Source organism: Anabrus simplex, chromosome 1, assembly GCF_040414725.1.
Source record: "Anabrus simplex isolate iqAnaSimp1 chromosome 1, ASM4041472v1, whole genome shotgun sequence".
Taxonomy (NCBI): Eukaryota; Metazoa; Arthropoda; class Insecta; order Orthoptera; family Tettigoniidae; genus Anabrus; species Anabrus simplex.
In genome coordinates, this window is record NC_090265.1 from 978571157 (window position 1) to 978643245 (window position 72089).

At 39.8% G+C, this 72089-nt stretch overlaps 1 protein-coding gene across 1 annotated transcript; it reads right to left on the bottom strand.

Annotated features, from left to right (window-relative positions):
- Positions 1-30050: 30050 nt before the first annotated feature.
- LOC136875326 (opsin-2) lies at positions 30051-59394 on the bottom strand. The gene is made up of 8 exons (XM_067148877.2): positions 59274-59394; positions 57573-57752; positions 57278-57496; positions 43549-43679; positions 35332-35504; positions 34803-34960; positions 34446-34547; positions 30051-30278 (listed from the first exon to the last, which is right to left on the bottom strand). The coding sequence occupies exons 1-8, from the start codon at positions 59312-59314 to the stop codon at positions 30182-30184; spliced, it is 1101 nt and encodes a 366-aa protein (XP_067004978.2). The 5' UTR covers positions 59315-59394; the 3' UTR covers positions 30051-30181.
- Between the last annotated feature and the right edge of the window lie 12695 nt (positions 59395-72089).

The window sequence follows — 72089 nt, forward strand, 5'->3', positions numbered from 1 at the left end:
ACAGATAGGTCTTATGGCGACGAAAGTGACCACACTTAAGCGACTGCAGCTATCGAGCTCGGTACATAAATATTTTGACTCAAACATGTTTCAATTTTAATTTCATTATACATATATAGGCTAGTTTCAGATTACATTTCATTCATACCTTGCACTAGAATTTTAAATACTGGGCTAGTTGGCCATGCGGTTAGGGGCGCGCAGCTGTGAGCTTGCATCCGGGAGATAGTGGGTTCGAACCCTACTACCGCCAGTCCTGAAGATGGTTTTCTGTGGTTTCCCATTTTCACACCATGCTGTACCGCAATTAAGGCTACGGCCGAATCCTTCCCACTCCTAGTCCTTTCCTATCCCATTGTCATCATAAGACCTATCTGTATCGCTGCGACGTAAAACAATTAGTAAAAAAAGATTTTTTAATAAAAAATCAGTGGGAGAAAAGTATTTGGAGTAAATACATTGCAAACTGTTCATTGCACAGGTAACACATCATACGTCGGTCTTACCGTCATAACAGTAATTGTTCCTACTTGTCAGTGTTTACATCTTAAAGTTCAGATTATCTTAGATAAAAATGTGTTGTCTTGCTGTCATGTGGCAAATATGACTCCGCCTAAAGGATTATTCAACGAATTAAAATTTAGAGGTAAAAAATACCCGATTAGCGTGATTAGCTACCACCCCAGAAGCCCCGGGTTTGATTCCCGGCTCTGCCACGAAATTTGAAAAGGGGTACGAGGGCTGGAACGGGGTTCACTCAGCCTCGGGAGACCAACTGAGTAGAGGGGGTATCGATTCCCACCTCATCCATCCTCGAAATGGTTTTCTATAGTTTCGCACTTCTCCTCCAGGCAAATGCGGGGATGGTAATTTAACTTAAGGCCACGGCCGCTTCCTTCCATCTTTTTTGTCTGTCCTTTCCAATCTTCCAATCCCCAATACAAGGCCCCTGTTCAGCATGGCAGTTACGACCGCCTGGGAGAGGTACTGGTCATCCTTCCCAGTTGTATCACCCGATCCGAAGTCTCACCCTCCAGGACACTACCCTTGGGGAGGTAGAGGTGGGATCCCTCACGGAGTCCGAGGGAAAAGCCAACCCCAAAGGGGTAAATCGATTAAGAAAGAAAGAAAGAAAGAAAGAAAGAAAGAAAGAAAGAAAGAATACAAGTACCCGAAATAGAAACGGAAAACTAAGATGAAAGTGCATATGCTTTAAGCCACTCCGTAGTTTTGTCCTGGTCTACGGAGAATTCGTGAAATGATAGTGCCCCTTCGCTATTTTTTTTCCTGTTCGAAACACAAAAAGGCGCACAGCAATACATATTCGAATATTTCCAAACACAGTTAAAGAAAAGCAAATCACTACACCATTAAAAAAATGAATTAGCGCATATATTTAAATTCTTGTTTAGGACGAAGTTACAGCGGGAAATCACTTGAGCCACTCATTACATTTGTTCTTGTTTGCAGAAACTTTCTGCTCGAAGTACAAAACGGCGCACAATAATGTCACAAATTCCAAGAATGGTAAACACAATTTAAAAAATATAATCACCACACTACAAAATAAACTCACTAGCGCATAACTATCAGCTCTCAATATCAAGCCAACAAGCATCTCATTGCGAACATATTGCCAACATATACGACAGCAAACCAATACAAATAAAACTGGAATGCGGCAATTTGCGGTATACAGCTTCCTGTAAGTGACTAGGAGGCCAGCGCTTCAGCGGCATTATGGTGAAACTGTCCAATTACAGCTTCATGCTGGGCTTCACAAGCGAGTGTCAAGGTCGGTCTAAGGAGCGCAAGGAGGGTTGCAGTCGGCTGTGTGTGACCCCACTTCTCATTACTCATTTCCCAGCCTTGTAGGCCTATAATAACGTAAGCAACGTTTCGCACAGAGCAGACAGTATAAGGGGATCGAGAGGGTAGTGGCTCTCTCTTCTGCTACCACTCATCTCCGCTAGATAATGTTGGTGTTACAATTACAAAAACGAAATCGTCAGCGACGGGTACATAATAGCTAGCAGAGGACTCGGTGTTAAACAAGAAAGTTTAGGTAAGGCTTACTGTGGATGAGTTGAAAAGCAATATATTTAAGCAGTTTTCTCAGGCGGTTTCCAAAACCTTGGGATGAATATATCGATTGCAGAAGGTCAGTTTCGGAGGGAATAATAATCATTAGTCAGTAAGTTGAATATTTTATTTCGTATATTACTAGACTTGATCTTTTACTGCCATGGAAGAACCCAGACAGTTGAAGTGAATTTTATGATATACATGTAAAATATGGCACTATAATTGACAGAAACTGAAGCGATAGAATACCATCAGATCACAATATGAATGACAGAGTTAAAGAATATCAGACAAAATTGAGGGAACATACGAATGAAATTAAAGAAGAGAGACTAAACGAATCAGATAACCATCCACCAAGGGGAGTTAGGGATTGGAATAACTTACCAAGGGAGATGGTCAATAAATTTCCAATTTCTAAAAAAATCATTTAAGTAAAGGCTAGGAAAACAACAGATAGGTAACCTGCCACCTGGGCGACTGCCCTAAATGCAGATCAGGATTGATTGATTGATTGATTGATTGATTGATTGATTGATTGATTGATTGATTGATTGATTGATTGATTGATTGATTGATTGATTGATTGATTGATTGATTGATTGATTGATTGATTGATTGATTGATTGATTGATTGATTGATTGATTGATTGATTGATTGATTGATTGATTGATTGATTGATTGATTGATTGATTGATTGATTGATTGATTGATTGATTGATTGATTGATTGATTGATTGATTGATTGATTGATTGATTGATTGATTGATTGATTGATTGAAGAGGAAATGGTAAAGGCCCGACTCTTCGGAGAATATCGTACCGAAAATGTCGAAGTGAAAATTGAAGGTCCCTAGGTTTCGCAAACCTATTGCCACTGGGATCAGAAGAAAGTAAGAGTTGAACAAGGGTGGTCGAAGGAAAGAGAAAAGATGAAAGTGCGGAGCCTGCCACAAGTAGGTGGAAAACAACGGCAGACTCAGCTTCTTTTTTTTCAATTTGCTTTACGTCGCACCAACACAGATAGGTCTTATGGCGACGATGGGACAGGAAAGGGCTAGGAGTGGGAAGGAAGCGACCGTGCCATTAATGAAGGTATAGCCCCAGCATTTGCCTGGTGTGAAAATGGGAAACCACGGAAAACCATCTTCAGGGCTGCCGACAGTGGGGTTCGAACCCACTATCTCCCGAATACTGGATACTGGCCGCACTTAGCGACTGCAGCTATCGAACTCGGTCAGACTCAGCTAGAAGCCTCTGAACGTCAACCCACGCTCCCGAAATTGAGAAAGATACAACAGAGATTGAAACAGATGACAGCATCTTATCCTTGAAGGAAGATGAAGAAAATATCGAAGTCAAGTCGAATACATAGCACTTGCACGGAATCTGACGAAGGAAGCCCTGTATAAACAAAAACTCCCGCTCACCACGCTTTTATTATCAACGGTGGACGAAGAAGAGAAAACGCATATGGGAGCAGTGGTCTTAACAAACTTGTTGCTTGCTCAGATCTTTCTGACAAGAAAAACATGCCAGCAGAGAGAGATGAGAGGGAATAAGTCACTGCTGCAATGAAATGGCGTATGGCTTTTAGTACCGGCAGTGTCCGAGGACAAGTTCGGCTCGCCAGGTACAGGTCTTTTGATTTGACGCTCGTAGGCGACCTGCGCGTCGTGATGAGGACAAAATGATGATGAAGACGACACAAACATCCAGCCTCATACCAGCGTAAACAATGATGGTTAAAATTCCCGACCCTATCGGGAATCGAACCCGGGAACTCTGTGACCAAAGTCCACCACGCTAATCATTTAGCCATGGAGCTGGACTGTGTCACTGCTGTTGTGTCTTCTAGAGGCTACAGCAAAACCTCAATACAGTGGCAAATATAATGTGGAATTATTTCGTTTAAAAATAACCACATCAAAACCTTGCAATAATCATCTTCGAGGACCAGTAATCCCACTTATTTTACAACGTGAAGATTAGTAGTCCCAAAATATCACTAATTAATGATGTATTGTGAACATTATCCACTCGACAGAACTAGATGTGAGGTTCGATCGTCGTACCAAAAACAGTAGTTTTTTTTTATTATTATTATTGGCTTTACGTCGCACCGACACAGATATGCCTTGTGGCGACGATGGAACAGGAAAGTGCTAGGACTGGGAAGGAAGCGGCCGTGGCCTTAATTAAGGTACAGCCCCAGCATTTGCCTGGTGTGAAAATGGGAAACCACGGAAAACCATCTTCAGGTCTGCCGACAGTAAATACAGTAGAGACAATACGCGACACTTCCGGATTTAGCCTTGTTAAAATGGGAGACAAATCGCAAGTGGCGCTCCTAGTGGCTTGACCTGAAAATTCGCGCTAAATTCAAATATCAATGGAAATGTGTATACGGAAATGGATAAATAAATTACGTCTAGAAAGAAAGTGTTACTAAGGTATTAACTTCAAAGTTGCTAAAGCAATTCTGGATAAGCGAATGAAGAATTGTTTAACAGTTTATTATTTAAAGACTGAAATTAGACATATAAACAAGATGTGAAATGGACTGTTGTGAATAGGCTTGATCTTTCATTTATGCATTACTTTTTTTTACCTTAAGAATCCCTGTCTGAACGTTCACGGCTAGATTTTCCTTTTTTCTCATTTAAAGCATTGTATCACCATATTAAAAAATGTGCACATGATTCAATGAATTTACATTTAAGAGCTGGACGATTTTCCTTTTAACTTGAAGCCTACTAACAGAAAGAAAATCTACAAATTTAGCCTCAAAAACATTCAAACTTTCCCTATAAGCAATACTTGCCATAATGCCATTACGTTAGGGTAAAACAAATTTACATCATCATATTGTTTCAACAAAATATGCAATTCTTAAATCACCCATATTTTCTTCAGTGCTTGACAATGCATTACTGCATTCCAAATGGGGTAACTTGGAACACAACCAGCCACACTCATATCCATATGCATTTTCCTGAATTCATTCAAACCCACAGATCACACCTACAACAACACATCGGTATTGAAGGTTAACTGCTGCACTATAAAATAAAATATGCGTATTATATTTTAAGCCAGTTAAAATATGGGTCGAGCAGGTCAGAAGATTATGAAGTTCTATAAAAATCTCTTTGTCACTGGAAGAATATATATGCAAACACAATATTACTTACATTTTCTTGTCACGAGGGAAACGGAAGAAAGACCGCGCATTCTTCTCTACTTCATAATTACTGCAGCCAAACACAGCACATACCTTTCCCTCATGTTGAGAGGGGATATCAACGAATGACACACGCTACTATTTAATTATGTCAACTCACTGAAAATGCATAAATAACACCAAAAACTTCACACACAAATACACGTGCTCTTATGACAGAATCAGCAGTTCTCAGGCCTATCCGCTAGAGAGAGCTCTAATAGCTAACCCTCGATATCTCGCTGAGTGTCGCGTATTGTCTCTACTGTATTTGGTCGTACTTAGCGAGAACGTAGAGGTGGACTGTGAGCAGCTTCCCTACCATCAGTGTTCACAACAAAAAAAATAGCAGAGAAAGAAGGAATTAAAAATGAAACATTAGCTTCATCTATATTCACTTATTTTGTTGGGTTTTCCTTTAATTATTCGTCTTCTTTAGTTGTTAGCACACACTAATATGCGTCTTACTATTCTTTCAAAATTACAGGGCGAGATGGCCGTGCGGTTAGGGGCTCGCAGCTGTGAGCTTGCATCCGGAAGATAGTGGGTTCGAATCCCATTGTAGGCAGCCCTGAAGATGGTTTCTCGTGGTTTCCCGTTTTCACACCAGGCAAATACTGGGGCTGTAACTTAATTAAGGCCACAGTCGCTTCCTTCCAACTCCTAGGCTTTTCCTGTCCCATCGTCGCCATAAGATCTATCTGTGTCGGTGCGGCGTAAAGACACTAGCAAAAAAAAAAAAGAATTCTTTCAAAATCAGGGGTTAGTTCTTTAGTATCCACTGTTAAAAGCGCATAAAGTCTGGCATCTCTCAAGCGGGTTTTCCTTCGTGATTTTAAGTCCATTTTTTTAGGGGAAAACTGTTCACAATCGTAGAAATACCAGAACATAGCTGCGATTTTGGCAGCAAATAACCTGAGAAATGGGTATTTAGAGGGGTAAATAGTTTTTTAATATCTAAACCAATAAATTCTTAATATTTGCCTTTTTACAAAGTAATTTTGCAGGTGAACAACTTCTGATGTATGTCCAGTCTTACTTTTACTGCGTCTATGTTTCGAGGACGCTTGTGTAGTTTTGAAAGTGATATTTCAGAATATATTGTAATCTCTACACAGGTCCAGCTCCTTGGCTGAACTGTCAGCGTACTGGCCTTTGGCTCAGGGGACCCCGGATTCTATTCCCGGCCGGTGCGGGGGTTTTAACTCAGGAACTGGGCGCTTATTTACATAGAGTACATCACACTATCAACCATCACAGAGGCACCCAATTGTGAATTCATCCCTCCACCTCGGGTACGCGTCAGGAAGGGCATACGGTCATAAAACTAGGCTTAATCCACATTAGTCCCTACCCCAGATGATTGGGAAAAGGGGCCTGGACAGAGGAAGAAGACATGTTGTACTCTCTATACAGTATACACGTTCTTCGAACAGCACTAAACAACGGAACGCATCCGTTGCTGAGATCTCGTCTAAGCTAAGCGAAATGCTTGATCGAGGAGGGGTATGTCGTATGCTGTAAAGTTTTTGGCTATTTTCAGAGGCATGTCTCGCAAGACTTCCTTTTTCGACCACTGATGTACATAATTGACTCCGAAATGAAGATTCCTAATCATTTTTTCTCTTATTTCGTACTTAATAATCTCTATTATTTATGTGGTAGGGATTCCAAAATTGACCACTAGAAGAAACGAATGGCTGACATAAATAGTCAGTATTTAGGTCGCTAAGACTTCAGTATTTTTAAAAGTCTAATACCTATCGAGTAACTGTAGGTATATTTTTGGAAAGAGTACTGGCAGCATTTCTCTCTTCTTTTTTCTGTATTCATTTGAAGACTTTTTCAGCTGTTTTCACCTGTCGCCACTAACGACCTGAATTTGTTAGATATCATTGTCGAGGTGCGCTGTACCTGTGGGATGTGGTCATTTAGGAGCATCCTCCTCGCTTCTTATCGAGTATAACACTCTCCTCCCTTATCTAAATAGCATGGAGCCTCTCTATGGATTTCAGCCAGGCTGGAGAATCACACGCGCGCTATACATACCAATAGGCATCGTATAAACCCACCCTGAATGTAAACAAGAATAGCGAGCTTCCTGTTTTAAAAAGAAGATGGTATGTTAGCACACGCCAGACATCGGGAACATTCTTCTTCTTCAAATTTCCCAGAATACTTCCTCCTTCTTTTGCTCCCTTCCTCACTGATGATGATGATGATGATGATGATGATGATGATGATGATGATGATGATGATGATGATGATGATGATGATGATGATGATGATGATGATGATGATGATTACGACGGTGATGGTGATTATTTTATTTTTAATTTGCTTTACGTCGCACCGACACAGATAGGTCTTATAGTGACAATGGGATAGGAAAGGCCTAGGAGTGGGAAGGAAGCGGCCGTGGCCTTAATTAAGGTACAACCCCAGCATTTGCCTGGTGTGAAAATGGGGAAACCACGGAAAACCATTTTCAGGGCTGCTGACAGTGGGGTTCGAACCCACTATCTACCGTATGCAAACTCACAGCTGCGCGCTCCTAACTTCACGAACATTATTATTATTATTAGTATTATTAGTATTAATAGTACATATCCCTGTCATTGACAGTCGAAATTAATAACTAGCTGGAAATTTTAAATTGAATTTTAATATAACTGATGAATAAAAGTTACACTTTCCAGGTTTTATACACCACTTTGAAAGGAAACAGCACAGAAATTTCCTTATAAATCATATTGAGTGTAGTTGTACATTGGTGTTGTACTTTGACGTCTATGGTTTTGGGTAATCTTGAGAAAGCTACATACAGCTGTCCAAAACTCCAGAGTGGAGAGATTTATTCCAACTTGAAGGTTTGTCCTGGTGACTTATTCATTGTGTCAGAGAAGGCTAAATTTAGAGTAAATTGCCACCATTTAATAATTAATGGTGTATCGGGATTAATAAGTACTAAATCTATTCTTGGAACAAAATATTTTCTTCTTGAAACTCAGCCCGTCATAATTTCTGCATGAACGATATGTTTCGTCTATCTTCAGTGCATCTATTCTCATTTCGTTGCACAAACCAGCGTTATTAAGTTCATTAACATCATCGCACTCTACGGAGTTAGTGCTAATATACGTTATTAGGTCACCTATCAAAGTATTCAGAATCGGTTGGTTGATGACATCAACTGTTTTTTTTTTTTTTTTTTTTTTTTTGAACAGCACAAAATTGCCTTTTTGAACAATGTGAAGTCTCATTTAAATTAAAAGAAGAACAAACTAGATTATATATTCAACTTTTATTTTAAAATGTGATTTTGTTGAATCTCGATAACACCACCTTGACCTAGTTCTCCGTTGCCGAGTTTTAGAAGCCATTCACTAAATTTACGATCTGAAGCTCATATATTAGCCTACTCTTTTTCCTTTTACTTTGAAATCTAAATTTTAAGACCAGAGTAGAATATGTTTAACTTGCCTGTAAAACGTCTGTTTAGGCCGTGCGGTTAGGGGCGGCCCAGCTGTGAGCTTGCATCCGGGAGAGAGTGGGTTCGAATCCCATTGTCGGCAGCCCTGAAGATGGTTTTTCGTGGTTTCCCGTTTTCACACTGGCAAATGCTGGGACTGTACCTTAACTAAGGCCACGGCCGCTTCCTGTGTCGATGCGACGTAAAGCCACTAGCAAAAATAGCAGCTACTTTGTGACCATGAGTAATTACTGGCAGGCAGTTTCGGAAGTCTCCGCCAAGCACATCACTGTTCTACAGAAAGGTGACTTACTGCTAGTTATAATTTGCAGAGGCTGATCTACTGCCGAAAGAGTGTGATTAGGAACCATGGCTTCCTCGTCTTATGCGAATAAGACATTCCCTTTAATTCGTCTTATTTCCTCTGAATCTTTTAATGCCTTTCCCATGTGAGACGAAGAGATCTGCGAACTTAACAGTAAATCATTTCTCTCTCTTTCCCGTGACTTAACTTTACTCAGTTCATCTTTCTCCAAATGTATCTTTCAGCTTCTGCAGATTCTCTCTCTAACTGCATACTTTTCTAAGATCGTCACTCCTACCTATGTTTACTCTCTTTGACCTCCCTAGTGGATTATTAGCACATTGTATGTTCGGTTCATTTGTAATTTGTTGATTTAACAAAGTAAATTCAAACAACCTGTGTTAATCGATTATTCTTTTCAAGCCAGACCTCATACCTTTAAGGATATGATGTTCTTTGACAAATTTCTGCCGAAGATGACAGATGTGACAAAGGCAGGGGCGTAAATTGCGCAGTCGATCATAATAGGCTGACGATTCATACAGTGATAAACAATTTTAGGACAGGAGTTGGGAACAGCCTAGATGTAAAATTCAGCTGTTCTGGAAACGAAGTATTAGTGTTTAAGCTATAATGATAAACACATCTAGTGCGAGACAATATCAACATTTTTATATTTCCTCTAATTCATCAATCAGTCATTACAGATCTGCATTTAGGTCTGACGCCCAGGTGGCAAATCCCTATCAGCTGCTTACCCAGTCTTATTCTAAATTATTTCAAACAACTTAGATGTTTATTGAACATTTCACTTGATAAATTATTCCAATTCATAATTCATCTTCCTATAAATGAATATTTGCCCCAATTTCTCCTCTTAAATTCCACCTTTATCTTTCAAATGTACCCGTGCTTCGCTACGGTATTCTACATTGTATGCGGATTTCTCCGTAAATTACTGTAAAGGCAGTGAGTAAGATTATATTAAATTGCATGTCTCTTAGCGCTATCCGAGAAACAAAACAGGGGGGACACCATACGTTGTTTCCGATGTTAAGCAGGCATTGGAGAAGTTTTGTTGATTATAGCAGGCCAGTTCGGTAGTTTTTACTAAAACGGCCGGCTCACTTGGCAACTGCCATTCACAGTAGAGATGGAGAGTTTTCATTATAAAGACAGGCCCCTTTCCCTAATGCCAGTCACAATCTACCTGGAAAGAAATACAGCGCTATCCAACGTATCAACAATAGGGACACGACAATACGTCCTAGGACCAAAGTTGTAACTCTTTCCAAATTTAACGGCGATTGTGCTATTTGTTTTGTAATACGACTCATCATTTAGCCACCAACTACCGCGAAACGAAGGTCTGCACCGTCATGAAAATGCATCCATATTTCGATATTTTCAGGGGCCAAATATTATAGGGCCTACATTTGAACAGATTGAAATTTTTCCTCGAAGAAAAGAGTGTCCAGGTTTCGGGATTAGCATTCGCATACATACTGAGTAGTTAAGGAAGAAAGTAATACAGTTAACGAAGATGAAATTAATAGAAAATAGTATTACAACTTAGAACAGCCGGATAGGACAAATATGTAAATAGAAAGTGAATGTATTTGAAATTAAAATGCCCCTCAAGAAATTGTGATGGTATGAGTTACGGATATAAGAAGGCGGTAACAGAGGAGAAATTTATTTGCAGGGATTCTTACGAAAACAGATAAAGAGATGACTTATTGTGTTATTACTTAAGCCTAAAGAGGCAAGGCAAAAGCATGAAATGAAAGCGGAAAACAAAAGTAGAATATAAATACAGGAAAAATTATAGCAAATGACAATAAACACATTACGGTGTGAAATAATGGGCTACACACCGCGACACTGTTCAAATCGTCGCTGCCGGGACAAAATCTCCTAAGTGAAATATTTTAACTTAGAAATTTGGCCGGTAAGGTTTTCTCATCTAAGGTACAATATTGTGTGAATGTTGCCAAGGCATTCTCGCTCATGATATAAGTGCTGCAGGTCAGTATATCTCCAAAAATATTATCGCATAGGAGGTTTTGTCCCGGCAACGACGAAATATTAACAACGCCCCTTAGTGCTATTCGAGGACGATTCTAACCTCCAAGGGTATTCCGCCAATATCTTCCAGAATGGCCGATTGACGTCTCTCTTGCATTCTACCCAAGGAACAACCACGAGTTTACAGGAATGATGACGAAAATGGCAATACGCTGCTTCCCTGCTGGCAAGCAGTTACAGACGTTGCCATGGTACCCTGTAGGTTCGTTGCCGGTCCGTCGCTCAGTAATAGTAATTTTCTCCGTCATTTGAAGAGTAAGCAAAATTATGTACATAACAAAAGTTGCTTCTAATGAAGGGACGTTTCACATATAGTCACGGATTTTACAGAAAAAATAGAGAAAATGGAAGAAAACTATTCAGGTTTTCCTATAAACCCTCTGTCTATTCAAAGATTTTAAAATCATATGCTTATCAAAACCGTCCCCGGGATGAGTATACTCTAAATATGAAGTTTGGTCGAGATTCACCTAGCCGATTTGAAGAGATGCAGGGACAAACAGAGACGAAAAATATAAACCACTGTCGCGTTCTTTAGTTGACCTAAAACGGATATCCGAAAAATTGGCAAAACAAGAAATTACAGACAGCGGACCCCCTACAAATTTATTTATATAGATTACTAACTGATGTACCCGTGCTTCGCTACGGAATTCTACATTGTATACAGAATTGTACGGTAGGTAGAGACACGTTGTGAGCAAGACTGTATTAAATTACATAGCTCTTACTGTTACCCCAGAAACGCGACGGACAAATCACCAAACGTCTTTTCTCACATGAAGACTGCGTTGGGGAATTTCCATTGTAATGGTAGGCCTGCTTGCCTAGCATCATTAACAACCAGGTTGGGGAGTTTTCATTATAATGGTAGACACTCACTCTCCATCTGCCTTTTTACATCCTCAGAAAGACTGTCTTAGTGGTTTCCCAACTGAAATGAACATAGGTCATTACAATGACGTCAGTACGAATGGCGCGAGTAAAAGCAATGATTTCGCATGAAATATTCGATCAAACGAAAATGAAAAACCACATTTTTCACACTTTCAACGAACAATACTGCGCTGCCGATCTAAAAGTTCAAAGTTCCAGAGCTGGAATGACCAGGACGCAGACAGCCTGATACGTGAACACTCTTAGTCTTTTTTCGGGGGGTCGAATAAAGAAGATTCCCAGGGCGAAAACTATGCCCTTTTACTAATCTGTTTCCTAGGAGTACCCGAGGAGACGGAAAATATCAATTCACTACACTAGCAGCGGAAAAATCTATCTGACTTGGAGCCAAATTTTTCCTCCAAGCCAGAGGAGACACCCCCTCTTCGCTGCTAATTTGGAATAAAATTAATGTAGAATTTGATAAAAGTGAAGAGGAAGAAGCTCTTTTAAGAAACGGCTCTTGTCAGGGTTGAATTTTGAGTTACTTAGTGAATTGTGGTGCTATAATTTAGAATATGCCTAAATTGTAATTCTAGACCAGGTCATACTACTACTACTAAGTGAACCTTTGCCTTAAGAGTGCACACTGCTCATTCAAACCAGCACGTCAGAGTAGGGATCGAATAGCTGGAATACTATGATGAACCAGTAAATTACAAACCAGCAGAACGGTTTCAGAAAATGTATGAACCAGAGGAATGACATGCTAAAGAAGAAAGTTTTCTAACTCCCCAGCTATTTCCCGCCAGTATTCAGTCAGGCTGCTATACTCGGTACGCAGCAGTAATCCCATATATCCGAATTTAGCGGCAGCATAAGAGACAAAGAACATCACCACAAACAACGGTCAATGTAATGTTATTGTTGGTAGTGTTATGAGAACGCGCTGAGTTTTTTCTGTGAAATCCGGTAAAACATATTCTTTTTCAGTGCTGGATAACAGTTCTTTCAGCGGGCCACGGTATGCTGTACCATACAAATATGCCAAGGCAGTTGGCGATCAGATACAAGCGATGTTAGTCAATGGAGTGATTGAAGTGTCAAATAGCCCTTATTTAAATCCTTTAATTGTTGTGCCTAGGAGTGATGGAAGTGTCGGACTCTGTATCGATGCTAGTGAGATGAATAAACATACCTGTGCTGACCAGTTAAAATCGCAGACTATTGAAGAGTTAATCCAGGGATTTCAGGGTAAAAATGGTTTTCATCGGTTGATTTAAGAAGTAGCTTTTGGCAGATCCCTTTGAGAGTATTATACAGGCCTCTTAGAGCATTTAATCAGAAGTACAGCTTGTATCATTTTCAGGACGTTCCCTACGGGACTAAGACGAGTTCAGTAGTTTTAATTAGAACATTAAATACAGCATTCAGCTTGGGTCGTACAACATTAGAAGCCTGCGTAAGTATATTACGAGTCAGATAGTTTTTCCGTGGATATGTGATGTGGGCCAGTAGGATAGGCTACTCTTATCTCTTACATAACATACCTGTCATGGAGAGAAGTACCGCTCTCTGGAAGATGGATTTTCCGAGATTTGTTTTGCTGTCAAGACGATGTGTGTGAGGTATACAATAGACACGAGTTCATTAACCAATGTTACGTCTGTTTCCTTATGTTCTGAGTATGGTTTCCTGTGGTTTCCTATTTTCACCCCAGGTAAATGCCCGGACAACTCCTATTCATGGGCAACAGCGCTTTTCTTCCACCTCCTTATCCAATGTCATTTGCCATCATCTATATCATCTTTATTAACTCCTCAACTGATATTTGTGGCGGGAAGGGCACCCGGTCGTAAAACATGACATATAAATTCATCTAGCACATCCCCAACCTCTTATCAAGAAAGACCAATACGTAAGAGTAATACGTAATCTGTAAATACAGCCCTCTGCATGCGAATATTTCAAAGCAGGCTGTAGGACTAGATTCATTCTTAATCCCAAAGATGACGTTAATGTTACCACAAGCTCCAAAATGGCAAATTTCCTGCACTGAATCAGGAGCATTAATGTTTGTCTTCTGTCAATCATGGCTTTCTATACGCAAAAAAATTCAAAGCTGGCAAGATGATTGGCTCAATCTCATGCCGAAAGTGATGCTAATATTGCTACGTTCAACAAAATGACAGTTTCACCTCGCTGAATGTTTGGTACTGTATCGAGAAAAAAATCAGGCATGTGAAATTCCACCTCTCCTGAATCATATCTCTACCACCGAAACACCAACGAAGCATCCACGATGAACATTATTTTTAGATTGCACTCCACAGCAGTCCTTGTTAAAGTGTTCATTTTAATATTATTTAATTATTCACTGAAATATGTTTAGTTGCTTTTATTCTTTGATATCTGTTATTCTATACTGACGTCATGGCTGACTGATATGTGTATAGTCCGCGCACCTTTTAGGGATATTACTTCGTACGGGGATGAGGAGTAAGGAGGGAGCTCTCCCGGTTCCGGTTAAACTGCCAACTGAATGGAGATGAAATCTGAATTGAATCGATACTATGATCGATCAATATGAATTTTCTAAACATTTATTATCTCACGCCAACAACTGTGTCACACATACATTATTTAATATTACATAACATTTCTCGATGCGAATTTTGTATCTAGCATGATTCTATACTTTGGCTTTGCTGTTTATACAACTACAGTACTAGTAAGTAAAGCGTACGCCAGATGTCACACAGCGATGCCTAAGCGATTCATAGTTTGTGTTTTAAAGGTTGCCAGTACGAATGTCGAAGATAACCGAGGTCGACCGATTCAGCACTAGGGTGTGCATGTATCACTAAAAAGTGCGCGTACTGTAGGTTGCACCCAAGCTTCAAATAAAGAGTTAAATTACGTTTAATAATTCAATAGGTTATATGTCAAATAACGCTAGACTGCCAATTGATGTTCGTATACAACAATTTAATCTCTAAACACGGTTAACTTCCATTCTTTGTTATCGGAGATTTTCTAAGAAATTGGAAATTTAGAAGGCAAGACAAACTGGGCTTCGTGGAGGTTAAACGTTCTTATACTTTTGAGGAGTATTCCTAGCGCTGGAACTGTTGTCAAAGGTGAGTTAACAAAACCTGACGATCTACCCGAAACGAAAACTGAAGAGCAAGTAAGTGAATACCATAAATAGAACTATTCACACACAGCGATTCTAAAGTGTTAGATGACGGAGGAAACCTTGATGAAAGTAATGAGGTTCACGTCAGCTCGAGATGTTTGGCTTGAACTAAGTTACACAAAATATACGAAGGCATAACAGAAAATAAGACCTTTAATTTATGCATGATACTCTTTCTCGATGTTAATAATGATACGACAATTAATTTGTCCAAACTAAAGAACGTTTGGATCAACCTGAATTTAGAGATAACAGAAGATTACCATTACCGGATATCCTTCTTATTTGCAAAGTATTAGATACTTTACCCATAGCCGACTAAATGGCTCTGACTTTACCACAAGAATACTTTTCATTTAAGTCAAGTTGGCTGTTAATGTCAAGAAGTGAGTGAACTATATTGATAACTTGACAAGTCAGCTGTGTGCTCATGAGATGACTTTGAAAGGTAAATCTTCTTTTGTCAGCAAGTCATTAGATTTGCAAGAGGTGCTAATATCCAAAGGTAAACTAGGCCTACCGATTTTCACCTATCATTACTGTCAAAAGCAACGCCCTGCAATTAGAAATTGTTGGAAGTGGAAGAAGGATGGTCGGCCACCTAAGGCAAAATCTGAAACCTAATAGTAATAGTAAGTCTTTTCTAGACTGATGCTTTCAGAGCTCGTAATAATCGTAGACATGATAATAAGCTTTTGGGCCTTTATCGCGTCAGAAAACAAGGTGAAATTCTTGACGTTTCGCAGAGGACTTTGCTCCGCGTCTGCAGAAGAATATCTCGACTGTTCACGAGGAAGTCCTAATAATGAAGGTTTGAATTTAAGAATATTTTAACGTTGGTTTATAGCAGAACTTACCATGGTGCATGCGCAGGTGCATGCACTGTGCACGGTGCAAAAGACGACTTCCCTTGGTTGACCAGAGTGCAGACCCCCACTCCTCGATTTGGAGCAATATCGCTGTCTCTCTCTTTCCCCACACCTGTCTCGCTCGCTCCCTCCTGTCTCCCTCTTCCTCACTTGCTCCGTAGCACTCCAAATCCGAGCCGAGTTGAGCCGAGCTTAGCCGAATAGCCCAGAGACGAAGCGTTGGTTCGAGCTGAGCCGAGCGGGACCGATGCACTGTGCACAGGAACTCTGCACCGCTGTCTGCACACGTGAGATTTTGGCGTTTGAGAGGCCATGGTCTATGGTAAGTGGCACTCTCGTTCGTCACTAGATGGCTCACTTCCGAGTGAGGATTGTGATGTTCCGGGCATATTTAGCGAGTGAAAACGATATCAAGTGCGAGACAAGCAAGAAAAGTGTTGAGATTAATTATTGCAAGGAATAATTGATGATGCTTGTTGTTTAAAGGGGCCTAACATCGAAGGTCATCGGCCCCAGAAATAATTGAAGTGTGATGACATTGTGAATATCTTCAAGGCAAGTGTTGTTGTAATTTGTAAATATTTTATTCAGGTTTGTGCACACAATAGCTATTATTAAGGTTTGCTAATAAATTGAGTGTAATCAAGCGGTAACCCCATCTACTTGGGTTTCATTTGGTGAAAGATGGAAGTGAATGTTAAAATGGGAAGAAAAGTGGTCACGATGCTGTGTTAAATCAAGACCAACTACAATTACATCAGACCGTAAACCAGAAAAAACATGGTGGACATCTGTGGGCGATATGAGAGGTTGAGGGGAAGGTTATACATGTTTATTCCGAGTCACCTAAAGAAAAGATCACAAGTCGAACGTCATGAAATGCAACTCACTAACTCAAAATATGAATAATTAAACAACAAAATTAGCGTTATAGCGTATTGTAAGTCTAAATGTAATTTCAGAAGGGAAAATAACGAAGGGAAAATTACTGTATCAAAGTTAGGTTGAAACAGACACAGAGTATAAAAATATTTCACACGTGAAACTCCGGTCAGCAAATAAGATATAGGTTATAGATGTCAAAAAAGAACATTATTAACCCTACACGAAATACTATGCAACAGCACCATTAACCACAGCCCATTACGTAAAACACGCAAACAAACTTCTTCGACAAAATTTTAACTCTCCAAAATCCACCTGTATTGTTCAGTAGGTACAAGCGATATTTGTATGATACACTTCACCATCTAAAGCACTCGTCACCATTAAACTCGCCGGAATTTATGACACAGTTGTATTTTATATAAAAAAGAACATAATCCTCATCTTCACTCACGGGAATTGGGGTTAGCTTTAGTTTACGCACGTTCATTGTAAAACGTTGAAAATTATTACATCATTCTTACACCAACCTTTAAGATTAATTTAGTCTCTAAATCATAAGTCTTGGTCATGATATTCCGGATCTTTCCTGGACTGATTTCATTTTCTTTGTAGTAAGGTACGTTGGCTGATAGGGTAAGTGCTGGAATAGGCATCATTAGTTTTAACTCCGGAAGTTTGCGCAGCACTCGAATTAGATCACCACCTTCTATGGGTATATAACATCTTCCCTAAAAATACATTTGATTTCAAAAATCATAACATGATTAATGCACACATCATTAGGCTTATCATTCGGTTCGAAGTTTTCCTTTCGAATGCTCTTAACCCAATGTTGCCTTAATACTAGGTCTTTTGGAAACGGGAATACTGAAGCTTGTGCCCTACCTCTTACTTACATCCAAGCACACAGCACATTAAACTATAAACATATTGCATAGTTAACTAAAAATAAAGAAAATGCTTTTAGGGAAGAACACGTGAATCAACATTAACCTAATCACCACCGATATTGTTGGAATAAATAAGCTCTTTGAGAACAAACGGCTTCTTACGGCACTGAAAGAGGATCTATAACCTTCTTAAGACTATAAATAATGAATATAATGTACGATTAATAATATTCGAATTTTCGTAAATATTTGGTAGCAACAAGACTTAAAAAATCAAAACAAACGCATGCTAGCACTCCAGCTGCCGTCATTATGGACAGTTTCGATAGGTCGGTTAAAGTCTGAGGTATTGTAGTTGTTCTTGGTTAAATCCAAAGTCGCAGCAAAAGTGGATGTGGTTTGATTTGGAGGAGACATCATAATCGATGTAGCAGATAGTTTAGATTCAGGAAGTCAAATTGACTATATCGCTACTGACCTATCCAAAGCTTAAAGGTAGAGTTAGAAAGTGAATGTGACGCGTAATGCAAAAGTGCAGTCAAATCTCGAAATCTCGAACCTCTATTACTCGAAATAACTTCAACCTCCCTGCCGTCTGTCCTATTCTTTCTATTAGTCGAAATTCGGTTACAATTTCTCGATTTCTCGAAGCAAACGTCTCGTCCCTTGAAGGAAAAGAAACTCGAATTTGTACATTAGCTGTGCAATACAGCATTTGTGGTTTGTGAGGAAGAGTTAACAAGTAAACGAAGGGTTACAGTGATGCTGGGAGCTAAAACTTCTAGTGAACGGAAACTCAGCGAAACCTAGCCGTGTCTCGGGTGTGAATTTATTGCCGGTAACGTACGAAAGCAACCCTGGAAGTCATGGATGACAAGCTCCATTTGCGAATCTTGGCTGCGTGGTATTGACGAGACGTTTCGATGTACCTTTCGTAGACAATTGCCCTTCTCATCCCAAGATGCTCGTTTAGAAGGTAAAGGCAGTACGCTTGGTTTTCTTGCCACTGAACTTAACATCCAAACTACAGCTTGGACCAAAACTTGAATCATTTCCATAGGAACAGCGCTATTCAGAGAATTCTAAGAAGAATTGAATCCGAGGAGTCATCAACAGATATTAATCTACAACAGTCGATAAGAATGTTGAGTAAATCGAAGGCTGATGTAAAGCAGGAAACAATTAAACTGCTTCCGCAAAACAGGATTTTTGAAAGGTGACTTAGGAGCTTCAGAACACGAAGAGGAGGAAGTCACTTCTATTCCTGAAGAACAGGTACAGCAACCTGTTAACTGCGAAGGTGATTTTGAGGCTTACATAAATAGTGGCCGAACCTCCTACGGATACCGTCATCGCTGCAGCCGAATAAGAAGAAGAAGAACAAGATTCCGAACAAGAAGAGTTGGAGCTGCCTTCTCCTGTACCGTCAGCAATCCACGTGTTAACTGCAGTGGCTATTCTTCGATTGTACTGTATATACCATCGCCGTCTCTATATACAGAGTCAGTCGAATGTAAATGACCAAGTGTTTCCACAGCAATAAATGTAGTTGAAAAGTATGTGGAAGAAGGTTAACAGTTTAAAAAACAGAAGAGACTATCGGATTTTTCCAACGGTGTTACCGCAAGTATGTTTCTTGTTTTACTACTGCATGTACTGTACTCTGCCTTCTAATAAGTTGCTATAATAAGGATTATAATTAGAGTGATAACGTAAAACACGAGTTTGTTTGTATATTTTTAAATTGTGTTAAAATACTGTATTCGGTATAAGTCCGTAGGTACATGTGACTCAATTATATGCTACACATGCTCAAAAACGGTATACTCTATATCTCGAAAATTCGATAATTCGAAGTAAAATTTAGCTCCCGAGGTGATTCGAGATATCGAGATTCCACTGTAGGTTGAACAAGGGTCATCCAATGATGCGTAACTTTTTACACTAGTTAGCATGTGTTCGGTTAAGAATTTGTTCGTGGGTTAGGTATGCATATTTGAAATAGCAATGATGTACAGATCTCCATAAAGTAGTCAATAATCCACAGAGAGTTTACTGAGCCGTAAGTATGTTATGAATCTCATATTGAAGAGGAATTAAGGGACAGTCATCCTCATTCTCAACATAAATATTTCATGTGTGTTAGTGTAACGACTTTAATTGCAGAGGATAGCCAAGAATTATCCAGAGTTATATAAAATCACAGTAGAAGTTACAGTTTTCATGACAATATCGTACAGTAAGAATATAGAGAATTATTAATCGGAGTATTGTACGGATTTTGAAGTAATTTGGGACACACTCTTCTTTGGTTATGTAGACCAAAGGTATCGGCGAAATGTCACTGTAATATTTGTCCCAAATGAAACATAATAATTGCTTTTACACCAATGAATTGAAAAATCCGCAATAAATTAAGAAATACCGACGTTTCTAGAGAAATATATACGTACTTACGGGCCGTAGACAGGACTCCTTTATGTTGTATTCCGCTGCTCGTGCCGTCTTCTGTATCTTTCGTGAGGTCCAGAGTTTGCACTGACAAATGTGAGTGCTATGTCTGTGAATTGTCATTATCTTTGTCCACATGACTAGCGCGGGCAGTTCAAACAGCAAAATAGCATGATATCTGGACCAATAAATGTATCATTTAATGAATGAGTTAGGACACAAAACGAATGAGCAACTAATATGGTACATATTTTACTACCTTATAACTATTTTTTCTGCTACGTCGCAGCGCTTCCGTATGTGTTTTGTTTGTCTAACACTTTCGTGTGTGATGTCTTTGCTCACTGAAGTTGTTTGAATTAATTAGGTGTCGTTTTCATGTTGCTCGCCTTTGGTCACAGGGGTCACTGATTCGATTCCCGGCAGGGTCGGGAATTTTAACTATCATTGACTAATTTCGCCGGCACGAGGGCTGGGTGTATCTGTCGTCTTCATCATCATGTCATCCTCATCACGACGCGCAAGTCACCTACGGGTATCAAATCAAAAGACCTGCACCTGGCGAGCCGAACATGTCCTCGGACACTCCCGGCACTAAAAGCCATACGCCATTTCATTTCAGGGTTTGATTCCGGAGAGGGAGCCCGAGAAACGGCTACCACACCCTAGGAAGGCAGTAGGCACACAAATTACCCACTCCCAGCACGGGGAGGTAGTAAACAAAATAACTATACGGGACTCATCTGAGGCCCCGTGATCGGAATGAGTGCACTTTAAATCCTTTAATGAGTATCCATTGGAGGGCAAGTCTGGTGCCAGCAGCCACGGTAATTCCAGCTCCAATAGCGTATATCAAAGATGATGCGGTTAAAAAGCTCGCTTGCCGTTCCCAATCAGCTAGATCACCATCCGCGGAGTGCTCGGTCGCCGTGTCTTCCTCTGCTGAGGAGACAATGGAGACTGAACCACTCACTGTCGTGGATGATGATAATGACAGGAAGGACGACGACAAAAAAGGCGGAAATTGGCAGGTAGTTGATCGAATGAAGGGCAAACAATTGTCCTGATTTCGTAACGCTACCAATCCACACAATGGCACTAGTTATCACTGTCCCCTAGCTGAGTTACGTCAAATGATATCAGTATCTGTGGCCTCCATAATCTGTCTACAGAAATCTCGTTTGAGACCTGAACACGACACGACAAGACTATGAGAGGCTATACCACAGTCCGTCCAATCTCTTAATACTATCCCTGGATTCTGTGACCATCAGGCAATCCTCGCAACACTGACCCATATAAAACCATCCCCCAAACTCCATACCAGAACAGTTTATAATTTTTCCCGAACAAACTGGAACGATCTATCCACTCTACTATCCAACCGCCTCCCCGTTTTCACCTCAGATTTCACCGGCAGTACTGACATAAACAAGATATGGAACGACTGGAAGAAAATTTTCTTTCAATGCGTAGAAGAAACCACACCAACAGTAAATATAACCAGCAGACGAAAATCTCCATGGATTACCAAGGAGATAGTGCGAGAAATTCGAAGAAGGGACCTCCTGTACCAGAAATGGAAAAGAAATCCAACCGATTATGAGTGGGAGAAATACAGGCTGGCTAGGAACAAGGCTAAACAATCTATCAGAGATTCCTACGATTCTTACATCCACAGTCTCAACACCAACTCCAAGGAACTCTGGGCTCTTCTCAGAAGTAAAGGTTGCAACAGAGCTCCATCTGTATTTAAACATAACGGTACGGCAGTCTCAACACCACAAGAAATTGCAGACACCTTCAATAGGAAATTTAAAAGTAACTTCTCCGTCCCTACTGAGGAAGAGAACATGCTATATTCAAGGACAACATCTACCCCTCTCTTCCCTCTAACCAACCTGTATTTCTCAACGAATGAAGTAAAGGAGAGCCTTCTGAAAACAAGACCTCATGCCGCGACCGGGCCGGACCGAGTGCCAGCAAGAATTCTCAAGAATTGTGCAGTCGCCTTGGCGCCCTCGCTTTGCTCTCTCTTCAACTATTCCATTAATACCGGGTCTGTACCTTTGGAGTGGAAAGAAGCCAACGTAGTGCCAGTTTTCAAAGATGGAGATAAGGAAAACGTCGATGATTACCGGCCAGTTTCTATAACATCAGGGGTCTGTAACTGTATGGAACGTCTAGTTGCTAAATGTATGTTGGATTTTCTCAAGGAGAGAAACCTGCTGAACTCAAACCAGCACGGCTTCATTCCGGGAAAATCCTGCACAACACTTCTAACAAAAGTCATTGATGACTGGCAGTTCTCTTTGGAGCAGACTGATGTCTCACAAATAGACTGTGTGACTCTGGACTGGAGCAAAGCTTTTGACCAGGTGTCACATCAAAGACTTCTGTTAAAACTTAGCAACTACGGCATTCGGGGTAAACTGCTGTCATGGTTGAGGTCATTTTTGGTGGGTCGAACGCAATGTGTTGTGTATGGAGGAGCCAAATCAGACCAAACCACAATTACTTCTGGAGTAATTCAGGGCAGTGTGATAGGGCCCCTCCTGTACACGATTTATGCTCTCGACTTACCGGATTGTGTAAATTCGACCATGGCGCAGTATGCCGATGACACAGTCATTTACAGAGCCATGAAAAACAGTGATGATATTGTACAATTCCAATCGGATCTGGATAGTATAGCTCTGTGGTGTGAGGTAAATAGATTGTATATAAATATTAAGAAGTGTAAATATATAAGACTAAGCAGAGCTAAACAACCACTCCAGAACCAACCTACTCTATGTGGAATCCAACTGCCGACTTCTAACACCATCAGACTGCTCGGTATTCACATTACGGACAATCTGAAATGGAATAAACACGTGGAGGAAGTGAGGTGTAAGGCATACCGAGCGCTAGGTTTCGTCCGTAGATGTCTCTCGGGAGGAAGAAGTAAAGCCCTACGAACGGCTTATATTTCCCTTGTGCGGCCCATATTATTATATGGCCTTCCTTCCTGGCATCCAACTACAACGGAAAATATGAGGAAACTAGAAGGTATCCAGCGACGAGCAGAACGTTTAATTAACAAACACATCCCCTTAAACACAGCCAGGTCATTGCCACCAGTGAACTCGCTATGTACACAAATAGATGTAGCCTTCCTTAGGAAATCCCTGACAGATCACACACACCTCTCCCCCTTCCACCGCCTGCAGCTCAATTACCGCTCTGTTAAAAGAGGCCAAGGAGTTACTCTTGTCCCTCCCTTCGCTAGAACAACCTCATATTTAAATGGGTTTTACTCAAGGGCTGCTCGTACGTGGAACCTTATACCATCTGAGGTAAAGCTACTTCCTCTTCCTCACTTCCTCCGCGAAGTAAAGAAAATGTATATGTAAATATAAACCTATATGTGATGTATGTAACTTGTATAAATTAGAATTGCAAGAAGGATGGGTGCAAGTACAGGTGTATGTGGGCGAATGTGTATGCGTGTGTGTGTGGGAGTGGGAGTGGTAGTGAATGAGTGTGTATACAGGGGTCTGAGTGAGAGTATAAATGGCTGGGTGTTCTTACTCTTAATATTTTCAGGATAAATAAAGATAATTATTATTCTAAGGGTACAGTGTTTGTAGTGTAAATATGTATATTTAAAATTGTCTACATAAGTTTGTATATAAATATTCAGTAGAGTTTATGTACACATGTGGAGATGGAGGCACTTCCGTGTATGTGGGGCTTGCCCTTTCTCCATCTACCACCCCTAAATTGTACATGTACAATTTAAGGAAAATAAATAATAATAATAATAATAATCGTCTTTATTATTAAGACAGAGTAGCAGTAGAAGGCGCTGCGACTGGGGGCGTTTGTACCCTAGTCCGCTCCGACATCTTCAGCAACGAAGTACCGCTGCGTACTTAGCTAGATGCAGTTGCAGTTCGCGCTCCGTTTCCAGTAATGACAACGGTGTGCAACGTGTACATAACACCGGACTACAATCTTCAAATGCATGCACTACAAGATCTGATCGCTCAGTTACCTCCTCCTTCTCTCATGCTGGGAGACGTGAACGCCCGTAACACACTCTGGGGTTCTCCACCTTCTTGTGCTAGGGGGAGGATGCTCGAGCGATTGATCAAACAGTTCGATCTTTGTGTGCTTTTTAGGCTGGGTTCACACGGTGCCTTACAATTTTGGCAAACTGGGTTCATAGATCCAGTAGCAACGCATTGATAGGCACAGTAGTCAATTGAAACATCGTAACTGAAGGCAACTCGATTCAAACTTGGAAGATTATTAGCTGAACGACGCGCTGCACGGGTTTGTGATATCCGATTCCTTTCAGTTTCATTTCGCACTTCACGTTGTTGTACAGTCCGATTAGACTGAAAATTAGCTTGGCTTGTAGCATTCCGAGTTCTTCGATCGAAGTTTCTCCGCCCGCGTCATATAAGCGACATGAGTGTTGAAATGAGTATACTGTATATGGAAGCACACACAAAATAAACCAATCAACCAAAGAAATCGATGAACTTGTTTGTTGAGGAGCGAAGATTTAAAAACAATCAGGGTAGACGAAGGTCTCCAACTATAACAATACACGACAATGCATGCGATTGTCTGGAGAGCGTATGTTTGGAAAATCCGTACCGGCAGTCGAGGCAGCCAGACAGCAAGCTAGGCAGCCGAGTCACGCGCGAAACCAAAACCCAAGGAGACATTCTTCCTGTCACAAGCTGAGAATTAAGCGAGATAAGAACTTGGGATTTGTTTTAAAAATAACCTCCATATATGAAGACCATTTGCCTCGCTTTGACCCCCATAAAAATCTCTGAACATGACTGAAAAGAAACACAAATAGTGCACGTTCTTATCATTTAAATTTAAAAACAAACGTATCTACGTCGAGTTGAAATATTCCTTTACCAGCAGTGAAAAAATTACAAATATAGTGAATATGAAATAGGAGTTATGACATGATAAGTTGTATGCAATGAAGATTTTGCATTTGAGGTAACATTCCATTATATTAACATTTTCACACTCAATTATTTTGTAAACCATTTATTGTTAACGGCATCAAATGCAGCTTGAAAGTTTGTACATAATCCGATATTCACCCATTTTAACCGATAACATTGAGATTTACGGACATTTGACAAACGCGCTGGATTAGAGGAGGACAGGGCTAAGCGCAAACGTGGGGTAAGGAAAGAGAGACGAACATTTTGAATGGAAAAAGAGAAATGGGGCTTTTACTTTTTTCCTGGCATTTTTTCCAATTTTTCTCTTCGTAAAAACCTTGCTCGGACTTCGACGAATATTTGAAAAAATAATTAGCCGAGTTGGTCCAGCCGTTCCCGAGTTTTGCGCTCAGCAACAAATTTAGCGATTCATTTTTATTTGTATAGATTTCTTTTCCAATAATTTGTTCAGAGAGGATGATTACCTAGTTTTACTTCCTCTTAAAACACAAATCACCACCACCACCACCACTTTCTCATTTGGATTTGCTGTGATATATGATGAGACTCAGAACATCGGTAGGATACGTAGGGGAGAGTAACGCAACATGTCTTCAAATCAATTGAATGTTGTGGAGTAGTTTGTTTGCATCCTATTGTTATTTATTTCGGGTGGATATTGTTATTACTTGTTGCATGTGATTCAAATTATTAAGCATATGTAGTGACTGTTCGTTTTCAGCTCAAACTACGAGAGATGGGACGAGTGATCTAATTGAATCTAGTAGCATAATGTTATATGTCATGCTATTTCAGGACTTCAACCTTGTTAATTCTTTTCATGATTGATATTTTGCTTGTTTATCTATTCAGGCTACTAGCTAGTATTGACGCTACATTTTTCTTTCAACGGAAGGGCAATAATAATTGCATATAAGGGACATAAGAGTGACCACTTACAGAAATGTTATGGAACGTAACGAAACAGACGAGACAGTTAGGCCATATGATGTAACAAAAATTCATTGTACGTTTTAGTAAATTGTAAAGTTATATGAAGGACAATGTTAAATTTAAGATTTCAAGGTACTTGAAGGTCATGTAGAATAAATTCCATGTTTACAAATGATGGAATGTGGTATTTGGCAGTCTCAATTGTTGATTTCAGATCTCTTTGTTGACGATGTTCAGGTAGAATTCGCTATTGTCAACAATGATTAAATCTTCCTATTGTAACCCCCCTTTTTTAAGACTATACACATTTTTAAATCATCAACCCCTGCTATACTATTCTAATCTTATCTTAATATGATTAAATGTGGAGAATCATTCCAAGTATTTCATAAGCCTGTTCTTTTGTCATTTAGTCCATTCGTTTACACATCCTACCTCACCATTTCTGCGATAGCTTACGATGTTTTGGAATATTATGACGACGGTTTAATTCAGGTAGTGGTAAATATTTCCTGCGGTTCACGCAAGCTTTAAAACATTAAAAGGAAGTAGACTTCATGCAAATGTTACGTGTAATTCTTTTTAGAGAAAAGATATGTTCATTGCGAAGTCCAGGGACCGGCCAACCTGTTCCCAGAAGAACATTTACTTTTATAATCTGATAAAAAAAAAGTAGCACACGCCATTCTCCATTGCTAGAATAGCTACTAGCATTGCTATTGGCCAACATGTAATCGGATATGGCATCATTCCCATCAATGATGAGAATTACATTCCGTTACCAACCCGCGATGAATAAAAGCATAAATGCACGGCAAGAAAAAAGTCGTTTAGTATCTCCAGGTCAATTTCTGGCATGAGAACAGTGAGGTGGTGGTGGTGGTGGTAATTATTGTTTTAAGAGGAAGTACAACTAGGCAACCATCCTCTATATAACACTAATCAGAGGGAAAAATGGAAGGGATCCAACACTTCGAAAAATGAAGATATCGGCCAAAGGAAGACAAGGGCCACGAAGGGCGTGAAAATGAAAGACTCCCTAGCCCTCGCAAACCTAATAGCGTCGGGGTCGGAAAAGAACAAGAGTTGACCAAGGGAGGTCGGATAGGATAGATGAAAGTGAGGAGCCTGGCACAAGTAAGTGGAAGCAATGCCAGGACTCAGCTGAGGGCCCCGTGGTCGCCAACCCACGCTCCAAAGTTCAGAGCCCCTGGGGCCCCTTTTAGTCGCCTCTTACGACAGGCAGGGGATACCGTGGGTGTTATTCTACCGCCCCCACCCACAGGGGGATGAGAACAGTGACCCCGTCGGGACTACACTCCCTTCCGGAGGCCTTTTCCTGTGGCTGCGGTGCATGCTGTCAGCACAGCAAAAACAGGAAAAGAGATCAGCCGCACTGCATCACACCAATCGTTTTGTCCCTAGTTCCTAAGTAGACAGGTTGGCAGCCGTGTGCAGCACGCTATCACGTCGTCCGCGAGAAATTAAAAAACCTAGTCATACCACACCTAGATGTTTGCGATGCAAGTGGTGACCTACGGTACTAATGTTGGGTGAACCAAGGGTAACTATTCCCTATCATCTGATGGCCAAGCAGGCATCAGTTTTTGGTAATGAGACGGGGTCTCTCATAGTGCATTGGCACTGCCGGTGGCTCCAAGTAGCCTACGCAGTGGCCTACACGGTATGCACAAGCCATGCGTCTTGGTAGGTGTGCTAGATACCAACTGACGAGGCCAGCCTAGCACACGGTGGGCGAAACGCTGGCACCCAGGAATGAGTTAGCTGGAAAATTTATAATGTCCAATAACGGACCATTTATATTGGTATTAGAGAAAATGAACCCAGGAAGCAAATTGATCTCAACTGCGCACGAAAATATCCGGTATTCTTATATCATTCTTGATGGTGCAGGTGATGATAATTATATTTAGGGGAAGTGCAGATAGATAATTTTCCTCTCTTAACTGTAATCAGAACATAAATTGTAAGACGTCCAACACTTCGAAAATGAAGGTATCAGCGAAAGAAAGGAAAAAGTCACGAAGGGTATGAAAACAAAATTCACAAGGCCTCGCTAACCTAGAGAATTGTTACCTACGTGTACTTCCTCTTAAAATAAAATTGACCACCACCATTTCGCAAACCTAATACCACCAGAGTCGGAAGAGAAGAATAGTAGCCTAAGGGAGGTAAGAAAGCAAAGATGAAAGTAAGGATTCTATCACAAGTAAGTGGCAGCAATGTCAGCCTCAGCTAGGGACCCGATGATCGCTATCCCCCGCTCACATTGTGAAAGACCCTGGAAAGTCACCCCTCTATGTCTACAGAAATGGTATACCGTGGATTCATTCTATGCCCAAGGGCACAAGGGTTCACCATCCTGAACGCACCTTTGACATTAAGCTTACTCTGCTAGATTTGGACAATTTCGTCGCAGTATATCCTTCTTGTTTCTGTTTTTGCTAGATTCTCGACGTCACCAAAGAGTATGTTATGTTAATTACTGCTTAAGTAACCCATGTTCTTATACATTCCTACCACAAATTTATTCCAGAAAATAGTTATCTCATGCTGTGTTAGAAATTCATGTTCAGATCCGAATTCAGAAGAAATCCTCATGAAAGGATACGTAATTCATAGAAAGCCCACAAGTGATTCCACAGCCTTCTACCATCCAGCATTAAGGAATGTAACTTAACTGTACGAACCAAAACCACTCAGATTTAAGTGGCTGCACTGTGATTTCTTTTTCAGATATTCTCTCCGTTACCGTACTCAAGTTGAATATTGAAATGGTACCCGTTTCAAATTTCATGACATTTATCCTGTCACACTCACTAGACACAAATAATAACAGTAAGACTGTAGTAATACATGTTATCAGTTTACCATAGTTAAACAAGCATATTCCTACAGAATTAATAACCTAAACCTGTAACGAAATGTTTTAAAAATATAAAAAAGAACTGTGGTCGATTTGACTGTAGACCACTGCCTTAAATAGGGATAAATTTGACATTCCACTTTTGAGATAGATTTGAAAAACATATAACTAGCCGGGCTGAGTGGCTCAGACGGTTGGTGCGCTGGTTTTCTGATCCCAACTTGGCAGGTTTTGAAGGTGCTTAAATACGTCAGCCTCGTATCGGTAGATTTACTGGCACGTAAAAGAACTCCTGCGGGACTAAATTCCGGCATCACGGCGTTTCCGAAAACCGTCAAAGTACTTAGTGGGACGTAAATGCAATAACATTAATATACAACTAATAGTATGTGTTTGACGCCATTAACTTTTATTTGTCTTTAGCGAACAATAACTGACGGAAATTTTGTTTCCAAGGATTCCCGTCTACATTCCAATTAAACTTTTAAATGTCACTGTTCTAGATCAAGGTTGAACACCCAAACTTGCACTTCAAAGTCCGGAACTTAAACAAATGAACCACACGTTTAACATTTCAAAAAATGCAGGGAAATGCACCTTGAAGTCACAATGTTATTCCTCGTGTGTATCATCCTTCCGTTTGCAAAAGCGCATTGACAGATGCCATGCCACGCAGTTGGATATGCTTCGAGGGCATTCTGTAATGAAATGACCAAAATGTTTTGCAAACAAAAGGAATGGGAAATTTCAACCTTACATATTTGACAGCTTGATTGATTGGAAGTCAGATAGTTTGTTGTTTATTTGTAACATTTTGAAGTGCCAGTGAAAGGTGTGAGTCATAATAAATAGAGGAGATAATAAACTATAGTGAAGGGTCAAAGAGAATTAATGACAGCTTTTGTTTGGACTTGCAAAGAACGCTTTATTTTCTAATCAGTCATCAAGGAAAATGTATACATAGTTAAAAGAGGGAAATACAAAACCGTAGACTCGCGTCGGTCGTCATCTAGAGGTGAGTGCTGGTTTACTAGGACTCAACGGTGTTTTCCGTCGCCACAGACGCCGTCTCGGATAAGTTCAGTTGTGTGACCGCGCACCAGGGTGCTCTCTTCAGCAGCTCCGCACTGCGCACAAAGGAAGACGAGATCAACGAGGACAGATGCCTCAGCAAGATAAGTTGTTGATACAAACAGGAACAGTACAACTCTATAAACAGGAATTTATAAATCTAGAAATGCGTTAAACATACTTCTAGCTATTAGATCAAAATCCTAGTTAAAGCCACCGAGCGAGCAAATAAATAAGCAATTTTGCAGTTCTACGTAACTGTTGATAACATTATCCTAGCATCGAGAACTTCAGTTTCACGCGGAACAGAAACCACAGGGACGTGACTTCAAATATAATGTTAAATATCCCACGTACAATGACCGGGGTTCAACCTCGGCTGTTCGGTGCCATTCGTTCATAGTTAATTTATGTCTCCTTTCATGGTCCAGAAAATCGAAGGAAATAACTTCACTTTTGATGCAATTACGGTTCTGGACCAGATAGCGAACAACAAGAACAAAAAGTAAACTAAATCAAAGGTATATGCAAGTACATAATGCACATATATTTCAGAATCACTACGAACATAATAAATGTGAAAACGCCTTTGGATCTCTGACGAGTTGATGCATCTGGATTTTCACGTACTGGAGTAACTTACAGGCTGCTTATCATTAAGCTGTCTCTTAAAGTAGTCATTCAGCGAAAAAATATGTGAAGCAAATCAGTTAAAGTGAATGCATGGGATCATTAAAAGACAATACGCTGTTTAAATGATGATTATTCCTATTAAATATGGATCCAACCAAGAACAGTTCGAACAGTTGTCCATGAAAATATGCCTTTATGTGTTTCGACGCATGTTTTACAATATAAAAATCAAAATAATGCGCAAATTGTCCGTCTTATCAAGAAAGGAGAAAAGTACAGGTTTTGTTCATATGTATGCAAGTATATTCCTTAGAAGCAATGTGAAAATGTGGTTTGTTGTTTGTGGAACTATCATCTCTTATGACTCAATCCATCTGGATTCAAGTTCTCACATAATTAATGTGTGACCTAAAATAACATATAGGCACGTTGTCTCTTACGGGGGACACTCAGAGAAATAATATGTGATCAAGTCAGAGGAAAATGTAGGCTAAGTATAATACCCTTAAATGCGAATACGCTATCTAATGAAATGAAATGGCGAATGGCTTTTAGTGTCGGGAGTGTCCGAGGACATGTTCGGCTCGCCAGGTGCAGGTCCTTTGATTTGACTCCCGTAGGCGACCTGCGCGTCGTGATGAGGATGAAATGATGATGAAGACAATACATACACCCAGCCCCCGTGTCAGCGAAATTAACCAATGATGTGACCAAAGGCCAGTATGCTAACCATTTAGCCATGGAGCCGGACACACTGTCTAATAATTTAGTCCTATTAAAAGGGAGAGCCTACCGAATGTGCTTAGAATTAAATTTCCTTCCAAGCAGTTCATATAGAACATCCTAAAATTTTGCCAGGAACTGCGCTGACTCTCATGTACAATTGTGTTAACGAAGTACGAAGCCTGGTACGGTATGTAACACCTCTTTTCAGGTCTCTCCAGGTGTTCTATGTGCCAACAATTTCTAAGAAATGAACTTATTATTCAAAGAATTTAATCTTTAAAAGAACAAGCATATTCCTTGTGCTGCGAATTTATTTTAAAGGAAATATAATTCTGCTAAAATAAGTTACGACATCTATATATTATACAGGTGGTGTAGTGCCTACTCTGTGTTGTGTGCCATTGCTGTGCTGAACAGATGAGTTACTTTCCTTTTATTTCACATCGTTTTTATGCTACTTTGTGTGTGATTATTATATAAGTGAATTTCGAAGGATTCCACTCTTTTACTAAATAATATTATAATTAAATGTTTAATGTACAAATACTAAAAAAATATAGCAGACGTATGGAGGGTACTCAGTAAGCGGAAAAGTAAAGAAAAAAAATACAGTATGTGTCCGCCCTTGTATGACATCAATGTGAGCTTGTTTGTTGTTTCAACGTGTGGCTCCTAAGATGCATCATAATTACTGTACGTTCTTCCAATGCTCTCACAGTTCGGAGTCTGTTTTAAGTAGTTTTCACCACCCATATTGGCATATAATGCCCGTAATACTGCCATTGTATTTAAAGCGATTTATCGTCATTCGCAACAAATCTGTCCCCGCATTTTCAACACGCTGGATGTCATACATTTGAATCCTATCCAACATGCTTGAAATATTTTCTTTTTATGTTGGAAACTTTGACTGAGCGGGCGAAGCTACGGGTAAAGATAGTAATTAATTTATTTTATTTTTTTTGCTAGGGGCTTTACGTCGCACCGACACAGATAGATCTTATGGCGACGATGGGATAGAAAAGGCCTAGGAGTTGGAAGGAAGCGGCCGTGGCCTTAATTAAGGTACAGCCCCAGCATTTGCCTGGTGTGAAAATGGGAAACCACGGAAAACCATTTTCAGGGCTGACGATAGTGGGATTCGAACCTACTATCTCCCGGATGCAAGCTCACAGCCGCGCGCCTCTACGCGCACGGCCAACTCGCCCGGTGATAGTAATTAATACAGGAGCATTAATAACATACGTCATACTGTATGGACTGGGGAACTGTAGTTATAGCCCAATGTACTAATCTCTAATCTAATTTGTTTGATAAACCTTGTATTTCAGGAGCATATACAGGTATTTGTAATTAGCCATATTATTAGAATGATGAAGGATGACCATCAATATGATATAAAACTACAAACAAAAAAAGCATGTTACAGATGCTCGATGGAAAATCCGAACTCATCTGTCTTCCAAACGTGTAAACTGAATTAGTTGGTTATAATACAATGTGATTTACGTCGCGCCGACACGAACAAACCTTATGGCGACGATGGAATAGGCAAGGGCTAGGAGTGGGAACGAAGCGGCCGTGGTCTTAATTAAGGTACACCCACAGCATTTGCCTGGTGTTAAAATGGGAAACCACGGAAAACCATCTTTAGGGTTTCCGACAGTGGGGTTTCAACCCACTGTCTCTCGATGCAAGCTCACAGCTGTGTGACCCTAACCGCACGGCTAAGTCGCTCGGTAATAAGCATATAAACTGAATTAAAGTAAAAATACATAAACAAATTAGTAACGCCCAATTATTATCCTCTCTCAGATTCACTCCATTTTCTCATCATCTTCTCTTGCAGCGGCCGGACCCTTTCCATGAATTTTGAACATTTGCTAGCAAAGAGCTGGAATTTCCTTCTCAAAACCAATCCGTTCTAACCCCGATTACTTATTTCTTATACACATGATAGGCATCCATAAATTCACACATAAAATGCAGCCCTTTATTCCTATTAATAATTGAATGAAACTATCTTACTCAATGGAGTAATGAATAATAAGCTCTCCTCAGACTGTATGGTTAAAATGAATTGTTTCGTTTTTACGAAATTCAGCAAACTGTTTTTTTTTTTCAATGTCGTCAAAATTCAGTATTACAGATTGGAAATCTAGTAGTTACTTCTCGCCCACATCTTAAAAAAGAGATACTACTCCAAATTTCAGAATATTTAATGTCTTGTGAATCTTACAGTCACGTTATTATTTCATACTTCCGGAAAATATCCTGGAAATACTGAAAAATTTAAACAAGAAGGTCAAAGTGCAAATTTTGAACTAGCGTAACAGTAGGTTACAGGAAAAAATGTTATAATTGTACGTCGTATACCTATTGCATAATCAATCACCGAATACATCAATCGTGATATTATAACTGAGAGTGCTTATAAAGCAATAAAATAACTCATCGCCATTTACACTGTGCTCGTGTATGTTCTCAACGAGTTCGAACCCCATTGTCGGCAGCTCTGAAGATTGTTTTCCGTCGTTTCCCATTTTCCCACCAGAGAAATGCTGGGACTGTACCTTCAGTAAGATCACGGCTGTGTTTCTTCCCACTTCCCATCCCATTGTCGCCATAAAACCTACAGTATCTGTGTCGGTGCAACGTAAACAAAATTGTAAAAAAAAAAACACAATTGTCCTCAACATGAGAAAGAAATCTAATCTGAATGAATTACCAGCCTTCTCAGAGATTAATAGATTGTTTCAATCTCATGAAAGTATACTTATTAATAATCTTTAATCCATTTTCTACAGTATTTCTATTATTAAAGGAAAATAGTTTTAAAATATATCTTAATTGTACAAGTTTACCGATATCTGGGATGGTTGATGGCGTATATCCAGGGGTTGATACACGATACAATCTTTGCCGTTAATGCTGGAATCATTGTGGACATAGGAGTCAAGATAGCCCTGAAATTAGAATGCATACCACATAGAGCAGAATCAATTGTAAATTGGTACAGTGTGATTATACCAATTTAATGGTCTAAATAAGTAGAGACCTGCTATTGTGACTGATTAATTTCTCTCGTCATCAGTCCTTTGAATGTTTACAAATAGCTTTTTTACACTGTGTAATGTGGTTTTTAATATTTTCACTTGAAAGGTGCATTTAGAGGTTAAGATGTTGGTAAAGGAATATCGGAAAAAAAGAGAATTCTTTACCTATTTCCAAATGCTCCAATGATAGCTACGGTCGCATAAGGAGTCCAAGAACATAAAAACAGGAAGAAGATGGCAAATGCCACCTTAGCAATTCGAATTTCCACCGATTTGTCATCCTTTTGATTGCTCTGCAGGGACTTGACGTTCATTTTCTTTGCCTAGAGCAGAACAAAATTAAAACCTTCAGTATCAGCACAATTTTAGTTCCATAATATAATTATATTTCGTGCCAGGGATAAAGAGTATAAGTCAAGAGGAGCTGCGTTTTAGGACATATGTTTGAAGTTTTAAAAACAGAGTAATTATAGGCCTACATCAACATATTTCAGAAAATTGTATTTTCATTTTTTAATAATCGTTTTCTTCTGCCAACTGTTGAAAATTAAATGAGTAACTTGTACTATGAGGACCCGATATAACATGACTTGCAATCTTACTTCCTGACACGAAATATTATATTTTCATTTACAGCTAATTATGGATATGTGAGACTGTGGTCCTAGTTCAAATGATACACAGGAAGAAATACCTGTTCCTTGATCATCATCTCGTGCACTCTCACTTGGTTGAATAACCTGCTGTAGAAGAAGACGATGAGAGTCAGTGGGAACGCATACGACCAGGTGAAGATGGAACCCACGAACACTCGGGTGTCCTCGTCTTCAGTCAAGTAATCAAAGGAGCAAGTGGTAAGGAAACCCTCTGTTAACACAATAGAGTTAAGATCAAAAAGTAGATATGTTATGACGTCCCACAGTGTTGTCATATTTGATGTTTTCAATGAGCTAGGCTCCATCGAATAAGATGAAATGGTAGTGGTGGTGGTGGTGGTGGTGGTGGTGGTGGTGGTGGTGATGGTGGTTCATGTTGAGATTCGTAATATTTACGATCATCCACAGATGTACCTGTGAGTGTAAGACTATCTGATAACCTTCTTCACTGGAGAGATCTATAGTAAATTAATTTATAATTGTTATTAGAAACACGACAGATTCTGTGGGAGTATCCTGCCACATGCTTGGAGTAAGTGTAATAGAGAAGAGAAATCGGTGATAAACCATACTCCTATTCAGTATAACTTGCTACTTGTCTTACGATTCGTATCTTGGATCTTCAGAGGAACAGCTTCCTATTCCTTTTATGAACATGATTTAAATATGGGGTTATAGAGATTATTGTTTTAAGAAGAAGTGCAAATGGGCAACCACCCTCTCTTAACACTAATCAGAGGGAAAATAAAAGAGATCTAAAGCATCGAAAAATGAAGACAGCGACCAAAGAAAGGGGAGGGTTACGTGAAAGTAGACTCCCTAGGCCTCGCAAACCTAATACTGTCGGAGTCAGAAGAGAACAAGAGTTGACCAACGGACAGTGGCGTATCCTGGATTCCCCGCGGAGGCATGCGACTAATAACCATGCAGTAGCACAATGTATTTAGTAAATTCCAATTCTACTCACCCTAATTACACGTGTGAACTCGACCCTGCGATTCTTTTTTCGGAATTCCTTGGTGACGTCACTGTAGAGTTCCTCTCGTGCTTTAAACTCAACAAGAAGGTCCTTTTCTATAGACATCACTTCTAATGCAGACAGACGACTCTGACTTTGAGAATTGCGGACGAAAGATTTTATTCGCTTTGGGGCCGGCAAAGAGCGTTCTACAGATGATGATATAGCGGGAATCGTTGTAATCAATATGCACAATTTATAAAGCTCAGGAAGACCACTATGGAGGAACTTCTGTATTTGAGCCACAATGTTATCTTGGAAGTGTTCAGAAGTGAGCATTGCCCTCAATTCCGATTTACGTCGTACTATATCAAAATATTTTCCATAGACTTCGATCAATTTACTGAATTGCTCTTTAGGAAAATCGCCCAAAAATATCTTGCGATCATCGTGTGGTGCCCAGAAAAAATCGTGTGAAGTATTTCAGCTTAGAAATCTGGCCTCTAAGTTTCAGTTATCTAAGATTCAATATTGTGCAAATTTCTATCAAATAATTATTGTTCTTAATGATTCGAATCTGTCGTGTGTCAGTACTTCTTCGACAACATTGTCACATAGCAATATTTTCATATGCAGTGACGATATAGCCTGGTACTTGCATATCTTTCCAAATTAATTTTATTGTATTTGTCGTGATCTAAGGAATATGAAAAATTCTCTTTTTATTTGATGAAATGACATTCTGCGTTTTAATAACGTTTCTATTCCAGCTTATATGCCCTAACTTTTGTTTTAGATTAGCCTCTAAATTGTGCTCAGTCGAATGGAATTTTTTCTCCACCTTAACTCCCTTACGAGTAGAATGATATTAAAATTTGTGTTATTTTCTTGTTTGTGTATGCAAGAAAGCCAATACTACTGTAAATTGAATATACCTATTTGCTCAGTTTAAGTATATGTTGGGTTGAATGTACTGAACTTGGGCAGCTGCTAGATCCAGTGTTGCTAACTGCCTTAAAGTTACTACTTGGGTAATGTCACTACATGAAATTTTGTGAACTAGGTCTAAATGGGAAGAATAATGAAGCATGAATAATGATTAACTACAACATACCTATTTAAAATGAGAAGACTCAGGTTGCTCTTTTAGTGTCGTTGCATTTGGAATATGAATATGCAGCTGAGGTTCCTATTTTACGCAAGGCACTTTCAAAGAATTCATAATTATGTATAACAGGTCTTTCTAACACTTATAAAAGAGATTTTGGCGTGAAGCAGTTCTGACGTGCAGTTACGCATCGTTATTGTATTTTCACCAAGTTAGCTGACTGAAAGGACCTTCTACCTCTGCATTAGAATAAGGCAGAGAAACACTGGCAACTCTTTGAATGGATTAACAGCAACAGAATGTAAATTTTTAAAAACCTCCAAACAGCTTTGGGCTGGTTATCGTCGTAAGGCCAGTCCTGGAACATGGAGCAGCCGTATGGGGTCCGTACCGAAGATTGCTCATGTCGCCAGGGGGCAATCCATGCTTCCCGCTCGACGTTACCTTGAACATACCGACTTCCTCCAAGTTGCTAACAGTTGGTAGAGAGTAGCAAGTGAATGGTGACAAAGATTCAAGTGCAGTGACATCATGCGGTGGGTTTCAGAACTATGTCTGCCACTGAATGCAATCTTAAGATTATTATTATTATTATTATTATTATTATTATTATTATTATTATTATTATTATTATTATTATTATTATTATTATTATTATTCTGCTTAGGATTTTCTTGGGCGCTGCTGAAAAGCCATTACCCAATCACAATACTTATTATCACAAATCTTCAAGAGAAACAGACTGAGTTCATCATGGACTGAGTTTTAGTTATGAGAGATAGAGTTCTTCAACACTTGTAGAAAATCTTAAGATTGAATGCGTTACGTCCTTAACTTCTCCATTTGCTCCACAGACATGTACTAAATAGACCGGCAGCGCCGTATCCCGCCGTCGGTAGATGCAGAGTGGGTTGTTGTTCCATAAGCTCTGTACTCTGACCGGCCAACCGAGCTCTACCGTGGCTCTACGCCTCTGCATACGGGAGACGGGCCTGAGGCATAGTGCTGCATTTCTCGCCTGGCCTCGCCCGTCGGCTGTCCTGAGAATGGTTTTCCATTCTCCTGCACTAAGGCGAATGCCGGGACAGTTCGTAGTATAGGCCACGGCCGCTTACCCCCTCACCTTCTGCGCACATCTCCTTCACCGTAACAAATCTCCCGGCCTGGGAGACGGCGTAATCGTCTAAGAGGCCCGCCTCCCCCTTCAAGGGAGGAATGAAAACGTTTCATAGTAGTAGTAGTAGTAGTAGTAGTATCCGCAGTATTGGTGCTAGTGAAGCCGGAAACTTGCAGCCGCCGCCAACTTACGTCACTACAGATTCACTGTAAACATCATGTTACTTTGTTACGTGCAGTTTTGTTTTATGTTGTTTTTATATACATTTCACATTAATTTTTCGGAACACTACTCTGTGGCAGAATGATGAATACCCGCGTAGTGTTTGGGCGTGGTTTGTTCTATTCACGAAGAAAGAATGAGGAAGGAATAGGAGTTTCAATACCTCGGTAAGTGGCGTACTTGTGCTCATGTACACTTGTTGCCTACTTATTAATGCAATTAAATTTACGATGAAAAATGAAATGGCGTATGGCTTTTAGTGCCGGGAGTGTCCGAGGACATGTTCGGCTCGCCAGTTGCAGGTCTTTTGATTTGACGCACGTAGGCGACCTGCGCGTCGTGATGAGGATGAAATGATGATGAAGACGACACATACACCCATCCCCAGTGCCAGGGAAATTAACCAATGATGGTTAAAATTCCCGACCCTGCCAGGAATCGAACCCGGGACGCCTGTGACCAAAGGCCAGCACGCTAACCATTTAGCTATGGAGCCGGACAATTTACGATTAAAGATGCCTAATTCACTTCCTTCCAATGTATGTTTGTTGGCGTTAGCCCCCTTGAGCTGGAGTGCGGCATAAGGCCTAATGATAACAATAGAAAGAATAAAAATAATAATGTTACTACATCAGGTTACAAGTTAAGTTTTTGTTTTGCTGGTGTTAGTAATTGAATAACAGCGGTCTCGATCTCTTCTTATCTTTAAAGATATATTACAAGGAGTTCAAAATTAATGTTAAAATTACAGTGGAAGGATATGTCAGGATTTGTGGTAAAGATGTTTGCCAATTCTCTATAATGTGATACTTGTAAGGAAGCTGTTGTAAAAAAAGAAAATCCTTAGCCGGGCTGAGTAGCTCAGACGGTTGAAACGCTGGCCTTCTGACTCCATCTTGGCAGGTTTGATCCAGGCTCAGTTCCGAGGTATTTAAAGATACCGGTATTCAAATATGTCACCCTCGTGTCGGTACATTTACTGACACGTAAAACTCCTGCGGGACCAAATTCCGGCACCTCGGCGTCTCCGAAAACCGTAAAAGTAATTAGTGGGACGTAAAACAAATAACATAAAACATTATTATTCGAAAATCCTTATTCATTCATTTCTTTCCAGAATAGAGGTAATCTGTATGTTCCTACGAAAGATGTCAATGTGTGCAAACTTACTGAGATGTATTTCGGAGATAATACACGTAATGGTTTAAGCTCAGTCATGAAAGAGAATATACCAAATGAAGTCACAGCTCAGTTGTATGTAACTGGACTGGACGAGGATTGGACTAAAAAACAAACCTGAAAATACGTGTGAATCATGCTGTAAGAGAGTTGAATGGCGATAAATTTGGCCAAAGATCGGTCTAAAACAGGTTGGTTATTTTTAACCATTGTTAAATTTCTATACCAGTCTTTCTATTCTTTAAGCAGTAAAATAAAGGACCTAATAGGTCTAATTAATCAATGTTATTGTTATTATTTCGATCTGCTTTTAATTATTTTAATTATATCCTGTCCAATATTCCCGTTTCGACTACTATTTTGCATTAAAGCATTGGGATAGTGTAGTGTCGTAAGATAGCGGTGGCCGCACGCTTCCGGCTTCAGAATCCTGCTGCTCATTGCCAGTCTATATGTCTGTGATTTGCTCTCTTTTTCTTTTTACAGTGGATTAGATGAGGAGACTGCACCACATGTAGTCAAGCAACGGAATTAGTGCAGTTGTGCGGAACTTTTGAACTTCTGAGAGATGAAATTAATATTATTTGATTTGAAACAACCTAAAATCGTACTTCAGACATATTTTACGCTATCATAACGCATGCAATGAATGCCTTGCATGCAAGGAAAATACGCACCTGCCAAGGGAGGTTAGATGGGAAAGTTGAAAATTAGGAGTTTGGCACAAGTAAGTGTAAGCAATACCAAACTTAGCTAGGGGGGCTGTGGTCACCAATCCACCACTTAAGTTGAGAGCTAGAGATCACCTCTTTACGACATGGTGGAGGCACGTGGATGAATTCCACCACCTCCACCCACAGGGTAGAAAGCAAGTCATACCTCAGTATTCAAATTACATATTACTTATTTTAGAATCTCTTTATCTTCGCCAAATAAAAATTACTTCTCCCTCTACTAGGAAATTTATGAACCTTTTTAACAAGTTGCTTTACGTCGCACTGACACGACGATGACGATGATGGGATATGAAAGGGATGGGGGGGAAGGAAACAGTCCTGGCTTCAATTGAGGTACAGCCTGGTGTGAAAACTGGAAACCATGGAAAACCATCTTCAGGGCTGCCGACAGTGGGGATCGAACCCACTATATCCCGAATACTGGATACTGGACGCACTGCAGCTATCGAGCTCGGTAATTTATGAACTTGTTACTTACATGCCGAAAGAACCGGTGATGCTGACTGTACGGAACGGAAGTAATTACTCTTAATACGATCTTCACGATGACTAAGAGTGTGGCATTGTTTTCAGTTTTACACTAAACGTGACAATAAACACAGAAACAATACTGCTTATTCTGATTCGATACAACTGAAATTTTGATGTGTGTGCTCGATAGGTTTATTGAAATAAAATATTTCGTACAACCGAGTGAAATTGTTATTTTAAATTGAAAAAAGCGTTGGTCCGTCGACCACATCTACATCCACGATTTCCCCTGCCTGTCGTAAAATGCAACTGAAAGGGAGCGCGGTTAGGCTACCACGGCGCCCTAGCTCAGTCTGGCATTGCTTCTATTTACTCGCTTTCATCTTCTCTGTTTGAAGTGGCTTGATCAACTCTTCTTCTCTCCATACCTCTATGCTTGGTCTAGGACTCTTCCTGCCCCATCCATTCCTTTTTCCGATATCTTTTTCTTCGAATTTCATTTGTCCCCTCTGATTAGTGTCAAGAGAGGATGTTAAGCCACTTTTACTTCCTCTTTTAACAGTTATCATTTCCACCACCACCACCATTAATAAAATCCAATAATATACATTTTTGAGATTTTTCACTACTATATGATATAGATGTTGATTCCCATAGGGAATCTGAAATATTTGTTCCGAATGAGTAAATTTATAATACCAATATAAATGGTCCGTTATTGGACATTATAAATTTTCCAGCTAACTCATTCCTGGGTGCCAGCGGTTCGCCCCCGTGTGCTAGGCTGGGCTCATCAGTTGGTACCTAGCACACCTACCAAGACGCATGGTGAGTGCATACCGTGGAGGCCACTGCGTAGACTAATTGTAGCCACCGTCAGTGCCAATGCACTATGAGAGACTTTGTCTCATTACCAAAAATTGATGCCTGCTTGGCCATCAGATGATATATGCACTAGCCATGCATCTTGACAGGTGTGCTAGTTACAAGCACCACCACTACAAATATTTCAGATTCCCTATGGGAATCAACATCTATATCATCTGATGGCCAAGCAGGCATCAATTTTTGGTAATGCGACAAAGTCTCTCATAGTGCATTGGCACTGCCGGTGGCTACAATTAGCCTACGCAGTGGCATCCACGGTATGCACTCGTCATGCGTCTTTGTAGGTGTGCTAGGTACCAACTGATGAGCCCAGCCTAGCACATGGGGGCGAAACGCTGGCAACCAGGAATGAGTTAGCTTGAAAATTTATAATGTCCAATAACGAATCATTTATATTGGTATTATAAATTTACTCATTTGGAACAAATATTTCAGATTCCCTATGGAAATCAACATCTATATCATCTGATGGCCAAGCAGACATCAATTTTTTGGTAATGAGACAAAGTCTCTCATAGTGCATTGGCACTGCCGGTGGCTACAATTAACCTACGCAGTGGCCTCCACGGAATGCACTCGCCATGCGTCTTGGTAGGTGTGCTAGGTACCAACTGATGAGCCCAGCCTAGCACATGGAGGCGAAACGCTGGCAACTAGGAATGAGTTAGCTGGAAAATTTATAATGTCCAATAACGGACCATTTATATTGGTATTATAATTTCACTACTGGCAGAAGCAGACTCGTATTTTGGTTGTTATGCAGCGAAGTTAATTTACGAATAGCCCGTTCATGTGGAGTTTAGAGCATACAGGACGAAACTAATTTCTCCCTGAAATGAAACTGAAAATGAAAATATATGAAAGATCTCAAGAAGTCTTACTATCATGTGGCATTTCTAAGACAGCATGCATTCTACCACTCCCACCCGCGCGGGGTTAATTTCATTAAATAATATTTAGGCTATAAGTGCACTAACGTTCAATATCTCTATAGACTCTAGAAAGTCAGTGAAAGTTAATTATTAGTCAGATTCTCCTCCGCACTAATTAATCCTTGATAGAGAATCATAATACGTTATTAATTGAAAATCGATTAAAAATTAAGTTACCTAAAAAGAAAAACGGAACAACACCAGGTAGCCTCACCATGCGACCGAAGGCACTCTCCTTCACATGCCTGCTGTAGAACCAGTCCAACTTCGAAATATATATAGGAGGAGAAAAATTGTCACATATTTCCAAGAATAGTAAATTAATTACTTTTACATTGTTAACATTAATTTGTGTTAATGTTTTATGATGGTGCATCACAAGCAGCTAAAAAGTAATAAAACCCTGATTATTCATTAAAATGGCCTTGACATTATTCACAAACGGTAAAAAAAAACTGTCCGAGAAAATGGCAAAAATACAACAATAAAATAAAAATCCTATTAAAGTGGTTTCCTGTCACTCCTCTTGAAATGAGTAGCGTTTATGTATAACAGAACTTCGCCCTTACATCACTAAGAAAAATAAGCAAAGTCATCGAAAATCGTGCCCTAATCATAACTATTACTATTATGCCCTACTTACCAGGAACATATCTTCCCCACACCTTCAGCAGTGGAAGGATTGAGAAGGGCAAGGTCCAGGCCCATGTGACCGCTACAAGGCCCAGTGCGTGGCCGAACTTCAACCTGCCGTCCAGAGGGAATGAGATAGTTCTGTGGAAACAGTAATACAGACGAACTTAAAATACACAGTGATGAAATAGTTCTAAATGGAGCATCTTTAGTTACCGTACTTACAATGCAGCCAGTTCCGCCCGTCATTTCGGTCTTATTCCTCAACGTACTTTTGAACTCATGATTGGTATACGCACAAAAAAAAAAATGAAATGGCGTATGGCTTTTAGTGCCGGGAGTGTCCGAGGACAAGTTCGGCTCGCCAGATGCAGGTGTTTTCACTTAACTCCCGTAGGGGACGTGCGCGTCGTGATGAGGATGAAAAATGATGATGAAGACCCAGCCCCCGTGCCAGGGAAATTAACCAATTACGGTTAAAATTCCCAACCCTACCGGGAATCGAACCCAGGACCCTTGTGACCAAAGGCCAGCACGCTAACCATTTAGCCATTTAACGCAAAAATAGGCTATTAATAATAATAATAATAATAATAATAATAATAATAATAATAATAATAATAATAATAATAATAATAATAATAATAATAATAATATAGATTTCGGCTTTTTACGGAATCAATAAGATAAAACCAAAAAAAGATTATTTTAATAAAAGATTCTTGCTTAAGCTTTAAAATTTTATTTGAATTAATGTGTAATAACAATACAATATAACTATGCTTTTGCACATAAGTAACATGTCCTGTGCAAAATTCATAGGCCTACGGTACTATGAGAGTCATGCTCCTTGTCTGAATTTCAGCGTCCCCGCCTTCGGTTCCGGGGGTCTCGGATCCGATTTGAGTAGAGTTGGGTATTTAAACCACGTCTGGTTACTTCGTATGACTCGATGGCTAGGTGCTTTTGTTTATATTAAAACACACTTCTTCATTTAAATACATCACACCACTTCACAAACCACCAGAGAGACATGCAGCAATCAATACATCCTTCCATACATGCCTAAAGTTGGCGTCAGAAAGGGCATCCGGGCGTAATGATAGGCTAAATCCACGTGAAGTGCCGACATCAGATAATTGGTAAAAAAATTCAGAAAGAAGAATTATTGAGATATAGACCACTATTAGGTATGAAATGCCTACTTGTAGATGTGACTATTAGCCTTTGAGAGGGATATTGTCTGTAATTAATTAAGAGAGAATTTAAAATTAGTATTTTGAAGCACGCGTATTGACAAGAAACTTCAAGTACCTAGTTAATATGTCAGTTGAGAAGAAAGAAACTTACTTGTCAAGTTAGTGCTAAGTAGATCTGACTGTTCCGGTAGCTCCTGCCTGACTAACATTTCTATTCCTGGTGTTATACTTGTGCGGTGAAGAAGGGGTGGGATTTAGAGGGGGGGGAGGAGTTACGTTGATCTTTAGGCGCCTGTGTCCTTACTGGAGGGGCGTTAATAGGGGTGGTGTGGGTAGACCTAACGTTTGGTTTGGTGGATGAAATATTGGATGAGAGGATTTAAAAAGATTTGGAATTTTATTCTGGTGTGAATTCACGATATGTATTAATTTGGGTGTTAATTCGTATAAAGTATTTTTATTTTCTATAACCTCATTTAAATTATGGTTGTTATTATAGGTTTGGTAAAAAAGATGTGTAAATTTTCTATTTCGTTCATTGCCTTTCCTTTACTGATACATTTAATTATAGTAAGATCCTTCTTTAATAGTTGTAAAGTGGTGTCCTGTCTCAGTCATGTGCTGGCTCATGGCCGAGTACTTATTATGTTTAAAGGCGTTGTAGTGTTCCATGTATCTCGCGGAAAAGCTCCTCCTAGTCTGGCCCACATATGAAAATCACACTGTGAACATGTTAATCTATATACACCAGATCTTGAGTAAATGTTGCTATTGAAATTGACCTTATTGTGGTTAAGAAATATGTTTTGATTGGTGTTGACCGTCTTGAAAGCTATATAAATATTGTGCTTCTTTAGGGTATTGGTGAGCTGGTGGATGGCGGGGTTATTAAAAGTAAATGTAGCGAATTTGGCTTTTAAGGCTTGTCTGGGGGAGGTTCGTGGATAATTTAGTTTTAACTTTGTTGATTAGACGATTGACCATGTCAGTTGGCATTTTTTTTTTTTTTGCTATTTGTTTTACGTCGCACCGACACAGATAGGTCTTATGGCGATGATGGGATAGGATAGGCCTAGGAGTGGGAAGGAAGCGGCCGTGGCCTTAATTAAGGTACAGCCCCAGCATTTTCCTGGTGTGAAAATAGGAAACCACGGAAAACCATCTTCAGGGCTGCCGACAGTGGGGTCCTAACCCACTATCTCCCGATTACTGGATTCTGGCCGCACTTAAGCGACTGCCGCTATCGAACTCGGTACAAGATTTCTTATATAGTTCAATTCAGCCTTTAAGTTGTTAGAAAGGAATTTTCAGAGCTTTATAAATCAAGCTATAGAATGAGGCTTGTTTTTGGGCCTTAGGGTGTAGGGAGGTATTATTAATTGTAGCGGGAGAGTGTGTATGATTTCTAAAGATACGAAAATCGAATAAATTATGAAAACGTGTGACCGTTATGTCTAAAAATTTAAGGAATTATTCATCTCGTCTTCTTTAGTAAATTTAACGTTAGAGTCAATTTTATTTAAATGATCTAAAATCTCGTCACTACTGGTGATATCCTTGTCAATAATTACGAACGTATCATCCACGAATATGAGCCACAAACATATGCCTTTTATTTGTGGTAAAATCTTCATATGCTGTATAGAATCCATTTAAATGTCTGCTAGGATCCCAGATAGAGGGTCGCCCATAGCTAGACCTTTTTTTTTTTTTTTTTTTGGTAAACCGTGCTAACCGTGCTGTTAAAGAAAATATTATTTACGACAAATCTTAAGATCTTCATAAATTCTTCGATTTCCTGTTTACTAAGGTTACTATGTTTATTGATGTTATCGTTGATGATTCTTACTGTTTCATCGTGGAATATTTGAGTACATCATAAGAACATAATATATGATTGGGTCTTAGAATAAACTTATTCAAAATTTCACAAAATTTAACTGAGTTATTAGGGGGTACTTATTATTGAAAACAAAATGTTTCTTAGGAAACTGTGAATGAATGTTGATACCTGTAGACAGGACTAATTCTACAGTTTACGATAGGGCGCATTGGTATATCCTTTTTGTGGATTTTAGGCATGGCTCTGGCTATTGGTATACTAGGGTTCATATTAAGAAGTTTTCGTTCTTCCTGTTCATCGACGAGAAAATTGGAGCTTTTAATGAAACTTTTTAGATTTCTTTGTACTTTTGTTGTAGGATTTTTATAAACTATTGCATAAATCTTTTCCTTAAAGAATTATTCAGTTTTTTCAATGTATGTGGTTTATCTAATAGAACTGTGGATCCTCCAGAACGTGAAAATGAAAATAGACAACAACAACATTATCGTCGCAAAAGCTGACAAAGGTACAATTATTAGGTAAAAGTGCCATTATTCTCAAAGACCAACTACTTTTAAGTTAATCGAGTCAATTTACAATCCACACGTCTCCGCTTTCCGCTCAAGAGAAGGAACCATGAATCGTTGAGTTCAGTCTGTTTGGACTATGTCATAATACTTCAGAATTGCAGACAATGTACCTTTCGAAGATTTTACAATGCAAAATTCAGTTCGCATACCTACATGTGCAATCATAAATTCCAGCGGATAATATCCGTAGGCACTTACTCTCCCCGTTTATGATATTTCTCTCAGGCCATTCACATGTAGTAGTATCCATCTGCACTACATTAATATTATTTACGATAGTGGCAATATACGAGTACTTTACATGGAGTATAATATACGCAGCAAGCTCCAATGCAGGGGCGACTCCAGACGGAACTCCTACAAAACATTTTTCGAGCCACACAAGTAGTTAACCCCCCACCATTTTTCAATTAGCTTTATGTCGCTCCGACACAGATAAGTCCCATGTCGACGATTAGCATTAATTTATCTGCGACAATAACTTACCACCTAAGACACTAAAGTTCATAATAATCCTGCCACTGTGAGTGGAGGCGTCGGTAGAATACATCGACGGTATCCCCTGCCTGCCATAATAGGTTACTAAACGGATGAACAGGGTCTCTCAATTTGGAGCGTGGGGAGGCGACCACGGTTCCCCTAGCTTTTTCCTTCTGGCCATCTTCCAATCCAAGGGTAGGTGACAAGTCCATTAACATTTCTTGGATGTTCGGTGGAGGAAGGAAAAAGATATCTTCATGGAAGCTATAGCACCGTTGCGCCAACCAATATGCTTAGTGGCGCACTGTCCAAGTTCAATACAGGTTTCTCTGAGTTCAAAATATCTGAGGTAAGAAAAAGAAACTTCGCACTCATGCATTATCTCCGCTACGCGGAAAAGCACGCAAACACGGATATGTTTCTGGGCTTAGAAGATAAGAGAGCGAATACAGAATCTTCGGTTGTTCCCTTCTTAGTAGCCTCTTACGACATGCAAGAGGTACTTTCACTCCACCCACAGGGGAGATAAAGAGTTCCGATAAATCGAAAGAAAAATGAGTGTATCCAAAAATACTGGTAAGACTCATGAATAATGAGAAAATGATGAAGATGATGATGATGCTTGTTGTTTAAAGGGGCCTAACATCGAGGTCATCGGTCCGTAATGGTACGAAATGAGACGGAATGTTATGACAAATTAAAAGTCCAAAATCCTCCACTGACCAGAATTCGAAGCAAGGGCGAAGAATGAAAGGATGGATGGATATGAATTGAAAACGATCAGTGGAACCGACCCACAGTGCCTCACATGCACAGAAGCTGGCACAAAACAATAAGGATTACTGATCAAGGGACTGCTTCTATAGCACGATGCTGAATCGATTATGCCTGTAGTCGAAACGGGTCCAAAATCCAGATCATCGGTCCCTTATAATGGTACTTATCGCTAGGAAAGTAGAACCATGCTATCTGCCATTTGGCGGTACTAATCAAAACTAGCGTAGACTCGCGGTATTCCACACATTATAGTACTATTCACATGTAGTGCAATGCGCACATGTAACACAGACCTATGGTGTTTCGCACATTGCGGCGCTATTTACAGGCAACGCAAACCTATGGTGTTCCTCACTTAAGTGGACTAACCACAGGGACCCGAACTATCCCGTGGTATACCTCACATACTGGGAACTAAGCATAGGCAAGGCAGAACCATGGTGTCGCTCAACCCATGGTGTTGCTCGCATAGGGGTACGAATCACAGGTACTGTAAGACCCTTATCCTGATTCACACAACTGTCGCTACTAATCACAAACCTATTACGTACCTAACATAGTGTACCACGCGCAAGTAAATGCGACCCACGGTGTTCCCTGCGTGATGGTACTAATTACAAGTAGTCTCATGGTTCTAATTTGATTATCCCTTGGTCGCGCCTTTTAGTCGCCTCTTACTACAGGCAAGGGATATCGCGGGTATATTCTACATGTGCGTCCCCCACCCGCAGGGGGTGTGAGAAAACATTCTAGACCTCGTAAATATATTATTATTATTATTATTATTATTATTATTATTATTATTATTATTATTATTATTATTATTATTATTATTATTATTATTATTATTATTATTATTATTAAGCCTATTATTAGCCAGTCCTGTGGTGTAGAGGCAGTGTGCCTGTCCCCCATTCCGAAGCCCTGGGTTTGTTTTCCGGTTACTTTAAGGATTTCATTTCTGAACTGAGGAGAGAACGGGATTCACTTGATAAGATATTTTCTCAAGCTCTTAGTTACAGGAAGAAGCGCACGGTAAGAAGATGATGCTACTGACCTAGTATCAGGGTGCGAAATCGCGGGGAGGGGGAAGGGAGGAATTTCCCCCCACCGACGACTTTATCCCAAAGGTCCCCCCCCCCCACTCAAATCGCCCGGGGGGTAATTCTTTCATTATAAAATAATGAGGAAAATGTAGAACACATATAATAAAATTTGTTACTGAAATTAATGATTTTTACTATGCATATTTTCATATAAACCTCAGCAATAATTCAAATGACTGCCAGACCTTGAGCAATAAAACAACGCAGCGGTGGTAATCCGGACCTGCAGCCTATTGTTCACGTTTCATTCTGCCAAGTCCATCTGAAACCCGAACAAAAATGTATTAGTTGAAGATCCCCTCCCTTGTCCTTGCTGTAAGTAGCTCGAGCTTACACCACTCCTGTACTGCTCGGAGAGCATGTGTTTCCGATGGGTATCAATAGGAGAATATTCACTTAACGTGTGTACAAACCAACAAAGTTGTTCAGTCAGCACTTAGCCCTGGTAGAGGAAGGTTCTACTAATAAAGCAATAAATCAGGACAAATCGCGCCTCGTCTGGCCTTTACAGGAAGTTACAGGAAGAAGCGCACGGTAAGAAGATGATGCTACTGACCTACTATCAGGGTGCGAAATCGCGGGGAGAAGGGAGGAATCCCCCACCCACCGACGCCTTTATCTCAAAGGACCCCCCCCCCCCCCACTAAACTTTCTAATGTTTATCATTCTTGTTATAACAATAAAATTCAAACAAAATGATTTATAAAATGTACATTTTTCTCGAGGAGAGGGAATTTCATACACACTTCCCTGCCAGATACCGCCCTACGTTCACCCCCCCCCCCTCCTCCATCACCATTTCCTTCTGATTTCACACCCTGTCTAGTATACATAGACGAACACTGGTTGCCATGGTTACAGTGCTGCACGGGTTGCAGGGCCAAATTAATAGGCATGTAGATTATATTGACTTGCCGATACGGGCTTCGATGCCCGCATCAAGTGTGTTCTGGTAATCTATATATATAAAATAGCTTGTCCTGACTGACTGACTGACTGACTGACTGATTCATCATCGCCGAGCCAAAACTACTGGACATAAACAAATGAAATTTTGGGGATATATTCACATTATGATGTAGGTGCTCGCTAAGAGAGGATTTTTGGATATTCCTTCGGTAAGGGGGTGAAAAGCGGGGATGAAATTTTAAAATGAGTGTATCTATATTTCAAAACTTTAAACGTTTATAGATGTGAAAATTGTGTATTTAGAAACTTCTTTAAAAATAAGGAAACACGTATTTTTTTGTTTTCAGAAAATCCCAATAGGAGGGGTGAAAAAGGGTGAAAATTGGGGAAAATGGGTTGAATGCCTTTAATCAGGATACCGGTACTTATATATCAGAAACTGAAGATATTACAGACCTCAAAATTGGTACTTTTGATCTCTTTTAAAAATAAAGAAACACGTATTTTTTTGTTTTTGGAAAATCAATTAATGGGAGGGTGAAAAGGGGGTGAATTTTTAAAATGAGTGAATCTATATCTCGAAACTTTTAAAGTTTGCTGATGTAAAAATTGGTATTTAGAATCTTCATTAAAAATAAAGAAACACGTATTTTTTTGTTTTCGGAAAATCGCAATAGGAGGAGTGAAAAGGGGGTGAAAATGGGTTGAATGCCTTTAATGAGGATACTTATATCTCAGAAACTGAAGATATTACAGACCTGAAATTTGGTGTTTGGGATCTCCTTTAAAAATAAAAGGAGCACTTATTTTTTTTTGTTTCTGGAAAACCCAATTAAGCGGGGGGTGAAAAGGGGGGTAATATTTTAAAATGAGTGTATCTATATCTCAAAACTTTTAAAGGTTATAGATGTAAAAATTGGTATTTAGAATCTCCTTTAAGAATAAAGAAACACGTATTTTTTTGTTTTCGGAAAATCGCAATAGGAGGAGTGAAAAGGGGTGAAAAATGGGTTGAATGCCTTTAATGAGGCTACTTATATTTCAGAACCTGAAGATATTACAGACCTGAAAATTGGTGTTTGGGATCTCCTTTAAAAATAAAGAAACACGTATTTTTTTGTTTGTGGAAAATCCAATTAATGGGGGGGGGTGAAAAGGGGGTGATTTTTTAAAATGAGTGTATCTATATCTCAAAACTTTTAAAGTTTATAGATGTGAAAATTGGTATTTAGAATCTCCTTTAAAAATAAACACGTATTCTTTTGTTTTCGGAAAATCCCAATAGGAAGGGTGTAAAAGGGTGAAAAATGGGTTGAATGCCTTTAATGAGGCTACTTATATTTCAGAACCTGAAGATATTACAGACCTGAAAATTGGTATTTTGGATCTACTTTAAAAGTAAAGAAACACGTATTTTTTCGTTTTTGGAAAATCCAAATATTGGGGGGTGAAAAGGGGGGGGATGAAGTTTTTAAAATGAGTGCGTCTACATCTTAAAACTTTAAAATTTACAGATGTAAAAATTGGTAGTTAGAATCTCCTCTAAAATAAAGGAACACGTATTTTTTTGTTTCCTGTAAATCCTAATAGGAGGGGTGTAAAAGGGGTGAAAAATGGGTTGAATGCCTTTAATGGGGATACATATATCTCAGAAATGAAAGATATTACAGAACTGAAAATTTGTATATGGGATCTCCTTTAAAAATAAAGAAACAAGTAATTCTTCATTTTTGGGAAATCCAATTAATGGCGGTTAAACAGGAGTGACAAATTGGGGTGAATTTTTTGAAAGTATATATCTACAGAATATCTTGGAAACGTAAAATGGTACAGACGTAAAAAGTGGGTGTTTGGAATCTCCTGTAAATGTAAATAAACATAGGTGATTTGTTTTTGGAAACTCCACTTAAGGGGAACTCAAAAGGGGTGAAATTTTAAAATGAGAATTTTTACAGTATATCTAAAAAAAACTTAACATGTTACAGAAGTTAAGGTATTTTTTATCTCTATTAAACATAAAGAAACGTGTGTTTTTAGTTTTCGGAAATACCACTTGGGTGGAGGGGGGGTGGTAAACGTGACTGAAAATGGTGTTGAATTCTTTTAATTAGGCTACTGATATCACAAAAATGAAGACGTTACAGACGTGAAATTTGATATTTGCAATTTGCTTTAAAAGTAAAGAAACACGTATTCTCGGAAAATCCAATGAAAGGGGGTGGGGGGGGGGGAAGAATTGAAAAATTAATTGGCTTAATTGTATGAGAATACATACATCTAATAAAAACTAAAGTTGTTACAGACGTGAAAATTCGTATTTGGATCTCCTTTAAAAACAAAGAAAAGCGCGTTTTGGTGGGGAAACCATCTTGGAGGGCGGGAGTGTAAAGGAGTTGAATTCCTTTCATGAGGACACATAAATCAAAAACTGAAGAAGTTAGAGTCGTGATCATTGGTATTTAAGAAGATCCTTTACTATTAAAGAAACAAGTATTTTTTTTGCGGGAAAATTCACTTAGGGGGGGGGGGGAGTATTGTGATATGAAGTGCAGAAAGTAAATTATTTTTATTGGGATACTTATATCTCAAAACTGAAGGTAATAGACGTGAACATTGGTGTTTGGAATCTCCCTTAAACATAAAGAAACAAGCATTCTTTTAATTTGGGGGGGGGGGGGGGTGGCGGTAAATAAACTTAACGGCGGTGGGGTGTAGAAGGAGGTGAGACCAATTGATTTTACTGTTATTAATGTACTTATAACGATCCTCCGTTGCTCAGGCGGCAGCGCGCCGGCCTCTCACAGCTGGGTTCCGTGGTTCAAATCCCGGTCACTCCATGTGACATTCGTGCTGGACAAAACGGTGGCGGGACAGTTTTTTCTCCGGATACTCCGGTTTTCCCTGTCATCAGCCACTCCAGCAACACATAATAATAATAATAATAATAAAATAATAATAATAATCCGGACCGTCGTCAAATGTGTGGACCGCGCTGGAAACGGCTCCTGGACGGGTAATGACTAAGAATGCAGTCCGGCCGCGGGTTCAGTGCCGCCAAGGCACCCAATATGACACCACGCCGGATCTCCTGAAGGATTTTATCCATATTAAAAATGATTATAGGAAAAGATGGCAAAGATTTACGGACCCATCTGACCGGGAGGAATACCTGAGCCTAGCCCGGGAAGTACGAAATCGATTGCTGGAAAGGAAGATTGAAAAATGGGAGGAAACGTGCCGTAAAATAATAGAAAACCAGTCAGATCGGGAATTTTGGTGGATTCTCGCAGAAAACGAGTCAGATCGCGAATTTCGTCGGATTATATATCTAAAACAATAAGCATTCAATTAAAAATTTCAGTATAATACCGTAGCGAAGCACGGGTATCTTGCTAGTATCTATATATATAAAGTAGCTTGTCCTGACTGACTGACTGACTGACTGACTGATTCATCATCGCCGAGCCAAAACTACTGGACATAAAGAAATGAAATTTTGGGGATATATTCATATTAAGATGTAGGTGCTCGCTAAGAGAGGATTTTCGGATATTCCGTCGCTAAGGGGGTGAAAAGGGGGGTGAAATTTTAAAATGAGTGTGTTTATATCTCAAAACTTTAAAAGTTTAGAGATGTGAAAATTGGTATTTAGAATCTTCTTTAAAAATAAGGAAACACGTATTTTTTTGTTTTCAGAAAATCCCAATAGGAGGGGTGAAAAAGGGTGAAAATGGGGAAAAATAGGTTGAATGCCTTTAAACAGGATACCGGTACTTATATCTCAGAAACTGAAGGTATTACAGACCTGAAATTTGGTACTTTTGATCTCTTTTAAAAATAAAGAAACACGTTTTTTTTTGTTTTTGGAAAATCCAATTAATGGGAGGGTTAAAAGGGGGTGAATTTTTAAAATGAGTGAATCCATATCTCCAAACTTTTAAAGTTTTCAGATGTAAAAATTGGTATTTAGAATCTTCATTAAAAATAAAGAAACACGTATTTTTTTGTTTTCGGAAAATCGCAATAGGAGGAGTGTACAGGGGTGAAAAAGGGGTTGAATACCTTTAATGAGGCTACTTATATCTCAGAAACTGAAGATATTACAGACCTGAAAATTGGTGTTCGCGATCTCCTTTAAAAATAAAGAAACACGTATTTTTTTGTTTCTGGAAAATCCAATTAAGGGGGTGAAAAGGGGGTAATATTTTAAAATGAGTGTATCTATATCTCAAAACTTTTAAAGGTTATAGATGTGAAAATTGGTATTTAGAATCTCCTTTAAAAATAAAGAAACATGTATATCGTATATTTTGTTTTCGGAAAATCCTAATAGGAAGGGTGGAAAAGTTTGAAAAAGGGGTCCAAAGCCTTTCATGAGTCTACTTATATTTCAGAACCTGAAGATATTACAGACCTGAAAATTGGTGTTTGCGATCTCCTTTAAAAATAAAGAAACACGTATTTTTTTTGGAAAATCCAATTAATGGGGGGGGGAGAAAAGGGGGTGATTTTTTAAAATGTGTATCTATATCTCAAAACTTTAAAATTTACAGATGTAAAAATTGGTAGTTAGCATCTCCTCTAAAAATAAAGGAACACGTATACTTTTGTTTCCTGTAAATCCCAATAGGAGGGGTGGAAAAGAGTGAAAAATGGGTTAAATGCCTTCATTGAGGATACTTATATTTCAGAACCTGAAGATATTACAGACCTGAAAATTGGTATTTGGGATCTACTTTAAAAGTAAAGAAACGCGTATTTTTTCGTTTTTGGAAAATCCAAATATTGGGGGGTGAACAGGGGGGGGGTGAATTTTTTAAAATGAGTGTGTCTACATCTAAAATCTTTAAAATTTACAGATGTAAAAATTGGTAGTTAGAATCTCCTCTAAAAATAATGGAACACGTATATTTTTGTTTCCTGTAAATCCCAATAGGAGGGGTGTAAAAGAGTGAAAAATGGGTTAAATGCCTTGAATGAGATTACATATATCTCAGAAACGAAAGATATTACAGAACTGAAAATTTGTATATGGGATCTCCTTTAAAAACAAAGAAACACGTATTTTTTAGATTTCGGAAAATCCAAAAAATGGCGGTTAAACAGGAGTAACAAATTATGGTGAATTCTTTGAAAGACTATATCTACAGAATATCTTGGAAACGTAAAATGTTACAGACGTAAAAAGTGGGTGTTTGGAATCTCCTGTAAATGTAAATAAACATATGTGATTTGTTTTTGGAAACTCCACTTAAGGGGAACTCAAAAGTGGTGAAATTTTAAAATTGAGAATTTTTACAGTATATCTAAAAAAACTTAACATGTTACAGAAGTGAAAAATGGTATATTTTTCTCTATTAAACATAAAGAAACGTGTATTTTTAGTTTTCGGAAATACCACTTGGGTGGAGGGGGGGTAAAAGTGACTGAAAATGGTGTTGAATTCTTTTAGTTAGGCTACTGATATCTCAAAAATGAAGATGTTACAGACGTGAAATTTGATATTTGCAATCTGCTTTAAAAGTAAAACATGTATTCTCGGAAAATCCAATGAAGGGGGGGGGGGGGATGAAAGAATTGAAAAATTAATTGACTTATTTGTATGAGAATACATACATCTAATAAAAACTAAAGTTGTTTCAGACGTGAAAATTCGTATTTTTATCTCCTTTAAAAACAATGAAAAACGCGTTTTGGGGGGGAACCATATTGGAGTTCGGGAGTGTAAAGGAGTTGAATTCCTTTCATGAGGACACATAAATAAAAAACTGAAGAAGTTAGAGTCGTGATAATTGGAATTTAGAAGATCCTTTATTATTAAAGAAACAAGTATTTTTGCGGGAAAATTCACTTAGGGGGGGAGGAGTAGTGTGAAATGAAGTGAAAAAAGTAAATTATTTTTATGGGGATACTTATATCTCAAAACTGAAGGTAATAGACGTGAACATTGGTGTTTGGAATCTCCTTTAAACATAAAGAAACAAGCCTTCTTTTAATTTTTTTGGGAGGGGGGTGGCGGTAAATAAACTTAACGGCGGTGGGGTGTAGAAGGAGGTGACACCAATTGATTTTACTGTTCCTAATGTACTTATAAGGATCCTCTGTTGCTCAGGCGGCAGCGCGCAGGCCTCTCACAGCTGGGTTCCGTGGTTCAAATCCCGGTCACTCCATGTGACATTCGTGCTGGACAAAACGGAGGCGGGACAGATTTTTCTCCGGATACTCCGATTTTCCCTGTCATCAGCCATTCCAGCAACACATAATAATAATAATAATAATAATAATAATAATAATAATAATAATGTTCCGGACCGTCGTCAAATGTGCGGACTGCGCTGGAAACGGCTCCTGGACGGGTAATGACTAAGAATGCAGTCCGACCGCGGGTTCAGTGCCGCCAAGGCACCCAATATGACACCACACCGGATCTCCTGAAGAATTTTATCCATATTAAAAATGATTATCGGAAAAGATTGCAAAGATTTACGGACCCAGCTGACCGGGAGGAATACCTGAGCCTAGCCCGGGAAGTACGAAATCGATTGCTGGAAAGGAAGATTGAAAAATGGGAGGAAACGTGCCGTAATCTAATAGAGAACGAGTCAGATCGCGAATTTCGGCGGATTATATATCTAAAACAATAAGCATTCAATTATAAATTTCAGTATAATACCGTAGCGAAGCACGGGTATCTTGCTAGTATATATATATACCCATCATATCCAAATAACTCCATAATCTCATGTATAGCGGTGTTTCTCAGATAATCCTCAAGAACTACTGTGTACCGACATCACGGGAGCTCTGAAGAAATAAAAGTGGATAACGATAGTGAAGGAGAAATAGCTATTACCTGTATCTGTCGTAAGCAATGGCTGCACCGTTAATCGCCGAACCAATGCCAGACACAGCGCCCAAAAGTGCGTACACGTCGCAACCCGTCTCCCAGCCAATTGGCCTCTGGTAGAACAAAGAACTAATGATGAACATAGGCATTTCCAGCATCATGAGAAGATCGAAAGCTGCCTGGTTGACAACGAAAACGTTGGATGGTGTCCGAAGCGATCTGGTGCTGAAAGAAATATGAAACTTCAATGTATCAAATGCTTTATTAAATGTATTTGACTTCCTCACTAAGAGCTACTTACGTGGCGAAAATCCAAATGACTACTCCATTTCCGAGCAATGACATGAACATAAGGATAGTATACAAGAAGGCGAAACCGAAGTGCCAGTATTTACTTGGCGACTCGTAGCTTCTCCAGTGCGGGTGGACCAGCTCCATGTGCTCAGCAGGGATATTCCATCCCATCAGCTGCACCATGTAGCTGAAATGGGGAAAGAATGGAATTCTAATTCTTACAAGTTTTTGATTTAGGTAAGTATTATAATTTGATAGCTAATTGGTGATTAGAATATAGAACATTATTAATATAGTTACCTGTCATTTTATTTATCTAGCTTAGGTTTGAAGAACTTAACATCGAAGTCATTTACCTCATGAAGGATAACGGAAGAATAATATATTAAGAAGGATTGAGACAGTTTGGTTAATAAAAGGAAGTGTAATAAATAATGCAAATGGTTTTCGGAGATGCCAATGTGCTGAAATTTTGTCCCACAGGGGTTCCTTTACATACCGGTATATCTACCGACACGCGGCTGGTGTATCTGAGCGTCTTCAAATACCACTTGACTGAGCCGAAATCGAACCGGCCAACTTAGACACAGAAAGTTAGTGCTTCATAATCTGAGCCACACAATGCAGCAAAAATATTTAAAAATAGGTTTCTGTAACTTGAATTACCAGCTAGGGATTTCATCGTCCTCACTCCTTGTTACTTAGTACGTAAATCCGATTTATAATGCATATTATTGTTGCGTCTGCAGTAATGAATACATCCTTAATTATTTAAGTCTAGGACATGAGAAGGAACCCTAGATTGAAATAAACTTACATTCAAGCATTTTCTTGCCGTGAATGGGGAAAGAATTGCGATAGAAGTCTACCAAAGCTTGCCGTTGTAAGGTTTCGTGATCTAGAATCAAACCGCGCGGAGATATTGAAGTCGATTGGCATATAAATAAAATAAGCAGGCTTATGAAATCGGAAAGCAAAAAATTGTCCAGTCTCGAAAACTTACAGTGTCGGAATTTAAAGGTAATAAAAACATGAAAAAAAATTATTTGGAACTAAGGAGGAAGGAACTGGTAATTGAAAAGTATCCCTCACTAAAACAGTTGTCACATTGAAGGCCCATGTATCTACGAATCAGTATGCTGAGTGCTCAGCACGGAGGCTGGTTTGATCATCAACAGGTCCATCATCAGCTGCCATAGATGGCCTAGGCGTCACTGAAGAGGAGCACTAGGGAAATGAGGAGTGAGGTGGTTTCTCGTTGCTTTCCACACAGAGCCAGAAGTTTCTTTTTGCATATCAGTCTGCCAAGCTAACTGAAATATACGCGCCAACAAACCCTATGAGCGACATTTTGTCACCATTCACAACAGGGACTGGCCGCCTAAGGAATAACTTAACTAGCATCACTCTTAACTCAGTCACTTTCACATTGTCAAAGCCAAGGATGAGACTGAGACAGAACAATAAAGGTAACAAAATTTATTCTAGCCCATACAAGAAGGCATAGTGCACTGTCAAGGCTAGATTTCGCCAAAGGCATATGTATTAATTTATCGAACATTTTACCACGTTAACATTCTATTCTGCGTATGTTTGACTTGCTTTTTATAACCATGTCATCAAAGACGTAATAAGAGGTGCTGATTAAACGAGAAAGAAGAAACGGTAGGTGACCTCCGAATTAGAGCACTTCGGGATCACTCCTTACCTCTCATACGATTGAGCTCCGGGAGCCACATCGATGCCCATGGTGGTGATGGCCTTGCTTGCAATGAGCTTCTGTCGGGCGGTGGAGGAAGTGTTGTCAGACGGTCGATCTTAACCGATTCTCACCTGGAGTGTTCAATGCTATCGCAAGCCTTTATATACTCACTTTTGCTCTTTGCGTGAGGAAATATCCCAACATTGAGAGGCTTCATTGGATTGCAATTAGGTGACAACAAAAAGCCCACAACTGCTACGTCCGCACTTCACGCAAGCACCTGTCCGGGCGTTCGACCTAACTTCTATTTCCGGAAGGATTCAGATTTCACCATTCGAACCACTTATATACCTACTGTAGTGCGCTCCGGGAGAAGAGTACGTCAGAAATTGATCTGTTAATAGAATTATCAAAACAATATTCTCTCTCTCTCCCTCCCTATGCCATCTATATGTGATGCGGAAAATGGAAAGGGACCATTTGTCGATTTTTAAACTTTTTTCTTGTGATATTCATATAAAACACAAAGGTAAGGGTGTATTCTGCCCGAAGGCAGGTCCGAACTTCCGCAGAGGTGTGCCTGAGCTGGAGTTTACATGCGGTAGGGTGGCCAGTTCCTTTCCACTCCTCCATTCCCTTACCCCCCACCAACAGCGCGTGACAACCCATCCTAATCTTGACCACGCCTAATGTTGCTTAACTTCGGAGATCTTAACGGATGCGGTGTTTCAACACGGCTACAGCCGTTGGCTATAAAACACAACATTCCTTAAATTCGGTACGATGTTTTGTTGCTTACCGATAAATGGTCCCTTTTCATTTTCCACATCCCAAAAGATATTTAAAAGGCTTTCTCCACTACATGGAAAGCACAAATCATGGATATGCTTTTGGGCTTACAAGACGAGAGAGCGAGTACAGATTCTTGGTTCTTCCCCTCTTAGTAGCCTCTTACGACATGCAAGGGGTACAGATTATGTATCCTTTTACTCCACTCACAGGGTAGATAGAGAGTTACGATAAACAGAAAGACATATGTAACATCATTATCTACGTGCAAAAATATGGCAGCCGATCCAGCACACAAAATTCCCATTCGATGTCATAGGATAGCCGCTCCTACCAAGATCTACGTCCAACAAAACTGTCGCTGATTTCGCACGTATTCGCACGATACGTATTATGAATATGTCATGATGAGAAAATAAAATAGGGCCTGCTATTGGTCAAAGGGGGATGATTTTATGTCCAACAGATAATCTCTTCCTTCCGCAGAATTCAGAATCTTAACTAATGTTTTACCGTTAAAATTATTCCTCATTGCTTTGTTACAGCCTCTCTCTATAGGTCTACTATATCCAACATCAACATATTCCAAAAACATGTATTTCCGTCCAGCAAAATGGCGTCGTTTTTCCATTCATTTGACGTACACTCGTTGTCTGGTTACGACGGTGTCGGTTTTTTTATCCATGCAAAATTGCTTAAACTGTTTCAATGTAGAACCCTAGCCCGAAAACACATCCATGTTAAAAATTCTGTTGCCTTCGGTGACGTAGTTGTTGCTTTGCTAGACCGTGAAGTGTGTGTGAGCCAGTTCTAAGCATAAAAACCGTCCCCAACCAGGTTCACAGTACCGCCGCCTGATGTCTTGACATCGTGCTATAATTTGCATGTGCTGTAGTGTATTAACGTATGGAGAAAAATGTGTTTAATACGTTGACGTATAGATTTCACTTATCGTTAGTATTCAAATGAACTCCAAGTCAATTTCATAGACACTATAAACTATGGTGTATCGTACTGTAAGTCCAATTCGTCAAAGAAAGGAAAACATTTGGAGTTTTCATTCGTTTCCTGCTGATCCAGTTTTAAAGGAGAAGCGGAGAATTGCTATATTCAGACAGTTGGGGGGGGGGGGGGGCATTAGGTTCTCTTTGGTCGCCTGAGACGTCATCCAAAGTCTGTAATTTACATTTTAAATATTGAGACTTCAGTTTATGGGCTACAGGTTCATTAGATCACTTCACTACCTCCGATTTCCTCATCAAAAGACACGTAAGAATTATGTTGGCTTTTCGAATGGAGAAACTGGAATAACATCCCTCGTTAAAGAAACGCTCCATTACGAAGCCATGAATTTGACATGCGTGGAGGAAACCTTAGGATCCCGTATCATAGATGAAATGGCTATCAAGCCCAGAGAACACTATGATCGTAATCTTGACCGATTTCTAGCATACTCCGAGGCTGAATATGAAGAATCTGGCCTTAGAGACAGGATTACAAACAGGCTTCTACTGTATGCTCTTTGTTCCGAGAGCTCTCTACATCTTTTCGGATTCCTGTGGCGTTCTATTTCACTCGCGAATTAACGGGTACACAATTGCGCAAATTAACTTTGAAGGTGTTGTCTGAAGTGAAAGACACAGGTTTTCAAATTTTGCGGGTGATTACTGACAACTGTACTGTTAATGTAAATATGATGAATGACTTGTGCAATGGGACCATCTCGCCTGAAATTCAGCATCCCAATGACCAAAATCGGCCTCACTTTTTGAGTTTCGACTCTAATCATGTGCAAAAGAACATTCGTTCCCGGTTTTTAAAAATCCATGAGAAAAAAATATCAAGCATCCATATTAAGAGACTATACCCAATATACAAAGTCAGCAAACAGCGAAGCCGTTCGTGATTTAAAAGGAAAATATTGTCATCTAACCTGGAAGAAATGAATTTCCAAAGGGCTAAAATGTTTATTTTCGACATGCGTTACAGGAGTTTTAAAAACACTACCCATTGTTGCCTCAGAAGCGGTGTTAGATATGGAATCTCCCTCTCTCTCTCTCTTTTTACGTCGCACCGACACAGATAGGTCTATGGCAACGATGGGGCAGGAAAGGGCTAGGAGTGGGAAGGAAGCGTCCGTGACCTTAATTAAAGTTCAGCACCAGCATTTGCTTGGTGTGAAAATGGGAAATCACGGAAAACCATCTTCAGGGCTGCTGACAGTGGGGTTCGAACCCACTATCTCCCGAATACTGGATACTGGCCGCACTTAAGCGACTGCAGCTATCCAGCTCGGTGGGATCTCTTAATAAGACCATATAATTTATAGAACATATCAGGAAATGACATGATATAAGACCGTATGTAACATTAAGCACTCTTACACGTCAAGAAATGCGGATAAAATCATCTTTATGGAGTCGGATATGAAAGACTAAAATGGCTTGAAGACACATTTCTTCCTTGTTTTGAAGAAATTCAGAAATATTTTGTGAAGAGTCATCGGATTATTCAAAAAACTTATGAAGCCCTGGTTCCTACCACCAAGTCAACTGTGCAGTGCATTAAATATTTACTGTCGGTTGGCTTACATTATATAAGTCGGAACTTGAGTAGTGACGATATTGAACTTTTGTTTAATCATCTAAGAAGAAGAGGCGGATTTAATGATATGATGGATGTGAGGTCCTGCATTTTTATGCCATGGAAAGGACTTTAATTAAGGGCATGATAAATCCATCTGACTCTTCGAACGTGGAAAGGCAGGCTTTCAGGACATGAGCTGCAATTCGTCAGAAAGAATCAAAAGATCAGAGCAAATTAGATCTGGAATCTACTGCTCTTCCAACAGTTATGGAATTAACCAATGAGACTCTCGAAGGTAAGCTAACTATTCAATTCGTGATTATTGTATTTTCTTCCAGATGTATTAATAGGCCTAAAATATCTTCAAGTTTTATATTATCTTAGATTAGACGCTATTGGTAGAATGAAACCATGCCATTTCAGAGAAACCTGTCACTCTAGAGCTGTCTTCCTTGGCCATGATAGGCGGTTATCTTGTTCGAGTTGTTGAAGAAAATTCCAATCGTGAATCATGCTTGGGGCAGATATCCTCGGCCACTACTGACAGTCCACTGATGTGTCTCATTAGGATGCAAGATCGTGGAGCATTACGCTACCCCTCAAGAAAATTTGGTGCCGCTTCCGTACCCGGTGTGCAGACTTAGGGATGATTGAAATCATATAAAAATGATGTGAAACGATACCTGAAGTAGCAGAGAGGAGAGATCCTTCCTTTATGCTTGCTGGAAACCCACCATCCCGCCCCAAAAAGTATTCTTACTTATATAGAAGAATTCAAACCGAGGCTGTGTAAATCAGGTGATTGCGAACATGTGCTGTGTTCCTATTGGCCGGCCAATGTTCGCGATGTGTTCCTATTCGCCGGACAAGCTTCCTAATGTCTCTGGCAGAGCTCGCACCGTGTGTAAGTACAGGGCTGCCATGTTTGCTGAAATTAAGAGAACCAAGAATTTCAAAGTTCACCGCAAATTTCGAAGTTCGGTAAAAGTAAGAAAACTGCGACTGGCTAAAAATAAGAAAACCGCCACTTTACTAGTGCCATGGCGTGTGCTGGATGTGAGTGTTCTATCCGCGACATTATGACCTTGTGTTGTGACGAAGTAAAATTCACGGATTTTATAATAAGTCACGGCATAATAAAGAGAGCTATTCCCTGTGGAGTCTGTGGTAGGGATCGCGAGGTGAAGGTATCTGGAAGCCGGTATTTTTTCTCGTGTGAGAAACGCACGTGTCGGTTCAAACAGTCTGCGAAGACGGGTACCTTTATAGAGGCACACCTTTCTCCGCAGAAAGTTATAACATTCGTAGCTTACTGGCTACTGGGAAATAGACCCCACTGCTCATTAATTGAGTCTGAGCTCAAAGTGAGTTCGGAAACAGTGTCAGATTGGTCCTCGTACTGTAGGGAAGTTTGTGAAGATTGGGCTATTCGACATTCTACACGACTTGGAGGGGTAGGTGTAGTTGTCGAGATAGACGAGGCCAAGTTTGGCAAAAGAAAGTACAACCGCGGACGTCGTGTGGAAGGTCAGTGGGTTTTCGGTGGGGTTGAACGCGAAAATAATAAGAAATTTTTCGTTGTGCCTGTGGAACGACAGCGCTACACTACTCGCCATTATTAAAGACTACATCTTGCCCGGAAGTACTATAATCTCCGACTGCTGGAGAGCCTACAACTGCCTCCAGGACGAGGGATTTCTCCACCTGAAAGTGAACCATTCAGTGGAATTTGTGGACACGGAGAAAAGCGAACACGTCCACGCCTTGAATGAGGAACGTCTCGCGGGGGAAGAACTCGTAGTGCATACAAACACTATTTAGAGGAAGTGGAGGAACATTAGAGAATCCCTACCTGTTTCTGGACGGAAAAAAGAGCATTTCCTTGGCTACCTATCGGAACATCTATTTAAATACACCTTCCCTCGCGGAGAACGAATCCACGAATTTCTTCTCGCAGCGAGCACGCTGTATCCCCCACGTTAAGGTAAGTCATTGTTTATGAATTAAAGTGCTGAACACTGTGTTGCATAGAATGCGCTGCTACCCTAACCTATCCAAACCAATAGGGATGTAGGCAGAGAAAGTTCGCGCCAGATAGCGCTCGTGTAATACTGGGTAAGCGCAAGGCGATCGTCTTATGTTTATCCCAGTTAGCTGCGAGCAATGCCTGCTCGATCTGCATCCGATGGCTGCTTATACTGCCTGCTCATTCCATATTCAAACGTGTGTTCCCTCTTAGCAGTGATAGTGTGCAGTTGAGTGGACAGTCGCTGTGACGAGGTAGCGGGGACGGTATTGAAGAGTGATTCTACGAGTGTAAGTTGTAACTATGGGGGAGCAAAGTGGTGGCGAGGAGTCTCCGGATCCTTCAACCCTCACAGTTGCTCGGGAAGAAACAGTTCAAATGGAACAAGATGCGGATGGTAATTTAAGTGAGAATAGCGGTACATTGAACAATATTAATACTGCAGATGCGTGTGTGAATAATGAGGCTGGTGCTACGGTTTCGAAGACTGAGTCTCAGGAACTTTACCCTAGTACTCATTATGGACCCTTCATTATTTTTGTAGAGTCCACGGCATCAGGCAATGTTGGTAACATGCACCCCATGACCTTGGGTAGAACTTTCTATGAGAACAATATTCCAGGAATTAAATCCGTGGCCCGCAAGGGTCGAAATAGAGTACAAATAGAATTTGTATATGCCGTGCAAGCGAATTCATTTTTGAAACACCCTTTATTAGTTGAGCTTAAGCTCCGGGCATACATACCGAGCTCCAATGTATTGCGTGTAGGAGTTATCAGAGGAGTAGAGAAGACGTTAAATGAGGCTACTATATTAAAACACTTAAAGTCTACGGCGGCCATAAAATCAGTATGGCGTTTGAACCGTAGAATTGTTAGCGAGGAAGGAACTCAGTATGTCCCCACGGGATCTATAAAGGTGGTTTTCGGGCGCAGAAACTCCCACAGTATGTGTCATTATATTAGGTACATTTAGAGGTGGAACCATATGTTTTTGCTCCAATCCTCTGTAAAAAATGCCAACGGTACGGTCACGTTGATAAACATTGCAGGGCCACAAGTCCAAGGTGTGGGAAATGTGCATTGCATCATACTACGGCGAACTGTACAGAAACATTCCTGCAATGTGTGCATTGTCGTGGCACCCATTCAACTGGAGCCGTTGACTGTCCAGTTCACCAGCAGCAAGTCCGTATTAAAAAGATCATGAGCAATCAGAACTTATCTTTCAAGGACGCTGTACAGAAAGTTCAACCTATTGAATATAATGTTGTGGACAATTCCCAAAATTTTCCCCCTTTAACTAGGGAGGAGCCGACTCCTACACAGGAAAATCCCCGTAAGAGAAAATTTACGCAAGTAATTTTGAAATCACCTAGACCAGTACCAGCCCCAGGATATGATCGGGATGGTTATTATAATTTGGTTCGAGAGATTCCCCGTACGGAGATGGTTACTTCACGAGTTACAACTTTTTCCAATGGCGCAAGCCAGAGGATGGAGGCATCTTTGGACGAGCCTGCTGCCACTAGTAGCGCTCCAATTGCGCAACCGCTTTCATCATTTCATAGCCAAAGAGACCATCTCCAAAATGGCCTTTATCAATCTATTCATCAATTGGTGCAATTGTTGGGTGATCACCCAGCGTTAGCTCATAATGTATACCAGTTAAGAGACAAAATTTGCAGTTTCATTCAATTCTATGATCAGAATCACTCAATGGAACTCTAGAAGTCTCATGAACAAACGTCATGAGCTCTTTAAATTGATTCAGGAAACCGTACCTCAATTTTTAGCTATACAAGAAACTTGGTTTGATCCTGCTACTCGCATCGCGTATCCTAATTATAAAGGTTTTGCGTGATGATGGCCCCGGTTATGGTGGGGTTGCCTTTTTGGTACACTCTTCAGTGACATATAGAATTCATTCGAATATTCAGGCCATACCCCATACATATGTTCTAGGATTATATTATATGCATATTTTGCTTGTGAACATCTATTGTCCACCTGACGTTTCCATTAATGAGAGACAATGGGATCAATTTTTCCAGCAATTTACTACAGAACCATATGTTTTTATATTTGGAGATTTTAATATTCACCATACGGTGTGGGGAGGAAATTTGGACACACCTCAAGGTACGCAGTTCCTTAATGCAGGAAACAACCATTCATTTGCTATTTTGAATGATGGCTCTCCTACGCGATTGACTGCGCCTTCTGCCCCTCCTAGCGCAGTACATTTAACATTGTGTAGGCGTAGTATGGTGTCTATCACTACATGGCACACTTTAAGTGATACTTACTCAAGTGATCATTTTCCCATTGCTATTTCATATGGTGTAGGCCGACCTATTTCTTCACCGACGCATACAGTTCACAATAACACGGTTCGTTCGTTGCGGAGATTTAAACCGCAAATATATGCCTCTTACAATGAGGATGCGTTGCAAAAAATACCGGACAATATTTTTTCATATCAAACTTTACTTCAGATTTTAACAGATTATATTAATCTTCACCACCCCATCATCGCCACATCTCCTTTATCTTCTAGGAAACCTACGAATGTTAAATGGTGGGATGAGGAATGTCATTTACTGATTCAAACCCGTAAGGTGCTTTTCCGACAATACAGGCAGCAAGCCACATCTGAAAATTACTTTCGGCTCAAAAGACACATAGCTCAGACTCGCAGAATTTTTCATAAAAAACGTCGTGTCGCTTGGAGGGAGTTTATATCGTCCTTCACGTGTCAGGTTCCAATCGCAGCCTTGTGGAATGCCATTAGGACAATCACAAGAGTTACGCAACATTCCCCTGCCATGACTATCCCAGGTCAGGTCTTGTCCGATTTTTTTGTTCGAGAGACGCCAGACTATGTCGTATCACAGTATGTTCATTCACACGACACACAAGATGCAAGTTTTTCCGTATTGTTACAACTATGCGATTATCAGGAATTAGAGGCAGTTCTACAATCGTGTTCGAATTCATTCCCCGGTCCAGATAATGTATCATATCAGATGCTTAAATTATTACCTCTTAGGGCCAAGAAGGTATTATTAAACATGTACAATGACATTTTTCGCACTTACAGTACCCCAGTTAATTCGAATGATTTTTTTCTGATTCCTATTCTTAAAAATAAGCAATTACCCACTGACGCTAATAATTATCGCGGTATAGTGCTAGGTTCGTGCCTCCGTAAAGTCTTTTTAAAGATCTTACTTCGAAGGATTATATGGGTAATGGAATACTATAACTTGACGCCTCGATATCAATATGCCTTTTTTAAGGGACGTAGTACATATGATGCATTTAATAGTTTTGTTATAGACTTGTTATTATCCCGTCACAGAAAATATAGTACCATAGCGGTTTTCCTTGATATTCAGCGGACTTATGATTCCGTACCTTTGAACATACTATGGGAAAAGCTTGCAACTCTTAAGATTCCTGAGGGTTTATTATTATTCTCAGACAACTTCTTACATATCGAACACTGAGATTTAAATCGTCACATTATTCAATCCAACCCCGGCAGGTAAGTAATGGTTTGCCGCAGGGCGATATTCTAAGTGGTATTCCTTTCGCTCTTTTCATGAAGGATTTCGAAACGGTAATTCTCCGTCATGCTCGAATACAGGCGTATGCTGACGATTTTTTGCTTTATTATACGCATGAAAATTTACAGCTTTGTAGGCAACATATTATCTACACGCTTCACGAAGCCAGAACATGGTTAGAAGCCCATGGGTTGAATCTTTCTATAGCGAAATGTCGAGCGATGATATTTACACATCACCGAACCTATGACCGATCACCACTTTCCTTTGATCAGTATGAAATCCCCGTAGTTAGTCACCATAAATATCTTGGGTTAGTTATCGATCAGAAACTTACATGGAAACAACATTTTTTTTATATTTGCGTTCGAAAAGCGACAGGTATATTCAGATAATACAAGCTGTAACCCGTAGGCAATGGGGAGCAGATCCAGTTGTGGCGCTATCCTTGTATAAAACTACTATTAGAGCGATATTGGACTACGGATCACATATTTTTGACTTGGCATCGGATACGAACTTGAATACTCTTAACATCTGTCAATATAAAGCAATACGCTCATGTATTGGAGCTTTGAAGTCAACACCTACAAATGCACTTTTAGTCGAATCTTGCGAAGCTCCTTTACATGTGCGTAGAAAAATACTTGCTACGCAATATTTAATCAAGAAATTTTCTCTGACAAGTCATCCTTTAATTCCGAAGTTACAGCTACTCTCGGAGTATTATTCCTTACGGCGTCAGGGTTTGCGACGATTGCCAGTTTTGTATCATGCTTTCACCACATTGAAGTCGAAACAGCATACATTAATACACAGTGTTAACTTAATGCCCTATACTTTACCCTATCCGGTTCCTTATTTTAAGCCTCCGATAATATGGTCTACACGTAGTAGCTATACTAGCGTTATTTGTTTGCAGGAGACAGAGAATCGTCCTATTAAAAGAGTGAAACTTTCCGGTATCGCGCAAAGCTTAAACATATTTACAGATGGGGCCAAGAATATTACTGGAGTTGGGGCCGCTTATTATATACCTTCTCTAAATGTCAAAAAACAATATGGTTTACCTAGTGACTGTTCGATTTTTACTGCGGAGCTATTCGCTATACAGCAGGCTTTACTTTTTGTTCAGCGTCAGGGCTATACGAGAGTTACGATATATACGGATTCGCTGAGTGCATTACAGTCGTTGGTCTCGTACGGGTTATCCTATAATTGGTATGTATACAATGTCAAGAGTCTCCTCTATATGCTTGACAATTTCGATATTTATATAACATTAGTATGGGTACCAGGACATATGGGTATCTTAGGAAATGAACAAGTAGATTGTCTTGCAAAACAAGCTTCTCGTCTCCCTGTTCCTAATACTAACAATATTGTTCCTTCTTCTGATTATGTAGTTGCTATTCGACAAGCTGGTCGTAAAGAATGGCAGAATTACAGGCGACAGACTGCACAAGTCAAAGGTAACTTTTATTATCATTTACAACCAACAATTCCGGTTAAACCATGGTTTATTCGAGGATCCTATTTTAGACGACATATTATTAACATCATTCGGTTACGGTTTAATCATGCCCTTACCCCACAATATAGATCTCGTTTCCATTTAACGCAGGATACAAACTGTTCGTGTGGTACAAATATTACTAATGGAGACCCAAACCACATCATATTTGAATGTTCTTTATATGACAACTCACGTAAAAAACTTATGACTAATCTCACGCGACTCTAGCAGGTATTTCCAACCAGTGTTTCTTGTTTGCTATGTAATCCTACCGTAGAGATTATTAGAGTTCTAAATTTGTTTCTGGGTGAAGCAAATATCGTGTTATAATTCTGTCAACAATATATGGTGAGATGTTCTCATGTGTTTGATGGTTCCATTTGAGTGATTCCTCATATCATTAGAGTATTCCTTGAGAGTACTATGTCGGTTTATCAGAGTGTGTGACACTATAGAAGAAGTGTGTTTGCAAGAACGGAAGTTTCTCTTATGGGATCAGTGTTATGTAGCAAACTAGGATTATTATGTGATATAGTGAAAAATAGTGTTTGTGTAACCTACTTGCAAGATCAAACATATATTCTTGATCGGAAGTGTTCGTCAGTACTCGTTCTATGTCATAAGTAAGGGAGTATTGACTGGGTGAAATGTCGTAGACACAGCCCATAAGTATTAGCAAGCAAGCAAGCAAGCAAGCAAGCATATTCAAACGTGTAACACGACTTACAAACAATCTGCCGCTAGATCGCAGCACCAGACGTACTCAGTTATCGCGTGAATACTGATAGATAAGCATACAAGCAAAATTTAAAATCTGAAAGTAACAGAAATATTAAAGAATTGTACGCATAAAGTGGTGCTCTAGGGAGTGATAGCTTCAGGACTTTTCGAGAAAGAGATTTCGACGAACAAGAAAACCTGGACACTTTGTCTGTATGGTACTTCCCTACATTATAGGTAGAAGTTTCACGAATTTGGTCACCACAAGTTCCTGGTGCTTACTGTTACTAAAACCCTTTAAAATCTTACAGTGGCACAAAGAGGGTAGAACATAGTTTTTATAGACTGGAGCAGATTTGCAGATTTCTTGCAGTACGGTAGAGCCGTCTCAACAAATTTCTGTAGCCCCATAATTAGGTCAATAAATCGTTGCTGGGGACTGTCTGATTAAGTTCATCAACGGGGATGCATTAACTGAGGTGGAAACGTTACTCAAGCACGTGCTGCATTGTTTTTTCTTCGATTAAACGCACTAAATAACCACACACTAATGCATGGGAAGCAGTTTCGAAAGTGACACACACCGACTCAGGGGGCTCACGAACATCTTCCAGTAAATCAAGTACATACTCAGCGGGCATCACTGGTTCTGTTTCGTCAAGTACGGGAGAGGATACTGAGGCAGAAAATTTTGAATTTTGCTTATGGATAACGTTAGCACCATCGGTGGACATTAAAATACCGGATTTCAGAATTATCTTTATAGAATTCCGAGTAGTCCGGGAGTCAGTCATGTCATTGCACCCTCCTCCCATTCTTATAGAACTAAACATGGCTTCAACTGGATCTCCTGAAAAAGCCCGTGTCATGGAATGAAATACCACGGCATTCTGGTTTCCCTTTCTTTTATTTGCAGAAAGGCACGCAGCAGTAGACCATTTTCACCGTAAACCAATACAGTACTACCCTATTTCCCGCCATTTCATTCCGACAGTTCAGGAGCCGGTTGGTGCTGCCACCTGCTGTGGGTGTTTGTAAACGAAGTGTTTCATTTAGTGCCATGTTAAAATGTTGTAATGAGCAGGCAACATAAGCAGCCATCGGATGCAGATCGAGCAGGCAGTGGCTGCGAGTAATGTGTAGAATGTGACCGACTTTTCTGAGCTAAAGCCGATTGTATCTTCTCTAGTTTTACTACAAGACTATATTAATTAATTGTATAGGTATATCCCCTGGTATATTACGGACGATTTTCAGCGTTTAAGCCTTGAATAGCTGCAAAATGAGCTACGGACCAGAAACGCTAAAACTAGCGGGAGGAAGGAAGAATTAGTACCGGTACAGCGGTAATTAGATAGGAGTCAGCATGCCTTTTCCTTAAGATAACAATTACTTGAGTATTGTACATTGATAAATATATAAATATACCTCCACAAGACTTAAATCGTAAATAGCTATTTAAACATCCACTTGCTCCCCTTGCTTATAGACTTCGATTCGTGTATTTTTTAAGGTTGATGGCTTACATGAAACTGCAAATACAGCCTCTGTACACCACCAAAAGCATGTAAATATTCTCGAGTTTCCCAGTGCCGGTTCCTTTGAATATTTGAC

Bases quoted from the DNA above. Each gene is read 5' to 3' on its own strand.
- LOC136875326 (XM_067148877.2), bottom strand. From the start codon at position 59,314: ATGGGCATCGATGTGGCTCCCGGAGCTCAATCGTATGAGAG. The intron at 43,680-57,277 runs GTAATAGCTATT...CTGTTTCCACAG, and splicing joins ATTGCTTACGACAGATACAG to AACTATCTCATTCCCTCTGG. The intron at 35,505-43,548 runs GTAAGTAGGGCA...TTGTGTTAACAG, and splicing joins GTGGGGAAGATATGTTCCTG to AGGGTTTCCTTACCACTTGC.